The sequence below is a fragment of the Mangifera indica genome, unplaced genomic scaffold (assembly GCF_011075055.1).
Source record: "Mangifera indica cultivar Alphonso unplaced genomic scaffold, CATAS_Mindica_2.1 Un_0099, whole genome shotgun sequence".
Classification (NCBI taxonomy): domain Eukaryota; kingdom Viridiplantae; phylum Streptophyta; class Magnoliopsida; order Sapindales; family Anacardiaceae; genus Mangifera; species Mangifera indica.
In genome coordinates, this window is record NW_025401191.1 from 20,807 (window position 1) to 92,895 (window position 72,089).

The following is a 72,089-nucleotide window of genomic DNA, read 5'->3' on the forward strand; positions in this document are numbered from 1 at the left end:
TGAAAAAACGAAACTGAAATTCGAATTCTAAAAGTTGAAAAACCCTAGAATGGCAACAATCGAAAAATTCTTCGAAAATCTGAAAAATACGAGTCGATATTTCGTAAAACTGTGAAATTCGAAAAAACGGAACTGAAATTTGAATTTTAAAAGTTGAAAAACCCTAGAATGGCAACAATTGAAAAATTCTTCAGAAATCTAAAAAATACAAGTCGATATCTCGTAAAACGGTGAAATTCAAAAAAACGGAACTGAAATTCGAATTCTAAAAGTTGAAAAACCCTAGAATGGCAACAATCAAAAAATTCTTCGGAAATCTGAAAAATACGAGTCGATATCTTGTAAAACGGTGAAATTCGAAAAAAAGAACTGAAATTCGAATTCTAAAAGTTGAAAAACCCTAGAATGACAACAATCGAAAAATTCTTCGAAAATCTAAAAAATACGAATCGATATCTCGTAAAACGGTGAAATTCAAAAAAACGGAACTGAAATTCGAATTCTAAAAGTTGAAAAACCCTAGAATGGCAACAATCAAAAAATTCTTCGGAAATCTGAAAAATATAAGTCAATATCTCGTAAAACGGTAAAATTCGAAAAAATAGAACTGAAGTTCGAATTCTAAAAGTTGAAAAACCCTAGAATGACAACAATCGAAAAATTCTTTGGAAATCTGAAAAATATGAGTCGATATATCAAAATGCCCCCCAAATTTTAATAATATTTTTTTGACCCCTCAATTATATATTCCTAAAATTTCATTGAGAAATTTATAATGCTTTTATAATGTTTAATATTAAATACCCCCTAATTTTAATAAAATTTCATTTAAACCCTTCTAGTGAGTGAGGAGATTTATATAAATGAAGGGAATGGTAATTTTGGTATTTTAGAAAAAGTCATGGGCACTTTTGTTATAAATAGTGAATTTGGACATTTTTGCTTGAAAATAATGACTTTGGGCATTTTTGCTTAGTGGGAGGGTATTTTGGCCATTTTTAATAATTTCCCTCAATGAAATCTTGGCGAGCGAAGTTGAGTAACCAAGTCAAAGGCCAAATCAGTCAAAATTTGGAACTGAGCCTGAGGGGAAACTGGAGAAAAATGGAATTAAATAGTTCACGTGAGCTTTTGGTTCACTTATGACTGCTTTTACTCTCGGCCCGAGTCACCCGTGATGTTTCCATTTCCATGTAATCACGTGATGTGTACGTCTGATGTAATGCTCATTCTCCGTAACTTACATTTTGAAAATAATAATACACTCTATTTACATAATATTTTATTATAAAAAAATAATATAACACCTTAAAAATAAATTATTTAAAAGTGATTAAAAATAAATTATTATTATTATATTTAATAAAAATAAATAACTATAAACAATTATTATATTTAATTTGAGATAATAAATTATATTTTTTAATCACAACAGAATAAATCTATTGGAAAAAGGTTGCCAAGATTCTCCTATGTTATGACTTTTTGCAAGTTTAAAGTTTCAAGCCATATAAATTAACATCTTTCGTCAAATTTTCGTTAAAAGAATGAGATGCGAATATGTAATTTAACTGTTCAATGGGCATAAACTTGGATATTTTATATTTTTTAAAAATAAGAAACAAATAGAATATTCAATAATACAAAAATGTATATGATTTTACCCATACCCAATGGCTCAAAATAAAACTTTGAGTTCAGATTGATACAGTAAAATCCAAAAGAGTCCACATCTAAACGGTCAGCACATCACATGGTTGAAAACAAAGTTGACGGGAAGTAAGAGGAGCGTCTGGGCTCCTCTTTTAAATGTGAATTACTCAATAAAGAAAGAAGCTTTTATAATAATGTAAACATATTCCATCCAATTCCTAAATGCATGTTTCAATAAATTAAGCTCCGAAAAAGATGCCACCACCACCAACATTAGCATTTACTTTACCAGGGTTTACCATCGCCAACGGCATCTTCAGCCCCCAAAGTCTTCTTTTTCACTCACCAAAACAGAGGAGATACCCCCACAAGTAGTCTAAAGGATTTTGAAGAAAAAAATGTCACACAAGTCACCCATTTTTCCCTTACCAGAGTCTCAACACTTCAGTGACTATGGCTTTGACCCTCAAATCGATTACTTTCAGGTCTCGTTTACTTATTTTCTTTCTCTTTTTATGTTGCACACGCTTTGCAGTGTAGTGTTGTTACTGACTGGTTTGTTGAAAAGAAGGTGTTAGAAGAAGCAAGGAAGCAGAAGAAAGAGTTATCAAGATCCATTGACTCGTTTCACTTCAAGCTTCAGAAACCCATCTCAAGAGAAGAGTCCAAGGTCAAGAAGACCCTCTATAACAAGGCTAAGAAGAAACGCTGGTGGAGAAACGCTCTGTTGTTCTTCAAATGGAAGTGGCTCTCCAACAACCACCATGAATGTGATGATATTCAGACTAATAATTTTGAACATGATGTGCATCACGCAAGAGCTAGAGCTTTCAGGGCTTCAATGTCGGGTCCACTTTACATAACGGAGAGCAGAAGTGGGTCAAGTACTCCATATAGAAGCACAAGCCGGCCATCTTCAGGCCCACTTGCCCGAATTCTCTCTCCGGTGAACAGGAGTGAGTTTCAAGTTCCGTATTTGAGTCTCAGGGAGCTCAACATGGAGCAGCAACAACGCCAGAGAATGTCTACTTCTTCAATGCCACTATATTTGGTGACTTAGAATATTTTAAGTTCTCTCGTATATAATATAAATTTTAAGTTTTCTTAAAGATTTGGTTTTTGAGCTTGTGGTTGTGGGGGCTCTCTTAGGTATTTCGGATTTCCCCGCCATCTGGTTTCTGTAAATTAGCTGCAAAGGTGTTTGTTTGCTTGATCCTCTGGTTATGGTGGAGGGAGGAAAGGCTGAATTCTCCTCCCCCTTTTGTGTTCAATTTGTATTTATCATTTTATTGATTTCTGCAACTAATGAAGTCGGTCACTTCATATTTCCTTTATTCTGTGCATTATTGCCAAGACAGTGAGTGTCTAAATGGTTAAATCGAGTAAAGACAAACCTCAAATTTTCATTCCATCTTCATCATTTATCACAAAATTTGATATAATCTACTTTAATGTAATCTTTACGATGATTCTTATAAGTTTGAATTGGTGGTTGGCTCCGCTGTTAACATGGACCATTCAGGGGTTAATCTTTCCAGTTTCCCTCCACGTGTTATGTTAACATTGGACCTTTCAGAAGTTTTACTTTGCAATTTTATGCGAAGTGATGTTTAAGTTTTTGAAATTTTATAAATGTGCTTGTTTTTACACCAATTCTTGGATGAGAAATAGTCCTTTGGGTATTTGATTATGATTTCCCCTTAGACTGCACAACCCTAAAAGTTTTCAAGGGGTGGCATAAAAATATTTTAAAAAATTTATAAACTCATCACATTTTTTTCTCAGGTTTAAAAATTAGCAATTTCCAATCTTTCTCCTCATCCGAAGTTTGAAAAATCACTATTTCCCCCCAAGGATTTGTATTTTCTCTGCCAACATCCTCCCTCTCATCTCCCAAACGAGGATGAATCATAAGCTAACAGGAGGTTGCCTACAATTCATCGGCAAGGATCTGTGCTACACATAGATCTATGCGTCACACAGGTCGCATCGACTGAAACAAAATTGGTCGGATAAAGGCTTAAACTCTTTATCTGACCAATATGTGTGTCAGTCGACACATAGATCAATCGACGGATTTGTGCGTCGCATAAATTCGTGTCTCGCCGATGAATTGTCAACTGACTATTTGTTCTCGTTCGGGAGATGGGAGGGTGGAGGTTGGAGGTTGGAGGTTGGCTGGCTCTAGTTATCGAAGAAGCGGCAAAGGAAAAATGCAAACCCTATAGGGAAAAATAGTGATTTTTCAAACTTTGGGTGAGGAGAAGGTTAGGGGAAAATTATTAATTTTTAAATCTAAGAGAAATATGAGATGAATTTATAATTTTTAAAAATATTTTTATTAAATAATAATTTTACTCTTGATAGTAACAATGAAATTTAATAAATGAGTGAACATTTAGTTTTCGATAGTTAACAGTTATAAAGTTAAATTTGCACCAAACCTAGGGTGGGAAATAGTCTTTTGGCCTTCAAGATAATTTGATAATTTTGTGATTGGTCTATTAAGCAATCAGCAGGGTTGGTTGAAACTAAAATGCTAGCTATCGTGTTTAGCAAGTTCAAGGGCTAGTAAATAAATAAACAGATGGAGCAAGTTAGATTTTGTTAAGAGGAAGAAGCAAAGCAACATGGGAAATGGAGTGAAGGGTCGGTTTCAGACCGAATCGCAAATCCCCACAAAGTTCCAATACAGCAAATGGCGCATAATCAGCGCATTGGCTGCAGCAACACAACAGAAGCGATGTTTACTTGACCTGTTGACCACGTTTGTTGCTCGCCACTGTAACGTGGGCATGTCAGTTGGATACAGGGAGAGAAAGTGGAGCCGTCCTTTGTGTTGGGTCGCTTTAGTTGCTTCGCTTTCTTGATTTTTGAGCCCATCCATCTATATTATATTATGGCGCCCGGAACAAACACAGGCGCCCCATTGAATAAAGTCTTTGTATAAAGGGTGTCTTTAGAGTGGAACTCCTTGACGTTATTACCTACCTTTTTTCTTTAATTTGTAATTTTTCTTTTTCATAAATGTTATAAAAAAATTCCATCTACGAGAACTATATAAATCAGTGATGCGATCCGTTATTCAAAAACCTAAGTGTAGTATTATGTGAAATATTTGATAGATTACCGTATAAAAGGTAAAAAGTGTAGTTCTTTGACCATATCTAATCTTATATTTATATAATACTGAGAAAAAAATAATTGCGTAATTACATGAGATGAGGTATATTTAATATAAATAGTTAATAAATTTTTTTTCTGAAAAAATCATTGATTTTGTGATCTACAGTGTCAGAATTATGTTGGGTTTATAAGTATAGAGATCAACATTCATATTACATAAAATTAATTAGTTTCTGTTAAAATATAATATCTCACAATTATATACTGTTTACTTATATTGTATTTATTAGATGTAAGATTTTAATCTTTAATACGAAAATGTGAATAATTGGAATATCATGTAATGGTAGGAAATAGAACATATTCATAAAAAATGACATGTGAAAAAGATTATGGAAACAAATGAAACCTTCAAAAGTCACTCTTGTTGTTTTAAGATAGAAAAAGCTTTGACCCGATTTAAGTTAATATGCATGTAAATGATGTGTCTAGCTTTGCATACTAGTTGCTTGTCATGCAAACGACTAGACATCCACACAACAATTGCCCCCAATTTCTTAAGTACAAACATAGTTTTATCAACTATTCACTTTTCTATACGGATAAAACACATGGACGATTAAGATTTTTGCTTACAATACATTACTGAGAAAAAAAAAAAAAAACATTCCACTATGCGTTTAATGTATTGGAAAATCATATTATTCTTTTGATTACTTCTCTAGTTGACTTTTGGGTTATTGATTCTGCAATGGTGGTGTATATCAAAGTTTTGATGTTTGATTTCTTTTTAGCCTTAATCTGAAATGTTTAATCAGTTCGTAACTATATCAACATGGTTTCAGTCGACGTGAAAAGCAGAAAGCTAATGAACATTGTATTATTTTATTGCTCTTGGTTTACAATTCACTATTATTTTAGTCGGATTCTTTCTGCACAGCAGGCTTAGTGGTTGTGGGGCTCAGGAGCGGAATCTCCTTTGCTTTTAAAAAAAAATATATATATATTTGATAAAATTATAAGGGAAATGATATTAAATGTCCATTTTACCTTTTATTAAGTAAAAATACCTATTTCTCCTATTCCTAAGTAAAAATGCCCTTATTTTTTTTAAAATACTAAAATTACCCTTGATCACATCTATATAAACCCTCTCACTCTCACTCTCATTACATACACTTTTTATATCACTTAAACACTCATTCTCACTCTCATTTTTACTTAATATCAATTACTTCGTTCGGAAGGAAGAAATTCATATTTTTAAATTCGAATTGAAAAAAATTAATTCGTGAAAACTATATTGAAAATAACATGTTAAGAATAAATAGATATATTAAAATACCCTATAATGTCAATAACTAAAAAATCACTCGAAAATCTAAAAAAACATATTTGAATTTCGAAAACTACACGTTTAAATGACTTATAAACGAGAAAACCGAAAAATCAATCTAAAATTTCATAATTACATCGTAAAATATGTCTAAAAAAGCACATTGTAATTACAAATGTCAAATTTAAAAACTATATATCAAAAAAGTCTAGCCCAGTTACAAACAAGCTCAAAATCATAAAAACTGAAAATCTTAAATTTGATAAAACAAAAAAACTGTATAATACATATTGAAACAGTTGTATTTTGGCCTCTAAATTTGGTGCAACCAGCAAAGCTGGTTGTTGTTATAGAGCTCGAAATAAGTTTCACGTTGATATATTACGGGTCTCGTAACTCCTCTCGGATCAAAAGTTATGACCGTTTAAAGTCTGTATTATATAGACTCTATAGTTTTAAAAAGGTTAATTTCCACCCAACCCAACGTTTTCACGGACTGCCCAATGGTTTAATGTAAAATTTCCCACGGACCCCCGTGGATCTCCCCCTCCCCCTAAAATTTTGAAAAAGCTAAATTTCCCCTCCCCCCACCCCCACAGGCGTCTGTGAGAGGTTACTGCAGCGCTGGTAGATCTAACCCATTTTTCGATCAAAAATCATCATTTCAGCCTTTAATTTCAACACAAATCAAATCTACACATCTAATAACACAAAACCCCTCAAGAAATTCAAGCAAAACAACCAAGAATAAACACATTTTACGCATTGTTCAAAATCAAAACCCTAAACATTCAAACCTCAAAATCTCCCTCAAATCTCAATAATCCTAATAATAAATTGATTCAAACAAGAAGTTGGATGATGTATTATCCTTATTTGTCATTTTCGGTTGTCGAAAAACATGAAAAGTTGACAGAAAAGACGAAACTCGTTACACCTGTGGGAGATTTGAATTTTCTGTGATTTTAAACAATAAATCTGCGAGAAATGTGGGGTTTATATAATGACAGTTTGGTCATTTCTCAAATTGAGGGCATTTTTGCTTAAACCTTAGAGTTTTAGGCAATCTCGCTTAACACCTTTTAGTTTTGGGCATTTATTATAATTTCCCAAATTATAATCATACCCCTATCATTTATATTACCAAAAAATTATAAGATTGAATTTTTTATTTTTTAATTTTCAATTTTTAGTTATTCAATTATATAATAATACGTTATTATTGTTTATATATAAAGTTATACACATAAATTACTTTTATATTACGCTTTACCATTTTGCTCGGAAAACTGCAATTCTAGTTTCCATTTTCTTTAATCTGACATAGGATAGTCGTGCTTCTCACAAATTCACCTTTATTTTTTGGGGCAGTTTCGCCAATCTTCCTCCATCCCTATTTCATATTGATGTTTAACTATTCATTCAGATCTCAATTTCATCTTCTGTTTGGGTTGCACTGGATTGTCAAGTCTTGTTTGAATCTGATTTTCAGACTCATTATGAAGTTTGTTATATATATACATATATATTCTTGTTGTTTGTTCTTGATATTATGAAAAGTGAACGTTTTTTTTATTTACTAGTGTTTTGCATATGCAAAATGGATGGGTGTAGATTTTGCTTGAGAGTTCAATTAGACATGAAAGTAAGATATTAGAAGTCTATGAGTTTGGTCAGCACAATGGTTTAGTTAATTAAGTGAATATTAACTAGATGAAAAATCAAGTTTTTTAATTAATTAATTTAATATTTTATTCATATTTAATGATAGATTTGAAATATTTAATGCCTAAACCTTCTGAATGTTATAAGTTTTAGTTAGGCCAAACGACTATTTCCCACCGAAGGTTTGATGTTTTCTCAAGTTTCCACCCTTTAACTATGAAAACACCAAACACTCACCCATGACCGATTAGATTTAACAAAACTCTAACGGTGGTAAGGGTAAAATCCTCATTTTCTCTATAATATTAAAAATAATAGAATCTAATTTTGCCCCCTTAAACTTTAAAAACTAAAACTTTCCCTCAGTCTAAGTTTTAAAAAATAGCAGTTTCACCCTAGGGTTTCGTTTTGAAATCTTCGGTGACATCTCCGGCTCTATTGCCGACGGCCTCTCCCTCCTGAAGCATCCTCTCCTTCCGACGATCTCTTTCCTCCCATTTGGACGTCCGATCGGAGTCGAAGAAGCCGTGGAAGACGAAGAACTTCGTCAGGGAAGACGAAGTTCTTCGCAGTGGTCCTCGTTTGGGAAGACAATCGTCTTCCTAGACAAAGACGAGACGACTCGACGTCGTCTGGGAAGACGACTCGACGTCGTCTGGGAAGACTACTCGTCTTCATCTGGGAAGACGATCGTTTTCCCAGACGACTTCTCTCTGCATCGGATGCGTTGGGGTGGAGTTGAGGGGGGCCGTCAGTGGAAGAGAAACTGTCGAGAGGGGAAGACGATCGGCGATGGCACCGGAGAAAGTGAAAGGGTTTGGAAATAAACCCTAGGGGGAAAATGCGATCTTTTCAAACTTAGTTTAGGGAAAAAATGTTAGTTTTTAAACTTTTAAGGGGGAAAATGAGATTAAATTTTCAAGGGTTAGAGTTTTGTTAAATCTAACCGGCCATGGGTGGGTGTTTGGTGTTTCCATAGTTAAAGAGTGGAAACTTGAGAAAACATCAAACCTTGGGTGGGAAATAGTCATTTGGCCTTTTAGTTAAGAAAAAACTTGAACCTTCTGTCTTTGGCTCTTTGCCCAACTTTGTTCATATTTAAATGACATAATAAATAGAGACACGAGCAACTCGATAAATCAGCCTAAATTGTTCAACATGTTATCAAATTTAAAAAACGAGTCAAAACTGAAAACGAGTTTCAAGCATAGAATATTGTGTATATAATGAATGAATGAATTATCTTGGGACATATACTTTGTGAAATAGAAGAAATGATTGATAGTTTAATTATGTATATAAAAAAGATGTATTTAATAGTATCGATAATAAAGTTATTATATAATACTTTTAAAAGATAAAATAATATTAAGGATAATTATAAATGTATTAGTTAAGGAATATTTTATTAGTACAAATATTTGTATTTATTTTAATTTAAAATTTATTTGTGTCATTGTAACCTTGACCTTCTTGAATTGGCCAAAGGACTTGTTCCCACCCAAGGTTTGGTGCAATTCCAAACAGGTATCCATCAACTTTGAAAAATCCAAATCTCACCCATAGGCAATTTTATGTTAAAACTCTCAGTTAAATATAAGGGTAAAATTGTTATTTCAGTGATAATATTAAAAAATATATAATTTATTATACTCCCCTCTAGATTTTGAAAAGTCACAAATTCACCCTTGGTGAAGTATTTTCAGTTTTTAAAAGCGACTATTTCCCCCCTCCCCAGCCAGCTCTCCTTTGGCATGGTCCTCTTCCCACTATTTTACCTTCGTTCAGCTAGCTGACCCTCCCTCACTATCGAAATCATTCCATTAGTCAGCTCTTCATAGAAATCGCTTGAAGAGACTTCGTATTTTCGTGCGACGAAGAGACATCGTCTCTTGGTGTAAGAAAAGGAAGAGACTGTCTCTTCCTCTTCGGACAAAGAGACAATCTCTTTTCGTTTTGATTTCGATAGTAAGCCAATCAGTCGAATAATTCTGATGGTGAGAAAGGGCTAGCTGACCGAAAGGAGGTAAAGTGGTGGGAAGAGGACATCGCCAGAGGAGTTGTGGCCGAAGAGGGGAGAAAAAACCCTAGGTTTGGAGAAATAATTACTTTTCAAAACTAAAAATATTTTAGCAGGGGTGAGTTGTGACTTTTCAAAATCTAGGGGAAAAGTATGATAAGTTATATATATATATTTAATATTATTATTAAAATGATAATTTTACTCTTATATCTAACTGAGAGTTTTAACATAAAATTTTCATAGATGAAACTTTAAGGTTTTAAAAGTTAGTAGGTATTAGTTTGGAATTATATCAAACCTTTGGTGAAAACAAGTTTTTTGACCCCTTAAAATTTATTTCGGTTCGTCATTGGTGAGATTGGACATTAAATTTAAGATTTTAACTGTTTGGTGTAACCAGTTCAATTAAAAAAAAATCATTAAAAATAAGAAATTTGCAAAGATCCGTAATTATGATGACGTTTTGCTAATATCGATGTAGCTCACCCGATGAACAAACTGCTTTACGATATTGCATGAGCCTGGAGAAATAGAAGCTGAATTTGCCCAGATTGGTACCGAGAGAGTTGTCAAGGAATTCTTAACATACCGGATTCCTGCTGCTCTTTCATTACCTATAGGTAAAGGCTTTGGACATAACCCAGATGCTGAAATCACTTTACCCCCTTGGCTATCAGAGGACGATGTTAATTACTACACCAGAAAAATTGAGAAGAAAGGTTTCACTGGTGGAGCGAACCATTACCGTAATATAAACAGGCAAATCTCTTTCCAATTTGACGGAGAACTGCATAGATTTGCCGATGTCATTGTTAAGAAGCTATTTGATTGAACTTGATATTCAGATGAGTCGCTAAATCTGGCACGAAATACATCTTATGAAAAGAGGCCCTTTACATTTGTCTTTTGTTTATTATCTTCTAGTTTTCTTCCCCTGAATTTGTGGTATTGTCAATCTTGTTTACTTTATTGCTGCAGGAACTGGGAACTTATGGCAGCTTGGACTGGGAGTCAAATAAAATACCTGTGAAGTTCATCGTTGGCGACCTGGACCCGACATATAATGCGCCAGGAACCAAGGATTACATAAACAAAGGAGGGTTCAAGCGGGATGTGCCATTGTTGGAGAAAGTTGTTGTAATGGAAGGATTAGCTCACTTCATCAATCAAGAAAGGGCTCACGAGATCGATGAACACATATACAACTTCTTTCACAAGTTCTGATTAGTTATGTGGTTTCTAGTGGTATGAGGCTGTGCACAGACTTATCAACAGGAGCTTTAGAGGAATGAGTTGTGCCCCTAACTAATTCTCTGCTGTCATCGCCACAGGAGGACCTGAGATATATCAAGGCAAAGATTTATTCAATTTTTATTGATTGAATTGAATTTCATTTTTCTGGCTGTTTTCGGGCTTGAAAGTTAGAAGGCAGATTGCTGAACATGAAGGAGGTTGAGCAATAGCCAGTGAAGCGAGTTGTGTCATCCTCTAGTAGATTTGTTCTTGACTGCACATCATATGAATAAACTTAATAAATTCAATGATTCATGGAAATGGATTCAGAAATTACTGGTTACACTTAAACTGAAAATTGTTTTTCAGAACTCTGCATCAGAGAAAGCTCTGATGGTGTCGCAGCTTCTTCTCTCATTCAGCAGAATCAAGAAGAATTGCACATTTGCATACAAAGAAAAGAAGTTGAACGCCAAGAGAAAGCAACATGTTAAATTCAATGACTATAGCTGATCCTAGGGCTGTAATAAAAAAAAAAGTGTAATTGAGATGAGTTTACTAATCACAAAAATCCAAGTCATTGGTGGCTTGTATGTTGATTTGTCACTTACTATGAGGATTAATTCATTGCCCTTCTTCTGAACAAATTTACAGTAGCCTCAGCATATAGAGGCACAAAGACTTTTCAGCAGACCCTGGATAACAACCACAATGCCCCATATCTATGTTCCTCACCCTATACAAAGAACCAAATCAATTCCAACCGGATTTCGCTTAGAAGAGGTAAGGTGACTTTGTCTGCCAAGCATTTTATCAAATTATTCATTAACATAGCAGCCATAATTCTTCCGAAATTTCAAGGAAAAAGAAGCTTACTCACATGGTAAAAGAGTTGCGTTACAGTGTTGCAGTTCTCTACTGTTGCCCAAAATCTAATTCCACTGGCTTGAACCTTAAAATGTTTTGAGATAGTAACATAGGTCTGAAGAGGTTGCCATGGATAATTGTGCCTTAGCTTCAGTTCAGTTACACTGATGAGCTCAGCTGGTAGACTGTTTTTCAATAATCCAGGACTGACTTCCGCGGAAAATGTGACTAGGAAGCGAGATGCGCCACCTGACATACAACCCCCCAAGCAGAATACGAAGTTCAATACATTATTGCACTCTTATGACTTTTAGAAAGACATTTATACAATTTTTAATCTTTCAGAATTTTTGTATTGGAAAGTCAACATCATGATTTTTATGCATTTTTTCCACTCTGATTGGCAGTTCAAAATTTCTTTGCTGTAGATGTTAAATTTAGTGCTTCATAACCTACCAGCCATATGATTATCAAAAGATAATAAAGCATACCTGGATACTTGCTAATATCTGAACTGCATCCCCAATGCAGAAATTGAACTTGTCTCTTTCTCTGTTGAAAATCTGTTACTCATATCCCGTAGCATTCAAAACAATATACTGAGGGACTTGAATAAAAGGAGGATCATTAAAAGGCTCTGCAAAGAACAGAATATCCAAATTATTTTTCCCATTCCGGTTTCTGGCAGAGATTTGAATGATGTCCTCCTCTTGGAAGTTTTCATTTCTGATATGAAGGAAATGAAAATTCAAAGTCACTGATAATGTAGATGACAAGGAAGATATGAAATTCAGATGAGAGAATCAAAAAGTTTTAAAGAGAATAACAGTCTCATAGATGCAAAACAAGCAGAATGTATAAATTAATTCCCAAGATATTGGATTGACTGAATCTACACTGCCTTCTATGATCAAATCCTGAATGTTTTCATTGTCATTGCATTGAGACTGAGAGATATGTTCTCCGTTGTTTCTGAATATCTGATCCCAAACCCAGTGAAACCACTGCAAATTAAGAGAGTAAGAATTTTGGCTGAAACTAAACACAACTGAACAAAACAGTAAAATTCCAGAGATAACTAGCACCTTACCTGAACCTGGGAATTATCAAGTCTTCAGTCGCATGCATTTGACTAGGAAAGGAAACAAGCTGTGGTGGGATACCGAAAACAGAAATTTTGACAGCAGTGGTGGCAACGTTACCGTTGACATCAGCTATTGTTTATGAAAAAGAATCATTCCCAAACTGTAGAAGTGAACCGAAACCAGAGCTGACTAAATCTAACATATAGTAGTAGGTCATTTTTACAAGCAAAATCTTCTACAGAAACTCTTTTTGATGTGTGTAATCTAAATGGTGACATCTGTTATAGAATTCTGATTCAGGAATTCATCATTTTGACACATTTTCTTACTTCGGAAAATTCAGTAATGCTTGCCCTGTCACTGGCAAAGTAGTCGTTAGCCAAAGCACCTAAACAATTGACTGGTCCTCCAAATTGACAGTAAATCATCATAGGCTTTAGGAATAGATGAGCTGAAGACAATGAAAAACATCATCTTAATAGAAATTGGTACGTGCTATCATCGACCCCAAAATTAAAATCCTAAATTCCTGCAATAAAAATGTAGTAAAGAAAAGTAAGGATCGTTCCCTTGAAGAGTTTTAATTATTATGTCCTCACAAATCAATCAAAATAAGGAAATAAAGGAGGGTTTTGAATTGAATGTAAATTATAATTAAAAATAATAAATGAAAATTTAGCAAAATAATCTAAAACAAATAATCAATTAAACAAACATTGGTCTACGCTCACATTCACCATTAGAACTACGATTGACCATCGATACCAAAAATATCAAATTAATTACTCAAATATTCGTTGTGGTATTAATTATCTATACTTTTTTATGATTAGTTAACCGAAAATATGTATTCTAATTAACCCTTATTGATTAATAATTCGGATACGATCTCGAATTTAATTAAACAATAGCATTACGAATTAGAAAGACCAACGAAACAAGATAACACAAACGTACGACGTTGCATTTAATCCAGTTGATTATTTTCCTAGGATTTATAGTTTCTGACGTAGCAAACGATAAACCTAGTTGCCAATTCGATTAGATGGATTGAACAATTACGGATTCAGCATCTAAACTAGCAGTAGATTATATTAATTGATACACTAATCGCGCGCCTTAGCAATCAACCAACACAATCATGAAAAATAATTCAGAAAGATAATCAATACTCAAATAATTAAAAAGATGCATTAAAGAACAAAAATAAATCTCATAATCATTGTAGTTTCATGGTTTCAGATCCCTTCAACCAAGAGAAAATATTTAGCCACTGTAAACCATATTTAGCTCTCTAATCCTCCAATTACAATGATGAAAATCCCCCAGCAAAATAAAAATAAAAGTATATATATTTTCTCCTTACTAAAATCTAGAAATAAAGGTCAGTCATCATCTCCTAATCCAACCAAGCAAAGGTGATACATATCTTCCCAAAAAGAGAGGAAAATATATATATTTTAATATATATCCTTCCTCAAAAAAATATTCTTCCTTATCTATCTCAATTAATCCTCTTTTTCAGCTAATAATTACCTATTTTCTAGGAAGCAAATCTTGACATTTTGTAGACTTTTTCAGCTGATCTGGACGTCCAGATTTAATTTTTGAATTCTGCTTTGGTCATTTCAAGTGCCCACGCCTAGTCAGCATCACGACTTTTTGTTGATTCGTAAATCTGCTTCAGTTTTAAACTTCTTGGCCCAACTTACTCCAAAAAATATTCAAAGCTTCCTAAGTGCAAAAGATAAATAATTCCATTAGATTGAATTAAATTTCCACATAACATAAGGGAATTAGAACTCAAAATAATAACAATTAACGACGTTATCAAATTCCCCCACACTTATCTTGTGCTCATCCTCGAGTAAAACAAAAACAAAAATGAAACAAAAAACAAAAATGTTTCATTAATCTCTTTTCTTATTATATCAAAAAGTGTGTATACCTTAGGATTCAAACCAACCAAGACTCAAGCATCAACACACATCATCATCAAACTTCACTAGGAAATATGCACAAAGACAAATCAAAACAATCGCATTTTAAAGCATGTACAAAGTTTTGGTGAATCTCCTCACGGTTATCACTCATACCACTCATGTGTTTAATGGTCTGGTGTTTCGCTCAAATTCTTCCAATGCAAACATTCAACCATAAGCTTGCTTATGCACCAAATCTCCACCACTTAGATTATATACATGCATAATCAAAAGGACTTTATTTTAGGTTGTAATAGGGCTTTGTATAAAGGTGAGGATTAATGGATACGAAAGGTTAAAACTATGAGCATTAACAAAACATTTAAACACATAGAGGGAACAAAAATGTAAAGCTAAAACCACCACATTTCTTTGCTATTTGCTATTGCCTTTCTCATCTCTTTTTTTTTTTTTCATTTCATTTTTTTCATCATTTTTTATTTATTTTTGAATAACTAAAAGAATTGGATAGTAAAAATAATAACATACGACAGTAACAATAACAATTCTTCATAACAACTCTTTTTCAAAATCTTATCCTATGCATTTAAGTCCCTTTTTTCCCCACACTTAAATTTCTCAAGATAACAAATTCACCAATCAACAAAATTTAGTTTAAATGCCCTGCTAATTTTCATGGTTGGGTGAGGATATTTGCTTGAAGGCTTGGGTTTGTAATATGGTTTTAGCACAAAGAATCAAGGGCTTTGTAAGGCTTAAGGGGCTAACTAGGGAAATTAAAATAGGTTGGCTTTTTAAGCTAAAGGGTTTAAACAAAAATGCCTTTATCAGTTTCATGTAAGTATATATCGATGTAGTCTCAAAACAGTTCAAAGCAAGTTCTAGAGATATATTCACATAGGAGAACATGACTCATCAAAGAAGACATAGATTGATATGTATGTTTCAATCTTTTTCGGCTTAAAACTTACGGGTTAAATCAATTCACCTCAACTTCAAGCAAAACTCTAGCACTAAATTATCAAAATTTGTTTAAGTACATACCCCTAGTTAATCTAACAAATCAATGTACATTGCTCTCCTACTTAATCAGCTAAATCCCAAGGCATGCATACAAATTAATTCATTCAAAATGAAATTAATGGAACTGTTTGGTTGACTAAAAACAAATAGGGGAGAATACACTAGCTGCCACATCAATGAAAAATAAAAATGAAAACCAACTTTAACCAGCAACAAAGATAAAACAAAGCGAAAAATAAGGCCTAGCCAGAAGAAGAAAAAAAAACACAAAACAGAATAGATACTGAAAACAAAATAAAGAAGAACAGAGCATAGAAGAGCAGAACATAAAAACAAAACATAAAAAAACAGAACATAGAGCAGAATAAAAGAGCAGATAAACCCTCCCTCACACTTAAACCAAACATTGTCCTCAATGTTTAAACAAAACATAATATAATGAGAACTAAAATTTAAAAGAAAAGGAAAAGGAAACTTCTCTAGGTTTGTGGAAAGGGAGTAACAGTTTGAATTATGGAGATGGAGGATAAGGTGGTATGAGTCCTTGAGAATTGAAGAATGCCATCAGATTGCACTCCATATGGTCTAATTTTTGTTCACATCTATGCAGTTGTGCACCTATGTTGTCGAATGAATGAGCATAGGAAGATAATGAATTGTCTGCTCGTGGTCGGGTGCTGTTGGGATATGCTTATGCTGTTGTTCTCTGCTGCCTATTTGGCCTATAATGAGGCATTATTGCTGGTCTAGGTTGCACGAAACTGAAACTGCCATCTGCTTGTTTTATCAAAATTCCTATCCTGTCTAAACAAGTAATATCCAATGGTTCCACCTCACAAGCAATGTGCATGTTATGATTAGAAATATCTAATAAACCCAAATTAATGGCTAATTGAGTGATATAAGAACAAGGATTAAGGGTTTATTTTTCTTTTGGACCACTGATTGGAATTGAGTGAGTAACCAAAAACCTAAATTAACTTGAATATTATGCTCTATACACCATAAAAAATAAAACTCAACCTTAGAAATAGTACCTGCACTATCCCTCCTTCTAGAAAAATTAAAAGCCAAGAATCGCTGTAAATATTTAAACACAGTACTTTTAAAATAATTACTAATTAAACATCCAAAAATCCTAAAACTGAAATTTAAAACTAAAATTGAAACACATAAACCGAAATTAAAAACAAATGTCTAGAAAAATTAAAATTGAAGTATTAATTAAAATAAGATTGAAAGCTTGGGTTGCCTCCCAAGTAACGCCTTTGTTTATAGTCGTCGGCTCGACGTAATGCCTTTATCTATTTATCCATGTAGACGGGATCTCTCAGCTCTAAATCTTCGACATTTTCAGCTTGCACTCTGTCGTAAAAAGGTTTGAGTTTGTGGCCATTAACTTTAAACACTTTCAAGGTCGCTAAGCTTTGAATCTCTACTGCACCATGAGGAAAAACGTTAGTAACAACAAAAGGTCCAATCCAACGAAAACATAATTTACCTGGAAACAATCAAAGTCTTGAATGATAAAAGAGAAATTTTTGGCCAAGTGAAAATTGTTTTTTGGAAATCATTTTGTCATGAAATGCTTTTGTTTTCTCTTTATAAATTCTAGAACTCTCGTAAGCGTCATTGCGAATTTCTTCTAATTCTTGCAACTGTAATTTCCTATGTTCACCACTCTCATCTAACTTCATGTTGCATTGCTTGATAACCCAATATGCTTTATGCTCTAATTCAACTGGAAGATGGCTGGCCTTATCGAATACCAACCTGTACGATGACATACCAATTGACGTTTTGTACGTTGTTCTATATGCCCATAGCACATCCTCCAAGTGCAAACTCTAATCCTTTCTTATTGGACCAACGGTTTTCTCAATGATAGATTTAATTTCTTGGTTCAAAACCTCAGCTTATCCGCTAGTTTGTGGATAGTACACCGTAGCAATCTTATGTGTTACGCCATATTTTTTTAACAGCGCCTTTACTGTTCGGTTACAAAAATGTTTCCCTTGATCGCTAATTATAGCCTTCAAAATGTCGAACCTGCTAAATATGTTAGATTTAAGGAAACCTGAAACAACTTTAGAGTCATCAGTTCTGGTAGCTTTCGTTTCTACCCACTTCGAGACATAATCAATCGCATGAAATCAATACCCCACACATCAAAAATTTCACAAACTAAAATAGGAGTTTGAGGCATTTCATTTTTCTGTGAAATATTACCTGTTTTTTGACAGCGTTCACAAGATTTGCAAAAATAGTATGTGTCTCGAAATAAAGTTGGCCAGAAAAATCCATAATCTAGAATTTTTCTTGCTGTCCTTTAGGCTCCAAAATGGCCTCCATAAGCATATGAATGGCAAAAGGTAATAATAGAAGAAATTTCAGTTTCAGCTATGTACCTTCTTATAACCTGATCAGCGTAATGTTTCCACAAATACGGATCATCCCATACATAATACTTTGCATTATTTTTTAGTTTATCTCTTTAGGCTTGAGATAAATCAGCTAGCAGTATGTTAGTAACGAAATAATTCACAATGTTTGCATAATAGGGTAGCCTGTAACTTGCTGAAAATAACTGCTCATTAGGAAATTGCTCCTACAAATTCTGCTATGTTTTCACATGAACCAGACGACTTAAATGGTTAGCAACACAATTCTCTTGTCCAGTTTTATCTTTGATCTCTAGGTCAAATTCACTCAGCAGAAGAATCCACCTTATAAGCCTTGGTTTTGCCTCATTCTTTGTTATCAAACACCTAAGGGTTGCATGAACAAAATAAATAACAACTTTAGTACCCAATAAATAAGAATGAAATTTTTCTAATGTAAAAATAACAGCCAAGAGTTCTTTTTCAGTGGTTGAATAATTTTTTTGTGCATCATTTAAGGTCATCGAGGCATAATATATAGCATGCAACACTCTTCCAACTCGTTGGCCCAAAAGAGCTCTTACGGTGTAATGACTTGTGTCACACATTATTTCAAATGGGAGACTCCAATCAAGTGGCTGGATTATTGGTACAGAAGTTAACAACTGCTTCAACTTGTCAAATGCATTTTTACACCCTTCATCAAACTCAAAAGCCACATCATTTTGCAGTAACTTGCACAATGACAATGTAATACGTGAAAAATCTTTAATAAAGCGTTGGTAAAAACTTGCATAGCCAAGGAAAGAACGAATTTCCTACACCTAGCGGGGTAAGGTAAAGATTGAATAATATCAATTTTAGCCTTATCTACCTCTATACCCTTAGCTGAAACTACATGCTCCAAAACTATACCTTGCTCAACTATAAAATGACATTTTTCAAAATTTAAAACAAGGTTAGTTTCAATGCATCTTTGTAAAACAAGTGCGAGATTGTGCAAACGATTATCAAATGAATCACCATGAACAGTAAAATCATCCATAAAAATTTCTATAATGTGCTCAACATAATCTAGAAATATACTGACAATACACCTTTGAAAAGTGGCTGGTGCATTACAAGCTTCGAATAGCATTCGTCGATATGCAAAGGTTCCAAATGGGTATGTGAAAGTCGTCTTCTCCTGATCTTCTAGAGCAATTACAATATGAAAATAACTTGAAAAGTTATCTAAAAAACAGTAGTAAGCTCGGCCAGCTAGCCTTTCCAATATTTGATCAATAAACGATAATGGAAAATGATCTTTACGGGTTACTACATTTAATTATCTATAATCTATACAAACCCACCACCCATTTTGAACTCGAGTGGATACCAATTCATTATTTTGATTTTTTACCACTGTGATGTTGGTCTTCTTTGGTACAACTTGAATAGGGCTGACCCATTCGTTGTTTGAAATTGGATAAATTACTCCGGCTTGAAGCAACTTCAAAATTTCTTTATTTACTACTTTCATCATTGACGGGTTCAGCCTTCTTTGGGGCTACCGAATTGGTTTAGCTCCCTCTTCAAGAAGAATTTGATGTATGCAGGTAGAGGGACTGATTCCTTTAATTTCAGCAATGGTCTATCCTATGGCTGTTTTGTGCTTCTTCAAAATATACACCGGTTTTTCTTCTTGTTGCTTATTTAATTTGCTGGAAATGATCACTGGTAAGGTCTCCCCACCTCCAAGGTACACATATTTAAGGTGATCTAGAAGACATTTTAGCTCTAGCTCTAGTGCCTACAAAATAGAAGGTACCAGTTTTTCATTAGGCACTGGTAGCTCAATATAAGATACATTACCTGTATTTTTCATCTCCCTAAACTTATTCATTTCTGCCACGGTATTCTGCATATCTGAATTTAATTTAACTTCATCACTTTCTTTCAAAATATTTTCATGGTTAGTCACTTCCAACTCTTCATCACCATCAAGTTCAAAAATATCTTACGCTAGAAAATCAATTAAATCAACTGAATACACAGGAAAATCCACATCAAGATATTTCATAACATCATAAATATTAAATTGGACAACTTCACCATCAAACTCCATGGTTAGTATGCCTTTATGAACATTAATTTTTGTTTTAGCTATTTTCAGAAAGGGTCTTCCTAGCAAAATAGGTGCAGATTGGTCATTATTTTCATGTCAAGAACATAAAAATCTGCTAGAAAAATTAACTTATCATTAACCTAAATAAGAACATCTTCAATTAACCCCTTAAGATATGCATTTGATCTATCGGCCAACTGAATAACTACACCAGTTTTTTCTAAAGGTCCAAGATTAAGAGCAGAATAAATGGAATATGACATTACATTAATAGATGCTCCTAAATCTAACATGGCCTTTTCAATTTTAGTGCCACCTATTGTGCAAGAGATGTAAAACATATCTGGGTCTTTATATTTTTTCGAAAGACTTTTTTGAATTATGGTTGAAACATTTTCTCCTACCCTTATTTTTCATATCTTTTGAGTCTTTGCTTTCTTTTTAATGTACATAGCTCTTTCAGAAATTTATCATAGCGAGGCACTTGTTTGATTGCATCAAAAAGTGAGATATTGACTTCACACTTTTAAAAGGTCTTATATAAATCCGCATTGCATTCATACTTCAGATTTAAAGCTTCAGGAAAAAGAGGTACAGGTTTATATTCGCTGAAAGAAGGATTTTTCCCTGTTACTACATTTTTGGAAGAATTATTTTCTGCTACCACTTCCTCTCTGTTTTCTGCTTGTTGCGTTAGTGCAGGTGTTGTTTTGATCGGCATCTCTAGCTCTTTTCCATTCCTCAACACTATTGCACTAGCATTCTCCTTTGGGTTCACCACAATTTGTGATGGCAGTTTGCTTAAATTTTGTGCTTCCAGCTTACTAATTGTAGTAGCCATCTGACTCATTTGATTTTCCAGATTTTAAATGCTAGTTTTAGTTTCCTGCTGAAATTTCATAGTGTTAGTAGCCATAGTTTTAACAATATCTTCAAGAGATGTACCTGAATCAGAATTTTGAGTTAGTTGCTGTTGTCTAGGAATGTAAGGCTATTGGTATGGCTAAAAGTTATTTGAAGGCTGATTTGTATGTGCATTCCCATAACGAAGATTTGGATGATCTCTCTAACCTAAGTTGTAAGTATTCGAATAAGGATTATAATTCTGGTTTCGCTGCTATTGTCCTAGAAATCCACCTACTACATTAGCTTGTTCAGAGTAGTCCTCTTGATGTATTAGGCACATATCAGTTGGATGCCCCCCTACTGAACAGATTTCGTAAACTTTTGCTGCCTCTATTTTTCCTATAGCCATTTGACGTACAAGAGTAGTTAGATCATCAAGTCGTTTTTCAATAGAAGAGACATTTACCTCATTGACACGCTGAGATAAATGGTCTGATCTATTTCCAAATTGTTATGAATTTGACACCATGTTTGCAATTAAATTTCAGGCTGCTTTAGGTGTTTTATCAGCCAATGTTCCACCACTCGCTGTATCAATCATATTCCTATCATTTGATAGGAGTCCTTCGTAGAAATATTGAATAAGAAGCTGGTCACTAATTTGGTGATGGGGACAACTTGCACAAAGTTTTTTAAAATTCTCCCAATATTCATATAAAGACTCTCCACTATACTGCCTAATGCCACAAATTTCTTTCCTTATGCTGGCAGCTCTTGATGCTGGAAAAACTTTCTCTAGAAATAGTTTTTTCATCTCATGCCAAGTGGTGATACTTCCAGCAGGGAGATAATAAAGCCAATCTTACGATCATCTTTCAAAGAAAATGGAAAAGCTCTCATCGTGGTTTGTTCTTCGGTTACTCCATCGGTTTCATACCTGTGCACACCATATGAAATTCCTTTAAATGTTTATGAGAATCCTCACCTGCGGAGCCACAAAAAATAGGTAAAAATGGATCAGTCTAGATTTTAATTCAAATGTAGTATTAACATCTAAATTAGGAAAAGTAATGCAATATGGTTGTTGATTCAAATCTGGAGCAACAAACTCTCTTAAAGTCTGATTTTCAGCCATGTTTTCCTCTGTTTTGCAAGCAGATCTGTGTGCTTGCAGTCTCTTTTTTGCTTCTTTTCTTAGCCCTTTTCCAGCCTTTTCAATCTTTGGATCAAATTGTAAATTAGCTTGTTTTGAAGATCGTGTAACAAACATACAAAGTAAAAACTCTCCGGCAACAGTGCCAAAATTTGGTACGTGTTGTCGTCAACACCAAACTTAAAATCCTAAATTCTTGGAACAAAAATGTAGTAAAGGAAAGTAGGATCGTTCCTTTGAAGAGTTTTAATTATTACGTCGTCACAAATCAATCAAAACAAGGAAATAAATTGGGGTTTTGAATTGAATGCAAATTATAATTGAAAACAATAAATAAAAATTCAGCGAAGTAATCAATTAAACAAACCTTGGTCTACGGTCACATCCACCATTGGAACTACGATTAATCATTGATACCAAAAATATCAAATTAATTACTCAAATATTCGTTGCGGTATTAATTATCTGTCATTCCTTATGATTAGTTAACAAAAAACATGTATTCCAATTAACCCTTATTAATTAATAATTCGGATACGATCTTGAATTAAATTAAACAATAGTATTACGAATTAGAAAGACCAACGAAACAAGACAACACAAACGTACGACGTTGCATTTAATCCAGTTGATTATTTTCCTAGGATTTACAGTTCCTGACGTAGCAAACGATAAACTTAGTTACCACTTCGATTAGATGGATTGAACAATTACGGATTCAACACCTAAACTAGCAGTAGATTATATTAATTGATACACTAATCGCGCGCCTTAGCAATCAACCAACACAATCATGAAAAATAATTCAGAAAGATAATCAATACTCGAATAATTAAAAATATGCATTAAAGAACAAAAATAAATCTCACAATCATTGTAGTTCCATGGTTTCAGATCCCTTCAACCAAGAGAAAATATTTAGCCACTGTAAACCATATTTAGCTCTTTAATCCTCCAATTGCAATGATGAATAATCCCCCAACAAAATAAAAATAAAAGTATATATATTTTCTCCCTACTAAAATATGGAAATAAAGGTCAATCATCATCTCCTAATCCAACCAAGCAAAGGTGATACATATCTTCCCAAAAAGAAAGGAAAAGATATATATTTTAATATATATTCTTCCTCAAAAAAATATTCTTCCTTACCTATCTCAATTAATCATCTTTTCCAACTAATAATTATCCCTTTTCTAGGAAGAAAATCTTGACGTTTTCTGGACTTTTTCAGCTAATCTAGACATCCAGATTTAATTTTAGAATTCTGCTTTCGTCATTTCACGTGCCCACGCCTAGTCAGCATCACGACTTTTTGTTGATTCATAAATTTGCTTCAGTTTTAAATTTCATGGCCCAACTTACTCCAAAAAATATTCAAAGCTTCATAAGTGCAAAAGATAAATAATTCCATTAGATTGAATTAAATTTCCACACAACATAAGGGAATTAGAACTCAAAATAATAATAATTAACGACGTTATCAGAAATCTAGACAAGAAAAAAAAATGTATACATTACCTAACATAAAACACATTAGCTCATTATACTCAGGGAGACAATCACACGGTAAATCATGCTTTCTAAGGTTGTTAAAATTGAAGAGCTAATGTTATATGAGTTGTAGCAACTCAAACTAACTATTGAACATGTAAACCCCAACAAGGCAAGGTAAAAAACATGTGCCATCAATGAAACACACATCTCATGCTTTGTTAGGCAGCAAGTGTGTGTTTTCTATAAAAAAGCAAAGCAAATTCAAGGGAAAGGAATCAGAAATACAAATGGTAGCAATTTGAGCAAGATAGTTAGTTATTACACAACCTTCCAAGAATTGAACCATAAACTAAAAGAGTGAAAACATGGCAGCACATGAGAGAAAAGGCAGTTATAAGAGGAAGACATTACGCTGGATGGAAAACAAGATAAAGAGAGAGAAAAATATTAACCGTAAAGAAAAGAAAAGGGAAAGATGTTGGTCTCTCCAATGCCAAGCAATTATGGGAATATTGTATATATTGTTTTGTTGTAATTAAATTCCAAAATAGATTGATTGTATTGTATGAACTCTATGGTGTTGTTTCTCAGCCCATATTAATATCATTCATTATCCAATTCCTATGCACATTTGTTGTTGTTATTGTTGTGTGCGTTGGATTGTCAGAATAATTACCAAGCAAGGAATATAATAGAATAAAACTATACAAACAAACAAATTGTACAAATTTTTGTGTATAAACTAAGGTGGCAACTAGTGAGTAGATGATGTAATTGTTTACTTTTTCACTCTTTTTAAAATTATCAAATTAGATACTATTACATAAAATTGTATAAAAAAGTTTATATAATTTGTTTGTACATGTGGTATAACAGTATAATAGGGATTGTGATTGTAGCAGAACATTGAAGCTTTGGAGAGGAAAGGCACCTTGTACTCATCATCTTGGTATCAGAGCACTAGAATATGACAAGAATGAAGTCTTGGGTAGATGGATTAGAGAGGGACTTGGAGGGTGTAAAAGGAAGATTGAAGGAAATGGATGTCAAGGTGGGAAAGTTAAACTCTCAAGTTGAAAATGTTGAGAGATATATGGAAACTACGAAAGATTATTTTCGAGAATTGAGGGAAATACTTGTAAACAAGGAAAATGCCTTTAGAGACAAAGGAAAAACTCTGATGAAGACTAAACCATTCATGTCTCACACTTCTCCAATGAGAGAAATCACACCCTTACCACTAGTAGGAATAAAAAAGCCAATAAGAGCAAAAGAAATTGTTGGCAAGGTATTAGGTAGCTAAAGAATTTCTTGTAGCAACTCTCTTGTACAAGCTAACTTTAGCACTCCAAACTTTGTAACATTGCACTCTTGTAATTTATTTCCAATAATACAAATGTGATTTAACTATTCTACTATTTCTTCTTCTCTCTCAACACTCGAGCAACATAACCCAACAAATAAAACACTAACAGATGATTCAACGAAACAGTAAAAACTACTTACAAATAAAAGCACAAATCCATACTATTCATTTCTGAAAAATGGGTGCAAAATTACATGGGTTCATTAACCATATAATTCGTCAAAAACAGAAGAACCATAGTCCCAAAATTACAAGAAAAAATAGAAGAGATTCCTAACTGATATCCTAGGCAATTCAAAAGGACTAATTCTCTCCCATAATTCCCTTATTTTCTCTGAATTTTCTAATGCCTTTTCTCCACATATGCTCATTTTTTTTATTATCTCTAATCACCTTGTTCCTTACTGCTTTGCCATGTTTTTTCTCTATCTCTGGTGGTCCAGGTAATTGTGTGCATGCCATTTGTTCCAATCCTAGGTTGTCATATGTGTATGCTTGCACCAAATTGTTGCTAATCTTGTTGTTGCCATGTGTCCTCCTCCTTTGTGCTTTCTTTTTACAGGTAACACATATCTGGAGCCTAACATTACCCTGCCCAATGAGAATCACCTTATCCTTAAAGTGGAATTGAAGAAATTTAGTGGTTTAGTCAAGCTAAATCCTATAAAGTTAAGTCCCATTGAACTGTTTGTCAGTTGATCATATTTCCCCATAACTTAAATACCTTGTATTTTGAAGATTAATGTTAGGTTCAATTCCTATATTCATATATAAACCATAAGTTGATTTCTTTGTCTCCACAATCATTAAATCTTCAACTCTAACACCCATAACCTCATCTCTTATAACTATATGATAATTGATTATCATGAACATAACCAAAGCCACCTCATACTTCTCATTTTTCTCATACCAACAAATCAATGCACTTCATAAGGCCAAATTTTTCTTAGTAATATGATTAGACAACTTACTAACTTCACTAACAAAACTCTTCTACCAGAAAATGCAACCATTAAATTTGAAGTGATTATGTCCCTTCTAGACATTTTATCATAAATTTTCTTCACCTTTTGTACAATTCCAATAACATAACTAACCCAAATAAAGCTCTGCAAAATTAAGTCTATAACATTTCTTACATCCAGTTGAGTTAAAAAGGAAATGTCAGTGATGCTGAGAACTATATGGATCGAGCTTAAGGGGGGATGTTAGTATATAAGGGTAAAAATGATAAATTGAAGAGTATTAGGCCTTAGCTGCTAAACTGAAAGAAAAAGATAACCAAATCTATAATTTGCCACTGGGCTAACATATAATTGTTATGCCTTAGTATAAAATGTGCCAAATATCTATAAAACCTACTATCCATTATCATTTTAATAAAATGCTAACATATAATTCTCTTTCCCTTACCTTCCAGATTATTCTCTCGTGTCTCTCCTTGTTTAACTTTCATCTAATTAGGATTTTTGTTTGGTTTAATTTGTCTTCAAATCTTGCTTGTTTTTGCATTTTGTCATGGTACCAAAGTGTTAGACTTGCATCGTCTTGGAACTGAAAGGTAACACTTGCTTGAAGTGATAATGCGTTGATGCGCTTGGTAACCTTTTCATACTTCCTTTTTTCTTTTTACGACCTTGATGGTTTGTGAGAATAACAGTTTTTTTTTTTATATATGCAGACTAATTTCACTATGATTTGTTACTATTTGCCTTTGATCTAACTGAATATGCTTAGATCTATTATGTAATAGTGTAAAGTTGTTTGATCTGCCATATTTGGTGAATCTTTGTTACTTTCTAATATTAACTTAACTTAATATGCTTAGATCTTGTTCAAACTATCATGTTTGGTGAATCCTTATTGTTTTGTGATGTTAACTTGATATAATATGCATAGATCTTGTTCGATTTGTAATCTTTGGTGAATCTTTGCTACTTTTTTATGTTAACCTAACCTAATATGCACAGATATTGTTCAATATATTATGTTTAGTGGCCATAAGAGTATGTGTTAGTCTTGATCTTGATGATTGTTGTTGTGATATGTTTTATAGTTCTTTTTCATTGTCATTGGTACATAGGATGGAAGCTTAAGAAGTGAAGTGCTATTGGTGCAATAGGAAAAGTCTTTACCTTTGTTCTCTTGGGTGTAACAATGTCATGTACTCGTGACTTACTTTGTTGATGTTGTTATGTGAGTGATTTCTTAGCGAATTTGTTCTATTCAATTTTTTGTCTTTGTGAACTTTGTCCTTTTAATTATTTGTTTTGTTAAATTCTTTTCTTATGTGCAAGTTTGTTGATGTTTGATTAAACTAACAAATGCTTTTAATACCTTGTGAATTTGTGGTGTTTGTTTTGTGTGATCGATCTTGAGAAATTGAATCATAAATAATTGGTTTATGCTCTATTATGGGTGTTTTGTAAATCTATCTTTTGTTTCATTGTTGGTGTGTTCTATTGTGTTTCTTTTATACATCCTTTGTCTTGTACTACCATTTAGTCTTATTGAAAACTCACCCAATCAAACTGTCCACTTTGCCGCTAACATACCAATACCTTAGGATCCTCAACTTTCTTCTCTAGTCTTTAGTCCATAACCCCCAAACTTCATAAGGCTAATTTTAATTTCTAGAGGTTTCAAATATTGTTTTTTGTAAGAGCTCATGACCTAGAAAACCACTTATTAGGTTACTCTATTTGTCCTCCCCCTTACATTCAGGTTCAAACTACCACCATTGTTAAAGAGTAACTGGTGATTAGAAATCCCAATCTTGAATATGATGTGTGATAGAAAGTTGACAAATAGCTTGTAAGTTAGTTGTTGTCTTCAATCTCTCCTAACATGCTCATGAACATATTGGATAACTGTCTCTTTTTAAACACTTGATCTCTAATGTAGTGGGCATCTATTTCAGTATATTTGGTTCTTGCATGAAAAATAGGGCTAAATACAAGATATTGGAACTTTGGTTATCACTTCATGTAATAGGTGGCAATAAAAATCCATGAACATAGCACTACTCCTTTGTGGAGTTTTCAAAGTTAAATTTCACTCGACAAAATAACAAAGAAGTTGGTTTGATAATGACTCTAATTGCAAACCTTCTACTGATACAACTTTTACCATCTTATCAAGATCAATAGCTCGTTGTTTGCCAATGCAAAATGTTTGCATGTTACTTTCATGAAGATTCAAATAAGGTACAAATTTGTGCTTCTCCAACATTGTTTGTAAATGAGTGACATGTGTGGCATTATATGCTCGACAATTTAATGTCTTGGATAAGTCAAAATTACATCAGTTAAGGCAAATAATATAAGCAAAAGTTAATTTCATGTATTTACTTCTCCAATTTACCAAGAGTATCTTTGGAAGCCTCTGAAAAGACCAAATTATTCTTGTTAAGATTAATAATGTTTGCAAATACTATTGGATAATTAGTTTCAGGAAACAAAGATACATCACTACACCTGTACAACATAGCCCATTTACATTTCCTAAAGAAAATCATTTAGAAGCATAGTTACATGAGTGCAAAATTACATGGGTTCATTACACCATAGATTTGTCAAAACCAAAAGAATGATAGCCAAAATTACAAGCAAAAACAAAAGAGATTCTCAACTGATATCTAGGCAATTTGAAAGGCCTAGTTTTCTTCCATAATTCCTTTTTTCTTCTATGATTTTTTGATGCCTTTTCTCCACACATGCTCCTCTTTTTTATTGTCTTTAATCACCTTGTTTCGTGCAATTTTGCCACAATTTTACTCTATCTTTGGTGGTCCAGTCAATTATGTGCATACATCTGTTAAATCCTAGGCTACCATGTGTATATGTTTGCACTAAATTGTTGCTAATTTTGCTATTACCATGTGTGTATGCTTGCATCAAATTGTTGCTAATCATGTGCCCCACTCCTTTATGCTTTCTTTCTGCGGGTAATATATATTTAAGGCCTAAAAAAAGGAAATAAGAACTTATGAGAGTTTAGGAGGATGTTGATAGGACCTCCAACATTGACAATTGGAATTGTCGATATTTATGAAAAATGACACTATTAGATGGGTTTTCTATGCAGAAAGATATTTTGTCATTAATTGTTTAATTGAACAGGTGAAGACAACGGTGGCAACTATTTGTATGGATGAGCCAATATTATATTGGTTGCAATGGCATGAAGGTTTAAAGTGAATTGAAGCAAAAAATGATTTTCTGTTTCTGGCCATCCTAAGATGACACCCCCTATGAAGAATTTTTGTCTCTTTTGTAAACCGATATACTGAATAATTTTTGCTATTGTTTTGAACAAATGCCAAACTTATTGCAAGATTTATTAGAAGAAATAATGTTAGAAGCTGTTATGAATGGACTATGAGATGAAATTTGAGCAGAAGTAAAATTGTTTCATTGCTGAATTCAGAGGAAAAACCATAGAACACTTACAAGCTATGGAACAGAAAAACTAGGTTATAAGACAAAGCCCGAATCCAAAATGATTCAAGTCAACTTCAAAGTGTAATTATTTGGTCAAACCAAAAATTTCAACCAAATTTATAATCTAAACACATAAAATACCTATAAGTTATTAGCCTAATCCCACACTAACACTTACTATCCGTAAATGGGCAAGGCTAATACACTAGCTTACTCCAACTTAAACATAAACAAGTACAAGTCGACCTACAATTCTTATAACCCCACCAGCCCAACTCGTAACCCAATTAATTTACATAACCCATCTCAAAATATTGTTCCAAACACAAGCACAAACAAACCAGACCACCTTTAATATTTAGCCTCCACGAGCTCCAATAGATTTTTAGCAAGTTTGAGAGTTTTGTTACAAAAGGGACAAAGGTTTGTGTTTTTGCTATGATGAAAATATGGGCCAAACCACCGATGCAAATTTAGACAACTACACATACTCATTGCTAGTGATGATAAGAATCCAAAAGATAAGGAATAGGGGGTGGAATTTGTGGAAGTTGAAGAGAAGGAAATGAAACTTAATCTAAATTCCAGTTCTATCGTTGGACTCAATTCTCCAAAAATCATGAAATTCATAAGAAAGTTGAAAGGTAGAGATGTAATGATCTTATTGGACAATGAGACGACTCACAATTCTATTTGAAAGAAATTGGATATGGATTTAAAAATTCAAGCCACTCCTATTTAGTTTATAGTCAATTAGGCAATAAAAAAGGAATCCAAGAATGGGTCATTATGAAGAAGTTGAATTGCTGTTCCAAGGTATTTATGTTATTTTAATTTTTTTTTCCATTAATTTGGAGAGTGTGGATGTGATATGGAGGACTAAGTGGTTATGTAAATTAGGGGTAGTAAAAGCAAATTGGAAAATGCAATCGATGAAGTTTTGATTGGGAAAGGAAACGGGTATAAATCAAAGGGGATGTATCCTCAACAAGTTTGGAGACTACTATAAGAACTCCAATTTATGAGTTAGGAATGAAAGTGAAGGATTTTGGGTAGAATTAGACTAAAAGATAGAGTTTGACTTAGGAAATAATAGGAGGGAAATCCAGAGATTGAAAAATTGTTGGGAGAATTTAAAAGGTTACTTTGGGAACCTCAAGGCATACCACTAAAAAGATTACAAGATCATGTCACATAGTTGGTTGAAAGGGTGCAATCACAAAATGTTAGACCTTATTAATAGCCTTATTTAAAAAAAAAAAAGAAATATAAAGAATTATACAAGAGATGTGATCAACAAGGATAATAAGACCAAGTGTAAGCCTATTTTCAAGCCTATTTTATTAGCACAAAAGAAAGATAAGGGTTGGAAAGTTTGTGTGGATTATAGGGCACTGAATCAAGTTATCATTCCAGATAAGTTTCTAATCCCAACAATTGATAAATTATAAAATGAATTAGTAGGAGTGACAATGTTTAGTAAGTTAGATGTAAAATTTGAATATCATCAAATCCGAGTGAAAGAAGATGTGGAAAAGACAACTTTTAGAATTCATGCCAAGTTTTACAAAGTTTTAATAATGTTGTTTGAAGTTTCTAATGCCCCGACTACATTTAAAAGTCTTATGAATGATGTATTTTAGCCTTATTTACAAAAAACATTGTATTAATATTTTTATATAATATATTAGTATATAATAAAGGGATTGATAGGTGCTAAATATTTAATATTTTTTTTATTCCTTTATATTTAGTTTTGTGGAATATTTTGTGATTAAATGAACTAATTAATTTATTTTGTGAATTAGGAGTGGTTGGAGGCATTAGATTGAAAGTGGAACATAATGTGCAGTTTTCAGACTTTGGCAGATTCGACCTCTAGAGGTTCAATTGAGATTTTGATATCCTTAGAGTTTTGGAATAAGAAAAAGACCTTCTTGGCATGTAAAGTAGATCTGTTGAGCTTTCTAAATTGGCTTACAGGTTCAATCTAAGTTCATTTGGGTTGTCAAACTGTGGATCAGAGTTAGAAGATCCAATCCTATCACTGTTTAGGCATGGTACAGTAATTGGGCCATAACTGGAGTTGTAAAGGTTTGATTGGGATGATTCAAGATGCATTAAAAAGTTCACATCTAAGACTACTAGTTTCATGAAGCACTTAAACTCAAATTCAGTTTTTTTTATATCCAAAATTTGCTCATAATTTCCATAAAAAAATCTATCACCTTGAAAAAGAAGAGATTTGAATGCCTACAAATTAGGAAGTTGAGTTGTGCATGAGAGGGAGGTTTTTTTATAAGGCTTTCATGTTTTGAAAAATTTAGAGGAGAGATAGAAAAAAGAATTATTTTTTCCTGAGGGTTAGCATATTTAGCTAAGTTTTTCTTTTCAACTTGAGGGAATTTCAAACCCTAAACACAAGTTAATGGTACAACCAATTTAGTAACATTATTTCTTCAATCTTCTTAAGAAATTAATTCATGTTATTATGTTTTAATGATATTTCATGTTTAGTTTGTTTGATTTGTATAAGGCCTATTGAATCAATTATATCAACATCAATTGCTAGAATTAGGAAAGAGGTTACGTAATTGGTTTTTTTCCTAATTATTATGTGGCAAATAGTGATACAAGATTGTGGACAAACTTTCTTTTTATTGCTATGAATAATATGATTTAGGTTAAAAATCCGAACTTGCCAGACTGTTGCTTAAATCAATCCAATTTCTTAGTTATTACTACTGTCATTTTATTAATCTAAAGATCTTGTTTTAGGTTGTCCAATGGTTAGATTCTAATGAGAATTTTCCATTAGAAAAGGAATTAAAGGGAATTTCGGGTAATAGAGCTTGTTATTGCCTAGGATTGACAATTTGTAAGAAAGGTGAAATAATGTTGCTATTGATTTAATTCGTGAGTTGTGAGGGCGAGATTGAACCAAGAGCTGAATTTTAATATATTGATTTTGTTTTAATTTAATTTTCGTGTTCAGAGTTTTTATTAGATCAATTTGTAATTCAAGCCCCCTCTGTTTTAAGACTATGTTTTTAGTCAATTTAGAAGTTAACAATAGGATTAAAATTGACTGCACTTCTCTGTGGGATAAATCTCTATTTGCCCTAACTACTATCTTGTAGGAAGTTAAAATAGTCATTAATTTTTGGTGTATTCGGCAACCATCAAGGATTAATGAACATTTGTTATAGTTATAGATAATGTTAGATTTGGTGAAAAAGCATCAATTGTTGATAAACCAAAATAAGTGTGCACTTAGGTAGGAGAGAATTGAATATTTAGATTATATTGTATTTGGAAAAAAGGTTGAAGCGGATCTGAAAAAATCTAAGACATGAAAAATTGGCTAGTGTTAAGAGATTTGAGGGATTTACAAGAATTTTTGGGGCTAACTAGATATTATAGGAGATTTGTGAAGGGATATCAAAAAATTAAAGAGCTGTTGGCTAATTTGATTTTAAAAAAATGCTTTTGAATGAAATGAAATGCTATGAAAGCCATGGAAGCATTTAAGTTAGCTATGATTACCATCCCGATTCTAACAATGTTGGATTTAGTAAGATATTTGTGATTGGGGGTTGTTTTAATGCAAAAGGATAGACTTATATCATTTATTGGAGAAGTCTTGTCATTATGTAACAGAGGGAAGTTCATATATAAGAAGGAACTAATGACAATAGTGATGACACTCCAAAAGTGGCAGCATTATGTCTTTGATAGACATTTTAAGATAAAGACAAACTGAATAAGTTTGAGATTTTTGACCAAAAAAAGAGAGTTAGGACATGACCACCAAAAATAGGTAATGAAGATGTTAGGGTTTAATTTCAAAATACAATATAAGTCCGGCTGTGAAAATAAGGCATCGGATACATTGTCACAAAACCCAAGATTTGAAGAAGAGATAAAAATGATTTCAGCTACACAAGTTATAAGAATTGAAGGGGTCAATAGTGAGGTGGTGGGTCATGAAAAATTAAGGGGAATTGTTCAAGATTTGTTATAAAAAAAAAAAAAGCACAAGCTCATAAGAGGTATTCCAAAAAATTCAGTTTATATTCCAAAATATTTTGTCAAATTTCACTCATCTCTTTTTGGAGGTCACTTGTGGTTTTAAAGAACTTATAAAAGGCTAATAAGGGTTTTATTTTAGGAAGGGATGAAATGAGACGTACAAATTTTTGTGGTTGAAAGTGAGGTATGCCAACAAGTCAATTATGAAGCCACTACACCATCGAGGTTACTCCAACCACTTTTTATTCCATCAAATGTTTGGGAGGATTTGTTAATGGATTTGCCAAAAATGACAAAAGCGAATACTATATTAAAGGTGGTTGATCAATTAATTCAGTATGCTCATTTCTTTTCACTTTGACATTTGATGCAAACCTCACAAATAAACTATGAGACCCTACACGCAAGCAAAGAAGTTAGGAACCTAGAAAAGCTAAATCAAATTTCAAATTAAAGAAAACCTTGGCCCAATGCCTATAATTGACACGAACCAAAAGTATAAAAACCCTTGACCCAATGATTATGGATAACACGAACCAAAAGTATAAAAACGATGACCCGATGTCTATAATTGACATGAACCAAAGGTATGAGTTGACGTCACACTTTAGAATAGAGAAGAAGGAGAGTGATAAGTCATATTTGAACGCCATAAGAAAATATTTTTGATAAATTCATGAGTTCTCAAAAAAATCAAGAAAAAAGATCTCACAATTTTATTAAGCCATTGTGTATCATCTATTCCAAGGTTACATGATTATTTATTGCCCTAGTCTGAATAGGATAATAACAGATATAATCTCTAAGACAATAACAATCCTAATCTTTAGGATAATAACAATTTCAATCTAAATAAGATTATAATAATCTTAAATAATAATCTTAATGTAATTATAATTCTTAAAGAAAATAAAACAAAGACTCTTAAAACAAATAAAGGATGCAGTTGAAATAGTAATTAAAGAGGTTTTACAACTGCATGGGTTTTCACGCACTATAATCTTGAATGGGGATAGGTTGTTTCTGAGCCAATTTTGGAATGAATTATTCAAGTTGGTGGCTAATTAGTACGTGCTGTCGTTGACACCCAAATTAAATCCTAAATTCCTATAACAAAAATGTAGTAAAGGAAAGTAGAGATTGTTCCCTCGAAGAGCTTTGATTAGTATGTCGTCACAAATAAATCGAAACAAGGAAATAAGGGGGTTTTGAATTGAACGCAAATTAAAAATAGTAAATAAAAATTCAGCAAAATAATTTAAAATAAATAATCAATTAAACAAACATTGGTCTACGGTCACATCCACCATTGGAACTACGATTGATCATCGAAACAAAATATCAAATTAATTATTCAAATATTCGTTGTGGTATTAAATTTACCTGTCCTTCCTTATGATTAGTTAACCAAAAATATATATTCCAATCAACCCTTATTGATTAATAATTCAGATACGATCTCGAATTTAATTAAACATTAGCATTATGAATTAGAAAGACCAATGAAGCAAGACAACACAAACGTGCGACGTTGCATTTAATCCAGTTGATTATTTTCCTAGGATGTACAGTTTCTGACGTAGCAAACGATAAACCTAGTTGCCACTTCGATTAGGTGGATTGAACAATTACGGATTCAGCACCTGAACTAGCAGTAGATTATATTAATTGATAAACTAATTGCACGCCTTAGAAATCAACCAACACAATCATGAAAAATAATTCAAAAAGATAATCAATATTCGAATAATTAAAAAGATGCATTAAAGAACAAAAATAAATCTCACAATCATTGTAGTTTCATAGTTTCAGATCCCTTCAACCAAGAGAAAATATTCAGCCACTGTAAACCATATTTTGCTCTCTAATCCTCCAATTACAATGGTTCATTCTTCCCTCAGCAAAATAAAAATATATATATTATCTCACTACTAAAAATCTAGAAAAGAAAAGTAAATTCTAATCTCTTAATCCAACCAAGCAAAATTAATACATATCTTCCCAAAAAGAAAGGAAAAGATATATATTTTGATGTATATCCTTCCTTATCTATCTCAATTAATCCTCTTTTCCAGCTAGTAATTATCCCTTTTTTAGGAAGTAAATCTTGATATTTTGTGGACCCTTGCAGTTGATCTGGACGTCCAGATTTAATTTCCAAATTCTGTTTTTGTCATTTCACGTGCCCACGCCTAGGCAGCATCACGAAATTTTTAGATTAACAGGTCTGCTCCAATTTTTTCATCTTTTTGGCCCAACTTACTCCAAAAATGCTCAAAGCTTCCTAAATACAAAAAGATAAGTAATTCCATTAGATTGAATTAAATTTTCACACAACATAAGGGAATTATAAATCAAAATAATAACAATTAATAGCGTTATCAAATTCCCCCACACTTATCTTTCGCTCGTCCTCGAGTAAAACAAAAAAAACAAAAATAAAACAAACACAAAAATGTTCCATCAATCTCTTTTCTCATGATACCAAAAAGTATGCATACCTTAGTATTCAAACCAACCAAGGCTCAAACAACAACACACATCATCATCAAACTTCACAAGGAAATATGCACAAAGACAAATCAAGACAATCGCATTCTAAAGCATGTATAAAGTTTTGGTGAATCTCCTCACGGTTATCACTCATATCACTCATGTGTTTAATGGTTCGGTGTTTCGCTTAACTTCTTCCAATGCAAACATTCTACCATAGGCTTGCTTATGCATCAGATCTCCACCACTTAGATTATATACATGCATAAATCAAAAGGACTTTATTTTAGGTTGTAATGGGGCTTTGGGTAAAGGTAAGGATTAATGGAAACAAAAGGTTAAAACCATGAACATTAACAAAGCATTTTAACACATAAGGGGAACAAAAATGTAAAGCTAAAATCACCACATTTCTCTTTTGTAACTTTTTTCTACTGCCTCTGTTTTTTTTTCTCTTTTTTTTTTGTTTTTTTTTGTTTTTTTTGTCTTTTCTTGAATAACTAAGATAATTTGATAGTAAGGCTAGCAACATAAGGCAATCTCACTAGCACTCTTTATGCCAACTTCTTTTCATCAACTCATCCTAATGTATTTAAATCCCCTTTTTCCCCCACACTTAAATTTTTCAAGATAGTGACTGCACCAAGCAACCAAATTTAGTTTAAATGCCCTACTAATTTTCATGGTTGGGTGAGGATTTTTTTACTTAAAGGCTTGGGTTTGTAATATGGTTTTAACACAAAGAATCAAGGGCTTTGTAAGGCTCAAGGGGCTAACTAGGGAAATTAAAATAGGTTGGCTTTTTAAGCTAAAGGGTTTAAACAAGAATGCCTTTATCATTTTCATGCATGCACATATCAATGTGGTCTCGAAACGATTCAAAGCAAGTTTTAGAGATATATTCACACGGGAGAATATCACTCATCAAAGATTGTCCTCAATGTTTAAACAAAACATATAATAATGAAAACAAAAATTTAAAAGAAAAGGGAAAGAAAACTTCTCTGGATTTGGGGAAAAGGAACAGTAGTTCAAATTATGGAAAGTTGCAATTGATGGAGGATTCTTCGGATTCCGATGACGACTCTGGCGTAAGAGGCCTCCGATAGGTGGATTATGCTGGTCTTTGATGCTGTGAACGGGTTCTGACCATGGCGTTGCAAAATGAGGAAAGAGGTTGCTAGGTTTTTATTTTAGTTGGAGAAAAATTGTGAGGTGTAGGTTTGGAAAATATGGTTTTTGGAAGGATATAAACCTAGCCTTATAATCATACTAAATCATATAGCCCCCTTGTATTTAAGAAAATAACAAAGCAGAAGCTGGACTTTTGACAGAAGCACATGACCCAGTTCCAGAACACCAAAATACAGATTCCTCCCCTCGTGAACATTTACAGAAGGCTAACTGGGACCTGCAAGAGAAAGAAGATGATTGAACAGTAACATGAAAATAAATTAAAATAACCCTAATCAAAAATCGTAAAATAATTGCTAATTAAACATCCAAAAATCCTAAAACTGAAATTTAAAATTAAAATTGGAACACATAAACCGAAATTAAAGCAAATGTCTAGAAAATTAAAATTAAAGCATTGATCAAAATAAGATTGAAAGCTTGGGTTGCCTCCCAAGTAACGCCTTTGTTTACAGTCGTCGACTCAACGTATTGCCTTTGTTTATTTATCCATGTAGACAGAATCTCTCAACTCCACTTCTTCGACGTTTTCAGCTTGCACTCCTTCGTAAAACGGTTTGAGTCTATGGCCATTAACTTTAAACACTTTTGATGTCGCTAAACTCTGAATCTCTATTGCACCATGAGGAAAAACTTTAATAACAACAAAAGGCCCAATCCAACGAGAACGTAATTTACCCAGAAATAATCGAAGTCTTGAATGATAAAGGAGAACTTTTTGGCCAAGTGAAAATTCTTTTCTGGAAATCATTTTGTCGTGAAATGCTTTTGTTTTCTCCTTATAAATTCTAGAACTCTCGTACGCATCATTGCGAATTCTTCTAATTCTTGTAGCTGTAATTTCCTATGTTCACCACTCTCATCCAACTTCATATTGCATTGCTTGATAACCCAATATGCTTTATGCTCTAATTCAATTGGAAGATGGTAGGCCTTATCAAATACAAACCTATACGGTGACATACCAATTGGCGTTTTGTATGCTGTTCTATATGCCCACAGCGCATCCTCTAATCGTAAACTCCAATCCTTTCTTATCGGACTAACTGTTTTCTCAATGTTTAATTTAATTTCTCGGTTCGAAACCTCAGCTTGTTCGTTGGTTTGTGGATGGTATGTTGTAGCAATCTTGTGTGTTATACCATATTTTTTTAGCAGTGCCTCTACTATTCGGTTACAAAAATGTTTCCCTTGATCACTAATTAGAGCCTTCAGAATGTCGAACCTATTGAATATGTTAGATTTAAGGAAACCTAAAACAACTTTAGAGTCATCAGTTCGGGTAGCTTTCGCTTCTACCCACTTCGAGACATAATCAACTGTTAATAAAATATAAATGTAACCAAACGAAGATGGAAAAGACCCCATGAAATCAATACCCCAAACATAAAAAATTTCACAAACTAAAATAGGAGTTTGAGGCATTTCATTTTTCTGTGAAATATTACCTATTTTCTGATAGCGTTCACAAGATTTGTAAAAAGAGTATGTGTCTCGAAATAAAGTTAGCCAGAAAAATCACAATCCAAAATTTTTCTTGCTGTCTTTTTTACTCCAAAATGGCCTTCATAAGCATACGAATGGTATAAGGTAATAATAAAAGAAATTTCAGTTTTAGGTACGCACCTTCTTATAATTTGATCAGCGCAATGTTTCCACAGATACAAATCACCCCATACATAATATTTTGCATCATTTTTTAGTTTGTCTCTTTGAGCTTTAGATAAATCAGCTGGCAGTATATTAGTAACCAAATAATTCACCATGTTTGCGAACCAGGGCAGTCTACAGCTTACTAAAAATAACTACTCATCAGGAAATTACTCTTACAGATTCTGGTCTGTTTTTGTATGAATCAAGCAGCTTAAATGGTCAGCAACATGATTTTCTTATCTAGTTTTATCCTTGATCTCCAGGTCAAATTCACTCAGTAGCAGAATCCATCTTATAAGCCTTGGTTTTGCCTCATTCTTTGTTATCAAATACCTAAGGGCTGCATGATCAGAATAAATAACCACTTTAGTACCCAATAAATAAGAACAGAATTTTTCTAATGCAAAAACAACAACCAAAAGTTCTTTTTCAGTGGTCGAATAATTTTTTTGTGCATCATTTAAGGTCATCGAGGCATAATATATGGCATGTGGCACCCTTCCAACTCGTTGCCCCAAAACAGCTCCTACGGTGTAATCACTTGCATCACACATTATTTCAAATGGGAGACTCCAATCAAGTGGTTGGATTATTGGTGCAGAAGTTAGTAGCTGCTTTAACTTGTCGAATGCATTTTTGCAGCTTTCATCAAACTCGAAAGCCACCTTCTTTTGTAGTAACTTGCACAATGGTAATGCAATACGTGAAAAATCTTTAATGAAGCGTGGGTAAAAACCTACATGGCCAAGGAAAGAATGAACTTCCCACACATTAGCGAGGTAAGGCAAAGATTGAATGATATCAATTTTAGCCTTATCTACCTCTATACCCCTAGCTGAAACTACATGCCCCAAAACAATACCTTGCTCAACCATAAAATGACATTTTTAAAAATTTGAAACAAGGTTAGTTTCAATGCATCTTTGTAAAACAAGTGTGAGATTGTGCAAACAATTATCAAATGTGTCCCCATGAACAGTAAAATCGTCCATAAAAATTTCTATAATGTGCTCAACATAATCTGAAAATATATTGACCATACACCTTTGAAAAGTAGTCAAAACATTACAAGCTCCAAATGGCATTCATCGATATGCAAAAGTTCCAAATGGCCATGTGAAAGTCGTCTTCTCTTGATCTTTTAGAGCAATTGCAATTTGAAAATATCTTGAAAAACCACCTAGAAAACAATAGTAAGCTCGGCCAGCTAGCCTTTCCAATATTTGATCAATAAATGGCAACGGAAAATGATCTTTATGGGTTACCAAATTTAATTTCCTATAATCTATACAAACCTGCCACCCATTTTGAACTCGAGTAGGCACTAATGCATTATTCTGATTTTTTACCACTATGATGCCAGTCTTCTTTGGTACAATTTGAACAGGGCTGACCCATTTGCTCTCTGAAATTGGATAAATCATTCCGGCTTGAAGCAACTTCAAAATTTCCTTCTTTACCACTTCCATCATCGGTAGATTCAACCTCTTTTGTGGCTATCGAATTGGTTTAGCTCCATCTTCAAGAAGAATTAGATGCATGCAGGTAGAGGGACTGATTCCTTTAATATCAGCAATGGTCCATCCTATGGCTGTTTTGTGTTTGTTCAGAATCTGCACCAGTTTTTCTTCTTGCTACTCATTTAACTTGCTGGAAATGATCACTGTTAAGGTCTCCCTATCTCTAAGGTACACATATTTGAGGTGATTTGGAAGAGGTTTCAGCTCCAGCTCTGGTGCCTGCAAAACAAAAGGTAATAATTTTTCATTAAGCACTGGCAGCTCAATATAAGATACATTACCTGTATTTTTCAACTTCCTGAACTCATTCGTCTCTGCCATTGTATTCTGCACATCTGAAATTAATTTAAAGTCATCTCTTTCTTTCAAAATATTTTCACGGTTAGCCACTTCCAATTCATCTTCGTTATCAAAAATATCCTACGCTAGAGAATCAATTAAATCAACTGAATACACAGGAAAATCCACATCAGGATATTTCATAACATCATAAATATTAAATTGGACAGCTTCACCATCAAACTCCATGGTCAGTGTGCCTTTATGAACATCAATTTTCGTTTTAGTTGTTTTTAGAAAGGGTCTTCTTAGCAAAATAAGTATAGTTTGGTCATTATTTTCCATATCAAGAACATAAAAATCAGCTGGAAAAATTAATTTATCATTAACCTGAACAAGAACATCTTTAATTAACCCCTTAGGATATGCATTTAATTTATCGGCCAACTGAATAACTACACCAATTTTTTCTAAAGGTCCAAGATTAAGAGTATAATAAATGGAATATGGCATTACATTAATAAATGCTCCTAAATCTAACATGGCCTTTTCAATTTTAGTGCCTCCTATGGTGCAAGGGATGTAAAACATACTTGGATCTTTGCATTTTTCAAGAAAACTTTTTCGAATTATGGCTAAAACATTTTCTCCTACCCTTATTTTTTCATATCTTTTGAGTCTTTGCTTCCTTTTCAATGTACACAACTCTTTCAAAAATTTAGCATAGCGAGGCATTTGTTTGATTGCATCAAACAGTGGGATATTAACTTCACACTTTCAAAAGGTCTCATATAAATCTGCATTATGTTTGTACTTCAGTTTTAAAGCTTCAGGAAAAGGAGGAACAAGTTTATATTCGTTGAAAGAAGGATATTTACCTGTCGCTACCTTTTTGGAAGAATTATTTTCTGCTGCCAATTCTTCTCTATTTTATGCTTGCTGTGTTGGTTCAGGTTGTGCTTTAATCAACATCTCCAACTCTTCCACTCTTCAACATTATGGCACTCGCATTCTCCTTTGGGTTCACCACAGTTTGTAACGATAGTTTGCTTGAATTTTGTGCTTTCAGCCTACTGATTACAGTAGCCATCTGACTCATTTGATTTTCCATATTTTGAATGCTGGTTCTGGTTTCCTACTGAAATTTCATAGTGTTAATAGCCAAAGTTTTAACAATATCTTCAAGAGATGTACTTGAATCAAAGTTTTGAGTTGGTTACTGCTGTTTAGGAATATAAGGCTGCTGGTATGGCTGAAAATTATTTAAAGGCTGATTCGCATATGTATTCCCATAACGAAGATTATGATGATCTCTCCAACCAGAGTTGTAAGTATTCGAATAAGGATTATAATTATGATTTCGTTGCTACTGTCCTAGAAATCCACCTATCGTATTAGCTTGTTCAGAGCAGTCCTCCTGAAATGTTAGGCACATATCAGTTGGATGACTTCCCACTGAACAGATTTCGTAAACTTTTACTGCTTCAATTTTTCCTACAGTCAGTTGATGTACAAGAGTAGTTAGATCATCAAGTCGTTTTTCAATAGAAAAGACATTTACCTTATTGACACATCGAGAGGAATGGTCTGATTTATTCCCAAATTGTTGTGAATTCGACGCCATGTTTGCAATTAAATTCTAGGTTGCTTCAGGTGTTTTGTCAGCCAATGCTCCACCACTCGCTGCATTAATCATATTTCTCTCATTTGATAGAAGACCTTCATAGAAATATTGAATAAGCAATTGGTCACTAATTTAGTGATGTGGACAGCTCGTACAGAGTTTTTTAAAGTGCTCCCAATATTCGTATAAAGACTCTCTACTCTACTGCCAAATGCCACAGATTTTTTTCCTTATGTTGGTAGCTCTTGATGCTGGAAAAAATTTCTACAGAAATAGTCTTTTCATCTCATGCCAAGTGGTGATACTTCCAGCGGGGAGATAATACAACCAATCTTGCGCATCATCTTTCAAAGAAAATGGAAAAGCCCTTATCTTGATTTGTTCTTCGGTTACTCCATTCGGTTTCATTCCTGTGCACACTACATGAAATTCCTTTAAATGTTTATGAGGATCTTCATCTGCAGAGCCACGAAAAATAGGTAAAAGATGAAATAGTCCAGATTTTAATTCAAAGATAGTATTAACGTTTAAATTAGGAAAAGTAATGCAGTATGGTTGCTGATTCAAATCTGGAGCAGCAAGCTCTCTTAAAGTCTGATTTTCAGCCATGTTTTCCTCAGTTTCATAAACAGTTCTGTGTGCGTGTAGCCTCTTTTTTGCTTTTTTTCTCAACACTTTTACAACATTTTCAATCTCTGGATCAAATTGTAAACTAGCTTGTTTCGAAGTTCGTGTAACAAACATACAAATAAAAAAACTCCCCGAAAAAGACGCCAAAACTTGGTACATGCTGTCGTTGACACCCAAATTAAATCCTAAATTCCTGCAACAAAAATGTTGTAAAAGAAAGTAGGGATCGTTCCCTCAAAGAGCTTTGATTAGTATGTCGTCACAAATAAATCAAAACAAGGAAATAAGGGGGTTTTGAATTGAATGCAAATTAAAAATAGTAAATAAAAATTCAGTGAAATAATTTAAAACAAATAATCAATTAAACGAACCTTGGTCTATGGTCAATCCACCATTGGAACTACGATTGATCATCGAAACAAAATATCAAATTAATTATTCAAATATTCGTTGTGGTATTAAATTTACCTGTCCTTCCTTACGATTAGTTAACCAAAAACATGTATTCCAATCGACCCTTATTGATCAATAATTCGGGTACGATCTCGAATTTAATTAAACAATAGCATTACAAATTAGAAAGACCAACGAAGCAAGACAACACAAATGTACGACATTGCATTTTATCCAGTTGATTATTTTCCTAGGATGTACAATTTCTGACGCAGCAAACGATAAACCTAGTTGCCACTTCGATTAGGTGGATTGAACAATTACAGATTCAACACCTAAACTAGCAGTAGATTATATTAATTGATAAACTAATCGCGCGCCTTAGAATCAACCAACACAATCATGAAAAATAATTCAGAAAGATAATCAATATTCGAATAATTAAAAAGACGCATTAAAGAACAAAAATAAATCTCACAATCATTGTAGTTCCATGGTTTCAGATCCCTTCAACCAAGAGAAAATATTCAGCCACTGTAAACCATATTTTGCTCTCTAATCCTCTAATTACAATGGTTCATTCTTCCCTCAGCAAAATAAAAATATATATATTATCTCACTACTAAAAATCTGAAAAATAAAAGTCAATCCTAATCTCCTAATCCAACCAAGCAAAATTAATACATATCTTCCCAAAAAGAAAGGAAAAGATATATATTTTGATGTATATCCTTCCTCCAAAAATATCCTTTCTTATCTGTCTCAATTAATCTTCTTTTCCAGCTAGTAATTATCCCTTTTTTAAGAAGCAAATCTTGATATTTTGTGGACCCTGGCAGCTGATCTGGACGTCCAGATTTAATTTTCGAATTCTGCTTTCGTCATTTCACGTGTCCACGCCTAGTCAGCATCACGAAATTTTTAGATTAACAGGTTTGCTCCAATTTTTTTATCTTTTTGGCCCAACTTACTCCAAAAATGCTCAAAGCTTCCTAAATGCGAAAAGATAAGTAATTCCATTAGATTTAATTAAATTTTCACACAACATAAGGGAATTATAAATCAAAATAATAACAATTAATGGCTTTATCACTAATTCTTTGAAATTTAGTTCACCTTCAACCTAATAGACAATCCGAGGTGTTAAACCAAAACTTAGGAACTTAACTTCGATGTTTTTGTTTTAGGTAGTCTTGTCAATGGCCAAAATGGTTACCTTGGGTGGAATATTGGTGTAACACTACATTTCACAATTCCACAAGGGTGTCGTCGTTTAAGGCAGTTTATGAGAGAGACCTTCCACTATTGTTGAATTGGTGGAAGAAGATTCAAAGGTAAAGGAAGTAACATAATAATTAAAGAAAGTGGTTTAATTTTAGATGAGTCAAGGGAGAATCTCATTAAGGCTTAAGAAAGAATGAAAAGGATAGTAGATAACAAAAGAGAGAAGTGGATTATCAAGTTGTTGAGCATGTGTTTCTCAAAATTCAACTATATTGTGTTTGCTCCTTAGTCTCGTTTAGATGAGATGCTCAGCCTACACTTTTATGGTTCCTATGAGATCCTAGGAAGAGTAGGACAAGTTACATACAAGCTAAAACTTCTATCAACTGTTAAGATCCATCATGTCTTTCATATTTCACAATTAAAGAGAAGTGTTGACCCTAATATCAAGTCAACCATTGTTGACTTCTTTGAATGATGAAACCAAGCTAGTGGTGTATCCAGAGGAGATTAGACAATATAGATATTCATCACAAGGAGACTTAAGACTCATGAAGTGGTAACAACTACCAAAGTGTGATAACACATGGGAGATGTATAAGGTACTCAAAAAGCTCTTTCCTTAATTTCATCTTAAGGACAAGGTACCAGTGGATTGGAAGCGTAATGTTAGGCAGCAAGTGTATGTTTCTTGTAAGTAAGCAAAGCAAATTCAAGGGAAAGGAATACGAAATTTAGATGGCAGCAAATTGAGCAAGACAGTTGGCTATTATACAGCCTTTTAGGAATTGAGCCACAAACTAAGAGAGTGAAAATATGGCAACACATGAGAGAAAAGGTAGTTATAAGAGGAAGATATCAAGCTGGATGGAATACAGGAAAAGTGAAGAGAAAAATATTAATCTTAAAGAAAAGAAGAGAAGAGAATGAGAGATGATGGTCTCTCCAATGCCAGGCAATTATGGAAATACTGTATTTACTGTTTTGTTTCCAAAGTAGATTAATTGTATTGTATGAACTTTATGGTGTTGTTTCTCAGTTTATATTCATTTCCAAAGATTTCATTATCCAAATCCTGTGCACATTTGTTGTTACTGTTGTGTGTGTTGGATTGTTGGAATTATTACCAAAGTAAGGAATACAATATAACAGTATAGCAACGATTGTGATTGCAGCAGAACATTGAAGCTTAGAGAGGAAAGACACAAGGTATGCATCATACTTACATCCATTGCCAGATATTGACCACTGTATCTACCATCATTGTTATCCTCGAACATCCAACTTGAAAAGCCAAAATTGTTTACTGAAGTAATCTCTAGATTAAGCCTCAATTATTGTGACAGAACAAGATTAGAAAACGAATTCAATAGCTAGACCACTATATCATGTACAATCAGTCTCTGCCCCTTTAGGACTAAATAACTTCTGAAAGTGATATATTCACCTCTCCAATGACAAAATGATTATTCATGTCTATAAATTTGGTTATTCTACAATAAAAACTAATCCAAAATGAATGTCAAGTAAATTAAATACCTGTTTTGATTGCCACTGTGAATGAAAGACCACCATTCAGATATTGTCCACTACTTTCAAGAATACAAGTAATGACAAAAGCACTAACTAGAACTTAATGAGTTCTATGAAGACTAGATTCAGAAAAAAATGTGCCATTAAGATTCTTGATTAGGACTGGTTAAATGAAACCACTGGAGCAATTTCTAATTGGTCAAATGAAGCATTACTTAGCTTTTCAATAGATGAACTCTTTATTTTAGAGATAGATGCTTCTTTTTAAATACAATGACCACAAACGTCAACATTAAGGAAACAATTAACTGGTGTGAATTGTGAGTACCATTTACAATCTGTGTGAGATACAATAGAAGAGTCATTCTCCTTTATAATTTGTACTTAAGGACTTATACTTCAACTAGAGATGGAAATTGAAGCTTGTCATTCAAATGCACAGAGAATAGTGCACTTTCCCCAGCCACAGAACCATTTAAACCAAAGTCATTGACAAGTGACAGCTGCTTACTCCATCACAATATCCTATTCAAATGAGAAACAAAACAAGAACTTCATTACAAAAAGTAAAAAAGGACTTGTATTTGACAAAGGGATCTGAAGTTGTGACAACTTCAAACATTTAATCCTTGTGTTGATTACCCAAGTGCTACCTGCAAAATTATACATATCAGGAGCATAGAGATGAGTTTGACGATAAACTATTATTTGTTAGGAGAATTTATATTAGGCACATAAATAAAGTAAGAAGAAAATAACCATGATCATGAAGTAAATGCAGATTCATTACAACTTCGGACACACCTACAAAGATAGAATAACTGGGAGGCATGTTGGAGAAGATTATATTATGTTTCATATCAGATATGTGTGCAAGTAGTTCCCTGATTCCTGCGTGGTGAAAAAAAAAAGCAACTCAATTCTTAGAATCTCTTCTTCAAAGTGCAAATCTATAACCAGTATAGAAAGATTCATCTCTTTCTCGACAATATCAACGTCAAATGCATATGTTCCTCGAATAAGTTTCCCATATTAGTCATGCTAGTATATATATACTTACAGTCCTGGAAAAATTTTGCCAGGCAGCTACTTCATATTTCCAATTTGCCTTACAACTGGAAATGTCGAGTTGTCCTGCCAAAGGTCAATTCAACATTTAGTTAAACAAATAATTTTGAACTGTATGCAGAAGATATTACCTATCAACACATTAATTGAGCTTAAAAATAGAAGCCACAAAATGTCACCAAGATTGACCTTCAATGATAGTGGAGAGCCATTCAAGGTCCGGTTTCCCTCTTCAAACCTCAATAAAAGGTCCCCAACTATAGTGACAATAAACTCTATGATGGCATGACCAACTCTGAAAAAAATTGAAGAGAAATAATTTTCGTTCATATTTCATTGTTACAGAGATACATATATATATGCAAAATAGGAATTCTAGATTAAGAAAACATAATATTTGATGCCTTCAATTACGATCTTAGAATCAAGCTCTACCTTAGTTAAATCCCTATATCAAGTTCTATTATTTGTATAATTTGCACCTATATGGTTATATACATATTTTACATATTCTGTAACACTTCCCTTCAAGTTGAATCAGATGTTAATCGTGCCTAATTTGTTATAAATATAATCAACCTGAACCCCATTTATAGCCTTAGTGAAAATATTTTCTAATTGTTCTCTAGTCTTCACATATCTTGTAGAAATCAAATTTTGTTAAATTTTCTCACGAACTAAATAACAGTTAATTTCAATTTGCTTAGTTCATTCATGAAACACATGATTAGAAGCAATATGAAAAACAGGTTGATTATCACACCATAATTATGCTGGTAGTGAAATGTGAAAGCCAACTTCAGTCAAAAGTTGATATCTAAGTAGCACAGAAGCGGAAACGCAGAAATGCTAAAATAGAAACGTTGAAATGCATTTTCTCAAAAAAGTAGGAAACGAAAAGATGGGGAAATGTGTGAATATGAAAAATATAGGTTTTTTTTTTTTTTATAAATATCAAATTTTTATAAAAAATACGTTAACCTGTATTTTAATTTTAAAAAATACAATAATTGATTTTATCTAATTAATTTATAATAACATATAACAAAATAATTTTATACCAAAAATAAATTATAAACTCAAGTTCTTGAAAAATGTATGTATAAATTAAATCAATATTTATATATTCATCTTTTGAAATGGAAAATAAGCATGTATATAAATCAATATATTATATCAAAATATAAAAAAATCATTCTACAAACTCAACATTATTTCATCAAAATAATAATTTCCAAGGTTAAATATCAAAGTCATTAAATGAAATATAATGAAAAAAATAAAAGAAATTATAAAATATTTATTATACTTTCTCTATTTGATCATTCAACTTATTCATTATATCATTAGCATCTTTATTAAAAAAGACATACTGTAATTCCAATTCATCTAATAAAAGGTTAGCTCATTGAAGAACTCTCACATCTTCCATACTTCCAAAGTCATCTCCACCATTATCTCATATCTTCTTCTTATCATCATAATACTTAGAGTTGACTTTTGACAACAAATGAAGATTTTTAGGAACAATTAGATTGTTATGAACATAAACAAATGAATTTAATTATAGAGAAACTTTTATCTAAAATAATATTTAAATCAAACTAGAGCAATTAAATTATAGTTTATAGAATTATTTGGTTAAATTGTGTAAAATCAAATATTCAATAATTATTAATAAAAAAATTACAGATTATAATCATTCATATATAAATATATATATATATATATATATATATATATATATATATATATTATTCACGAACATAATCTATATTGATGTATGTATTGCAAGTGTCCACCGTCTGCCATTAAATTTTAACATGTAAAAATTTATTTTATATCAAAAGAATTCATGAGAATAAAGACATATATATTGCAAGAATGAGCCAAGTTGCATTAAAAAATATATATACAATAATGTATCATGGCAATGGAGCATGCATCTGGTAGTATATATACAATAATTTAATATATGTTTTGCAAAAAATTAGAAATCTTGGGAATGGACCATGCGTTTGGCAGTCTATATAAAATAATTTAATATGTCTGTTGGCAGCCTATATAAAATAATTTAATATATCATGGGAAAGGGGCATGCATCTACAAGACTATCATCAACTTTAAATTCCACGATCTCAAAGCATCACAAAAGTAAAATTGACAAACTCATAGCAATATAAACAATAATTTAATATATATTATAAGAAATTAGAATAAATTTCAGTTTCCATGAACTTGCTTTTCACTTTTAATTTCTACAAACTAACAAGAGGGAGAAAGAAGAGTTTATACACACCCAATCAACCACTGTTCTAAGAAAAAGAGGATGCTTAATAGATTGAGAGTGAGGAAGAGGAGATAAAAACGGTTTAGGATTATTCAATTTCAGAATAAATGGGGAACAAATTTGTTCCCCTCTTATGCATAGGAAACGCGTTTCTATTAAAGAAACATGTTTCCTGTGTATTTAAAATTATCGAAACGACCTTGCAACATTTTGTACCAGTTTTGGGCCATTTCAAAAATTGAAACATTTCAGGTTCATGGAAATGCACCTACTGTGTGTTTTCGTGCTTTCTTGGTTGATATGTCCATATTATTTCATACATAGACTATGTCATAGCTCTTTATTCTAATTCCACACTTGATTAAGACATAACATTTTCCTTCTTACTTCTCAAAGATAGTGAATTTCCTCCAACAAAGGCACAGTAACCTGTAATGGATTTTTATCTATCCTGGAATCTACCTAGTTTGCATTTGAAAAACATTCAATATGAGTATGTCCATGATTTTTATATAGTATGCCACGTCTAGGAGCTCTCTTCAAATAACAGAAAATCTATTCTAAAGCTGCCCAATGATTGACTATTAGAGAAGATATGAATTGACTTATAACACTGACAAAATATGCAATATCAAGACGAGTCACTATAAGATAATTCAACTTTCCCATCAATCTTCTATATTTCTCAAGGTCTTCAAACAATTTACCATCTTTCGTAAGTTGCAAATTAGGACTCATTGGAGCACTATATGGTTTATCTCCTTTTTTTTTTGTCTCAGTTAATAAGTCGAGCACTACGTGAGATAGGAAAATGTCTTTCTTGCTTCTTGTCACTTTAATACCTAATAAATATTTCAACACCCCTAAATCTTTTGTTTGAAACTGAGTGTGAAGAACTTATTTAAGAGATGAAATTCCCATAGTATCATTACAAGTAATGACAATGTCATCAACATACACAACTAGAAGAATATTACCAACTTCACACAATTTATAGAAAACTTAGTGATCACGCTTGCTTTTTACCATGCCAAACTTTTGAATTGTCTAGCTAAATTTTCCAAAGCAAGCACGAGGACTTTGTTTCAAACCATACAATGATTTTTGAAGGCAACAAACCTACCCACACTCCTCTTGAGCAACAAATCCAGGTGGTTACTCTATATAAACTTCCTTTTAAAAGTTACCTTGGAAAAAAGCATTTTTGATATCCAATTGGTGTAAAAGCCAATTATAGGTAGCTGCCATGGAAATGATTAAATGGACATATGTCAATTTGGCAGTAGGAGAGAAAGTGTTAGAGTAATCAACTTCATAAGTTTAGGCATATAATTTAGAAATAAAATGTGTTTTAAGTCAAGCCATTGATCCATCAAAATTAACCTTAATTGCAAACACCCATTAACATTTAATAGTTTTATTTCCTGTAGGTAGGTTTATCAAGTCCCAAGTACCATTATCATCTAAGGCATTCATATCTTTCACTACAGCATCACACTGGCCAAGATGAGATAAGGCTTCATAAATATTTTTTGGAATAGAGATAGAGTCCAGAGATGTAATAAAGAAACAAAAAGAAGAGGACAAGTGATCGTAAGAAACAAAGGAAGAAATAGGGTATGTACAATGGCATTTACCTTTTCGAAGAGCAATTGAAGATCAATATCATTAGAGACTAGATTTGATGACGAAGAGGTTGGTTCACAACGTGCATTCGAAGGTTGTTGACGTTTAGAATAAACCTAGGTAATGGGTGGCCTAACAGGTATAAGATCATCAAGTAGAGAAACCTTTAGAGAACTAGCAGATATAGGATCAGTAGGTGGAGAAAACTCTAAAAAATTAGAATATGTAACAATATATACTAACAAATCATTGTCCTCCCCCTAAATGAAATAGGTAAGAAAGGTAAAGAAGAAATGAGTGTTCTCCAATAAGGTAACATCAGTTAACACAAGATATCAATTAAAAGTAGGACAAAAACACATATACCCTTTTTGAAGATGAGAGTAACCAAGAAAAACACATTTTAAAGATTTTGAATCTAATTTTGTGACATAGGGATGAATATCACAAACAAAACAAGTACTACCAAATATCCTAAGTTCAATAAGAAATAAGGATTTATTTGGAAAGAAAACAATATAAGGAGTCTAACCTTGAAGAACAAATGAAGATATGTGATTAATCAGAAAACAAGATATAGAAATCGCATCAGCCCAAAACTGTTTCAAAACATGTATTTGAAATAAGAGTACTCAAGTTGTCTCAAGAAGGTGTCTATTTTTCCTTTCTACTACTCTATTTTGAAATGGTGTGGCATCGCAAGAAGATTAACGAAGAATCCCCTTTTGAATTATGTAAGACTGCAAAGATTCAAAAAAAATATTTTTTGGCATTATCATTCTGTAAGGTATGCACAAAAAAATTAACTTGTATTTTTATTTCAGCACAAAAGGCATAAAAATGAGAAAACACCTTGAAATGATTTTTCATAAAATAAAATCAAGTCATACGAGAATAATCATCAACAAAAGTAACAAACTATTTAAATCTAGTTTTAGACAAAATAGGACAAGGTCCCATACATCTAAATGAACTAATTCAAAAGGAAAATTAGTCTATTTATTGACTCTAGAACTTGAAGACAAATGATGATATTTGGCAAACTAACACGATTCACAATCTAATGAAGATACATGACAAAATTGAAGACATAGTTTCTTTAAAAAAGGTAGAGAAAGATCTCCCAAACGACAATACGCTTCAAATAGAGTTAAGACACTAGAACAAACAATGGATCTTGGCACTTGCATGTCAAGGATGTATAAGCCCTCAGATTCATGTCTTCTACCAATAATCTGTTTTGTCGTAAGATCTTGAAATAAACAATGATTAGGAAAAAAATGAGACACAACAATTAAGGGCACAAGTGAGTTTACTCATATAAATTAAATTGAAAGAAAAATTTGGTAGATTTAAAACAAATGATAGGAAAATTATTAGAGTTGGATCGACAATGCTAGAACTAAGAACATATGATGTTGATCAATTTGCTAACATAAGATTAGAAAGAGATACATATGATTGAAACGTAGAAAAGAGACTAGGATTACTTATCATTTGATCTGTGGCACCAGAATCAATGACCCATTTGGATGATGAGGAAATAAGATATGTACTTAGTTTACTTGACCTAGCAATGGTAGTGATAAAAGTAGATGAAGACTTCAATGATTCATGGTACTGAGATAATTTGGCAAATTCATCTGCAAAAATCATAATGGTCTCTTCAGATGATGAATTGATTACAGTGTTAGTGGTTGTAATATGTGCTGACTGAGATTTTTGAGCTTGATTATACAATTTTCTACAAGTATGTTTTGTATATCCCGACTTATCCGATTATCAATAACTTTGTCATAATTGATGGTTCCCATTCCTTTATTACAACTCTTGTTATACGAATGTCTAGTTTCATGTGCACTACTTCGACTAACAAGAGCACTATTAGTCTAAAATGATAGGGTGCTTTCTATGTGAAATACCTCAGTAAATATGTCATGCAAAGATGAAATCTTAGGACTAGTGAGTATTTGAGATTTAGTAGTTTCAAACTCAGGAGGAAGACCAACTAGGAAGCTTATGATAGTCATCTGCTCCTGTTGAGCTTGTTGAACTTTCACATCAAGACTAAATGGAAATAACATATTTAGTTTTTCATAAGTTCTTTTAAAATCCATAAAATAAGATGTGATAGTTCGTAAGGTGATCATCATTCTCAAGGCTTAATAGATAAAATCGAACGGTCTTACTCCAATCTAGATAGTTAAAACCATTAAGCTTGTGTTTTGTGATTTTTGACATCATAAGAACAATATCAACCATAGTTATGGGCTTATTATTAGCCTTAATAACACCCAAAACAACCAAAAATGAGAAAAGATGCAAGAAAGTGCTTGACCAAGTGAATTTTACAGCAATAGAGCATAAATATATGTTGTACAGAGAGATACAATTCAAAAAAGGTGACCAGAGTCTGAATAGGGAGAAAAAACTAGCAAAATCGATTGTTCCGATTATTGTGACGATGTGTATGACGGGCTTTTAAGGTTTTGATTATTGGCATTATTTGAGTGCACTGGTGCCAGTGGTAAGATGTCACACTCATTGAAGATAGAGATCGGTGAAGGAAACTATTGAGGAAACAAGCGGCACATACTGGTCTTCTAGTGATCAGATTCCAAGGAATGGCTGATCTTCATCCTTCCTAGGTCAATGGTGAGATGTAAGTCACTCTATAAGGGTGAACCAAGAATTGGCATGAATTTGCTCACTTGGGGCAAAAGAACAGACAATTGATTTGCTCACTAAGGCAAAAACAACTTTGATACCATGAACAAAATTAAAGAGAAACAATTTTCATTCATATTTCATTATTACAGAGATACATGTATATATACATAATAAGAATCCTAGATTAGGAAAACATAATATTTGATTCCTATAATTACAATCATAGAATTAAACTCTACCTTAGTTAAATCTTACAATCAAGTTCTATTATATGTATAATTTGCACCTATACGGTAATATACATATTTTACATATTCTGTAACAAACTTCATTCCAACCCATATGAGTAATGTTTGGCAATTTAATAAAGGAACCATTTGAATAAGATGTAAATTGAAGAGTCATTGTTTCCAAGTGCATCTTTAGGAAGTATTAGAATTGTGGCTTTTGTCCCTCTTTCAACTCAATTCACATCCATGAAGCAACACAGGCAGATGGATATATTTGCTCTTTTACCAAAAATTGACACAAAACAAATCCCATTAACTCTAAAAGGCTCATCAAGGATTAACAAATTAAATAAACCAGTCAGTTTTGGCATGAATAAAATTCTCCAATTGCTAGTGTCTATACTAGTCTCTAGCACAACCCTAGAAATGTACTTCCACCTCGTCATTTATCGTGAATGAAGGCTTGAAAGCATTTTTTTTAAGTGAAGCATTTCTTTTGCTGTCAAATTTTCTTAGTAATTATGATCCTTATAGCTGTTGTATCGCCTGCTAGAAATGTGTTCTACTCATCCAACCAACTAAAATCAAATGACAAAGGATTACCTACGGAAAATAAAACCATATCCTTTTAAATAACATCTGTGAACTATTTAAAAGGTTACATTCAATGATTAGCAGTTAAAAGAAGTTCGAAAGTACCTGCAAGTTCAGAAGCAGAGGCTGAAAGGAGGAGAGTGAAAATTGAAATAAGTATGAAAGAATGGGAGTACCATAACAGGAAGAGAGTTCAAAAGACTGTAATTGTACACCAACTTTATGTAGCAATTGATCAAGTTTTGAGGGTTGTTGTTAACGGTTGCTAAAGGTTGGGTAACTGGCGCGGTTTGTTATCACTTTTCTTTTCATATTTTAAATTTGATTGAAATAAAACATATTTCTACATGAAAGAAATATTCAATTATTCATTTCAATGTTTCCTATGTTCATCGGATACTGGTAATTGGATCGATCGACGAATTCAAGAATCCGGTGAATGTTGCTTGTTCGAAACCTTTCAATCTCTCATTTTCCATAGAGTATTCACTCTTGATTTCAATAACAAGGCTTCAAATGAAGGATACAGATTGACTAATCCTTTAATAAATCTACACACATGCCCAAATAAAACAGAAATCATATTCCGATTATAAAAGAATTGGAAAACAGAAGGAAAATGGTTTGAATTGATAATTACTGATGATATAAAAGAGTAGCACATTAGGTTCGACAGACACTCCTGTATAATCTATTTGATAGGTTCAAATTAGGAACCCCTTCTAGGAAGTAGCCACACCTTAATCAATTGACAGTTATTTCCTTGTTGCCTGACCAATTGGTACTGCAAATCAAAGGATTCCTCGTTAAAGAATTTATTGGCACTACATTATATTTGAGGTTTTCTTGCAATATAAACAACTTTTTTATTCTGGGTGAATAATAGAATTGACGAGAGGACGTTGACCAATATTGAAGACAAATCATCTTGATGTAAGTGAAAGCAGGTCATCTCATATACAACATCAACAACTCTGGGTTTTCAACAAACTGTTTCCACTCGTTACAAATTCTTGCCATAGTTGCTCCGTCCAAAACTCTGTGATTTGCACCAATATTAACTTGAAAAACAAACCACCATCACACATGCGTTGGATAAAATTCACATACAATATAAAAAATAAGAATAAATTAGAAATCAAACAAAGTGTAGTTGCAAAGGAGTTATTTGATCTAAGACATGTTAACTTCAAAAACTACTACATTAACCCTTCATGGTCAACAATTATTAGACAATGATGAATTAAAAGGAACGATTGTCCATAGCTTACAGTCATTATTGATGTAAGGTACACATTTCCATCATCAGCAAAGTAAGGAACTCTTTGAATTTGACCAATTGCAATGATTGCAACTTCAGGCAAGTTGACAAGGGATCAGCCAAACTTTCCACCAATTGCTCCAATGTTGCTTAAAGTTATTATTCCACCAGATATATCACCAGGACTCAGGTTGTTATCCCTAGGTGATTATTGCAAGCGCAACAGCTCCCTTGTTATCTGATCACAGAGAGTATGTTTCAATGAAAAGCACATGATAGTGCACATAAAAGATAGTCAAACACTGATATATTAGCAAATTAATTAAAGGAATGAATGAGGAAATGTTCTCTATTCTAATCTACAATCAAATGGAAAAATAACCATAACAACAGACAAGAGAAAATATATATAATTACAGTATGATGTTCTGCAACTATCATTATACGCTATATGATCTCAACAAACAGAAAAGCCATGCAAGAATGTCAATATTACAGTTCAACTATTATAAAGATGAGGAGTTACACATAACTAACCCCTGAGATGGAAAAGGGACTGTACACTCTTTATGTTTGGTACAACTAGACTATTTGGAGTAGCCATGGCAACTCTAATATAGTGGGAACCTATAACAACCAATGACAATATTACAAAGTGTGTATATATATATATATATATATATATATATATATATATATATATATATATATATATATATATATATTTATTTATTTATTTATTTATAGTGTTGGAAATAATCAAACATACCAAATCAATATTCTGTGAATTACAGTAAACAGAAATACATGTACCTGGCTTCGAGTTTGCAACAAAATCTATTTGAACATAGCACGAGGTGTTGACCTGAGCTATTTCCACTACCCAACTTGCTTCATGTACTACATTCCTTTGAGAGGCATGATCTCTTTGTGTTTTTGCTTAGTGTGTAGTGGAGAAGAAAATTTTTCTTCTATTAAAAAAATTGCGCTTATTTTCTTTGGGGAGGCAGTTTGGACATTTAAATAGATGTCTAACTGCCAAACAATAACTCCTAACAACTTTGCTTTGGCAGTTAAGTAAACCAGTTTGGGTCGACCCATCATGGGTGGACTTAGACCTGATATCTCTCATTCATGTATGACGGAAGACCTAAACCAAATACTTAGCCATAGAAAACTCATATAGCAATACCTTTTATACTTGTAAATGTATTGTATGACCTTACAAGCAACTTGCACTTGAGAGTTAAATACCATGCATATGTTAGGAATAACATAGCTGCTTCAACTCAAACGAAACAAAAAAATAAAGCATTAGGCTCACAACACCTCACACTTACTCAATAACACCAGCTCCCTTTAATCCCTCATTTATCATTGTGTTATTTTCTTATATATCCATGATCAAGTCTATTCTCCTATATGAGTGACATAATCGGTCGGCTAATGGACACACGTAATATATATATAAGTCTTCCTCTTTTACTTGAAATTCTTAATTTAAACTTAGTTGCTTTCCCAGTCATGTTCCATAGACCAAATCGTGTGTCGTTATAGGTGTCAAGCTAAGATAACAACATTAAGAGTAAACATCGAACAAAAGCAAAGAGTCAAAAGACACCAACATAAGGTAATCCTCATAAATTCTTACATAATGAGGAAGCAGGGATTCATCCACTCATTACTTTAACTGGTTGTCTTACTTATGCACACATGGTATGAATCATGTGCTACAGTGTGTATTTTCTCAAATGTCATTCATAACACTGTATAAATCTTAGTTCAAACACTACACCTAACGTTTAACCTGAGTTCTTAATCATCTTCACACTTGTTGGTATTTCTCACATTAAGAACTCACATCTAGCATTTACAAGTTGTTTGGACGTGGGGAATCTAAATCAGTCATTTTCAAAATGTATTTATCTATGACCTCATCTTGACTAATAATCAAAGTGACATTTTAACTTCGATAAATCTTTTCTTAAGAAATTTGTCTTCCATTGGCATGCTCTCTAAGCATCACTTTTATCAAGAATAATGTCTCATATTTGCTCACTCTCTCAACACCAAAGTCGATTGCTCGTGTGAGTGAGTCATTCTCTAACCTGTGTGACATTATAATCTTGTTGAGTTAAAAACGATGTGTATGCACTGAAAACCCAAGAATTTTGGGATACAAGTTCAAACATAAACTAAACTTGAATTCATGATTTTTGATGTTGTGTCACCAATACAATATGTAAGTTTAACAATTTATTAATTATAGTCTATACAATCCAAGAGATTTAACATATGCAAAATATATTTTTCTTGGAAAAATTTCGGTCAAAGGATCAGTGAACATACACTGCGTATAATTATATTGTACAATAATTTCCCTCTTACAATGAAGTCTTTTAAAACATTATGTCTAGTATCAATATGTTTGGTTATCCTATAAAACTCATGATTATTTATTTCAACAAACAACTATTGCTCTGACAGTATCATCCTGTTTACCTAGATTTACGTAGAATCTTCTTAATTATACAGTTTCTTGCATAATCATTAAACAAGTTATTTACTCGGCCTCTATTGTGGATAAGGTTATGCATCTCTGTTTCTTATCGCTCCAAGATATGAGCCCTTTTGGAGTAAGAAAACATAACTAGTATTTGATTTGCGTTAGTTTAAATCACTTCCCCAACTAGCATCTCAATAGCCAATCAAACACAAATTCAATCCTTAATTACATAAACATTAATCCACAGAGCCTTTTAAAATATCAATATGCTACAAACAACCTTTTAGTGCTCTTTTCAATATTGACTTATATCGACTAACCAGCTCAATAACAAAAATAAATGTCAGGACATATATGCACTATAGCATACATAATACATCCGATGACATCTAAATAGATAACTATTGATATTTCTTTACTTCTATCTTAAGTTTTGGGACATATCAGTCTGCTCAATAATTCATCATTTAATACAAGTGTATTAACAAGTTCATAGCTTACCATATTGAATTATTCTATAATCTTTTGAATATTATGCAATTATGACAGAGTCAAAAGTTTCTTTGAATAATTCCTCTGGATTTTAATTAATAATATGTAATCTGTTTTCCCATATCCTGTAGATCAAAAGTATAGACAGCCATCCTTTAATGATCATTACTTACTTCAAATCATTTCTAGCTATCTACACATTATCACACACATTGATAGAATTACAAATTTGTCATCAGACTTTGTCACATAGACACGTTGGTTTGGATTAATCATTTTAAAGTCATAACGTATTAACCCTTATGAAATTTTAAGTACTAGTATTTGGATGACAATTTTAGGTCATTCAATGTTCTTGAAGCTTGCACACTCAACGATTCACACCTATAACAAAAAGATCTATATCTCGTTTCATGCAGATTTCTTTGTCAAGTTATCCATTAAGGAAAATTGTCTTGACATTCATCTAATGTAATTCTAAATTCAAATGTGTTGCTATAACTAAAATTAAACATATTGAAGTAAATTTTATAAATGACGAAGGCGTTATTCTTCACAATCTATACCTATTTATTGGGTATAGTTTTTCACTATAAAGCAAAATTATATCTATTTATTGAGTCATCCGCTTTACAATTGATTCGAGAATCTTCTTGTTCCTAATAAGTTTTTGACCCAACGGTGAGTAAACCAAAACTTAGAATTGATTTGTTTTCTATGTATTTCATCTCTTCTTCCAATGCATCTGAATATTTTTCTTATCAAGGGATGAGACAACTTGTTTTATGATTTTAGGTTTTTTATCATCTTGGGGAGTGATCATGAAAATCTTGATTTCAATTTAAAACGTCACTAGAATACTTTCAGGTATCATTCCTATGCAATTAAGGATTAACGCTCACACTATCTGAAATATATTAAAGTTTAATCTCAATGCTCCCAATAGGTTAAGATGAACGAAACAAATAATTGTGGATCATTACTCCCACTATCTGAAATAGGTTGGAGCTCAATTGCATTTGCTTCCACTGTTTGAAATAAGTGTAGGTATTATCTCTAAAGACTCAATAAATGGTCGCTAAGATGTACTTATCCTTATTCTTTTCTCATCTCTTCAGATGAAACCTTTTATCAATATCATCCTTATTAAGAAAAATATCCCTTATGAATGTAGTATCTCTTAATACTATTTCAGTTAATCTTTCAATGAAATCCTCCCTAATGAACACATACCCTTTGGAGTGTTTTACGTATTTGATAAAGATACATTCTTTTCTTCTCGATCCCAGATTTTCAAACTCATAGGAAAAGCTATAGATAAACATTGTTAACCGCTAAGGTTGCAATTAATTAACTAAGGTTTTCTACCTAATCATAATTTATAAGAAGTGGAAGCAACTGATTTAATAGGCACTCAATTAAGTACACAAACAACAGTTAATGTCATATCATCATAAAGTGACTTGATGTTTTGTTTGCGTTATCATTGACCTAACCAATTCCAATAAAGTTCAATTACTCTACTCTGTTACACCATTTGGTTGTGAAGTTTTGGAATCATTAGCTGTCATATTATTCCTTTTTCATTACTCAGTCCCTCAAACTTTTCAGACAAATACTCAAGACTTCAATCAGTTCTTAAAACTCTTATTCATTTTGTCTAATTGATTCTCAATCCCAATTACATATACATTATTTAAAGCAGTCTACTATTTCTGACTCATGGGAGATCAAATAAACAAGACCGAATTGAGTATTGTCATCAACATAAGTAATGAACTATGAGATACCTTTTCAAACTTTACATTCATGGAAAAACATATATCTAAGTATATAAATTGCAAAGGAAGTCAAACTCTTACAACTTTGTCAAATGTTTTTCCATCTACAGAATGCTCACACGTGGGCAGTTCTATTTATATGTAAGTTCCTAATAAACTTTCATGAGCCAATTTATTCAACCCATCTTGGCCAACATGCCCTAATCTAGCATGTTATATATTTACATTTAAATTCATACATATAGGAGAAACAAATAATGAAAAACTTAACGTTATCAGAATGTAAACCAAATCTATAGAAATTAATTTTATAACATTTTGATAAAACACCCAAACAAATTCAAATTATATCCTAGTTTAAGAAGAACAAGTACTTTGACCAAGATTCATCGAATATTCAAAGTATATTGAATTTCATGTAGGTATAGGATTCGATCATCTCGCAAAACTCATTTGCTCATATCCATTCCTCTTACTACAACTCTTGTGTTGTTGCCTACATATATCCAATTCACTTTCTTTAGAATTCGACAAAAATCTACTTAAGAGCTTCTATCATGAGATACTTTGTCAATGGCTTTTGAGTCCATAATTCACGCAGGATAATACTCAATTAATATCACAGTATTAGAAAATAAAATTTCATCACTTTATATAGAATGAGATAATATCATTTTCAGCTCCGTTCATTCACAGGTGAAATAATTTTCATTGCTTCTTTTGTAACTATTCAATTTGTTTTTGTCTCTTCTTCTAATACTCCCATTTCAATTCTTTGGTCTCGTTCTTTGAGCATTATACGACCTTTTTCCTCTTTAATTTAGACTAAAGCCACTTACTTTTAAAACTCAGCTCTGCAATGTATGCATGAGTACCAAGTTTAGCTACCTCAAGGGCGCTTGTCCTCTATTCTGTGTGGTAAGAACAACTAACAAAAATCTTTTATAGGTCATATGCACTTACATATGCTCCCACTTTTGAGGAAGAGATCGCCCTACTAAATGAACCCACTATTTATTTGTCAGGTTACACCTAGCTAACTTTAGTTCTATAATCATACTTGATATTCTATCAAATTTAACGATTAACTGCCTTTATTTAGGAACTGCAGTTCCTCCAAACTTTTCCATCAAAACCATACTTACAACATATGCAATTGAACATTACTAGAGCATTATTCATGGAACAAGTTAAGATATCACACGAAGTGAGTCTTACTTCTTACATGCATGATGTACATCCACATCACATTTGTGTAAGACACCATTTAGGTTTTTATCCCTCAATCAGTCACAGCTCTATCTTAACCTAATCTATGGCCTCCAAAGCCTTTTGCTCACTAAGACATTGTGCATTTTACATGCCACACATTGAAATTATCTCTATTCAGTATCATTCTCATTCAAATTATCCATCATGTCCTAGGATGTTATGGTTAATTAGATCACAAAGACATATATCAGACATAACTCAATCAACGCAATCAAATATACATCAATTGTCATATTACGCATTAAAATTTAAAATATCTCACATAAGACACAAAATCGAAAGTTCACTATGTTCCTAATCATATTCAATGACATAAATGCTTGACAATTTAAAATTTAATCTAATTGCGTCAATATTAATTTTAGATGAGAATTTCACTAAATTCTACCAATCTCAGAATTCCTACATTAACAAGATATATGATACAACAAATGCAACATTTATTATGACTATGACCATTTTATCAACCCGTATTGATTTCAGAGTCACTTTATCCATGATAAAGTCTCTATAAAATTTGTGGTAAGTCAAATACCTTGTATTTCGTTAATTTGGGAATAATGTCAAAACGATAGATTTTCTCTCGTACATTACTAAACATCACTCTTTAGCTTGTCTCGAACAAGATCATTGATTATGAGACTCATATTCATACACAAATATTATTAGACTATATACTATTACTTTTCCAATTAAGAGAGTGCAACAGATTATATATAGTCTCAACATACACCATTAGATTATGAGATAATCACATCTTATAACACAATGTAATGGTCCTTAGTCAACAAATTTGCATGAATTAGAAACATGCATTTTTGAAACACGAATATGTGTTTTCGGAAGTCAGAATGAAGTATTACATGTCTTTACGCAATGTAGGACCCATAAAACACATTCCATATGCAAATCTCGGCTCTCCACAACTTCCACGCTTTGGAAACAGTTTTGCTGTGTGCCAAAACGCAACAAAAAAAGTTACTCACACATTGTCACAAGCCAAAACATGGTCCTACATGCCTTCAGACGTCGAGTTGACATTGCACACATATACACGTGCTATAACAGTACCTACACATGCCTTCATGAGCCAAGATTGAGCAATACGCATCACCACACACCGAGAGAAGATGGTCACATTCGTCCACGTATCGGTCAACAATGACAGTCAACCTTTGACAGTTGACTGTCAATTGACCTAGGTGGATGTTGGCCAGTTCGGGTAAAACCCAATTGACTCTATGGGTTGCCCTGTTGATCGATTGGTTTTAACCAACCTTTTGACCAACGGGTTAGATAATCAGGTTTTTCCAACCTGATTCTATGCAATAAACCCTAGAATTTTAAGCAGTTTAATTAGCCATCTTCCGTCCATTTTTTGACAATAGGACCATGGGGCTTTTATAGCCCACTGGTCAGAGGTTCTTTTCATACCAATAGCAACCTCCAATGTCGCAGGATTTTGACAATACGGGGGCTTAAATAACATGTCTTGGGTCACTGTTTTTGGCTCGATTTTCATCGATTTTGGCATTAATTCGACTCAATTTTCATTTTAAGGCCTGCAATACAATTCCAATCAACCATCTAACATGCTTCTCGTCACCAATTTCATGCAATTTTGGCCAAATTGAATTCGTGCCCAAAACAAATGTTAATCTAAAATCAAAATCCAGATTCTAAATTTCTATAGAATACATAATTCAATTCATAGAACACATGACATATTTGTAACCTACGCTCTGATATCAATGTTGAAAATAATCAAACATGTCAAATCAGCATTCTGTGAATTACAATAAATATAAATACATATACCTGGCTTCGAGTTTGTGACAAAATCTATTCGAATTTGGCACGAGGTGTTGACGTGAATCATCTCCACAACCCAATTTGCTTCACGTACAATATTCTTTTGGGAGACGTGATCTCTCTATGCTTTTGCTTGGTGTGTAGTGGTGAAGAAGAATTTTCTTCTGTTAAAAAAAAAATTGCATTCATTTTCTTTGGGGAGGCAATTTGGACATTTAAATAGATGTCCAACTGCCAAACAATAACTCTCAATAACTATCATTTGGCAGTTAAGTAAACCAGGTCAGGTTGACCTATTATAAGTGGACCCAGACCCAATATATAACATTAATAGGTCATAGCAGGAAACTAAAATCAATAATCTCTGGACAAGTTTGTATGTACATCCCATGGAATTATTTGACCTTGAATAGTTTTTTCTGCAAAGTCAAGGTGAGTTTCTAAACGGAACTATTTTTTGTTAACTTCGCTATATATTTTGTTTATGGGAATACGTAGGAGCATATGAAGGTGAATAAAACTTTAACAGAAGTAATTACAACCTTTAAGGATGACCCCAAGTGACTCCTCATTGAAACAGCTATTCATGAAGGGATATTTGCTCTAAGCCATTGAGAGTGACTTTATCAATAAAGGAAGGAAAGTGAACTTAACATTTGGATCGGAATTATTATTTTGAAAAGATGTTTTTAAGATTCAGCAGTGCATCACAATTTGTGTCTTCTACATAATGAAAACGTGGTACTTTAGCTGCCATGGACATTGTTTTGACCATTGTTCTCTGGTATCCCCTGAAAGAATAAAAAATAATTAACTATGATTAGGATACTATGAAAACAATAGACAAATTTAATCAGCAAAGTACTCAAATGAAAAGAATTAACCTGCAAGAACAGCAAATTACTCAAACAAAAAGAATGAACCTACAAGGAAATGCAATTTACAATTACCAAAATTTAAGGATATATAAACCTGAAGTAAAATAATTTTTGGATTGATCAAACAAAAGAAAATGTGTAGTTTAGATGTCTCAGGCCTATGGATGCCACCCATTACACCCATTTCATTAGTAAATAGGTTCTTCCTTCATCGTGCACATATCTAGCCTTACCTGACGGGAACTATCTTATCATCTAAGATAAATTCTGCAAAAGAAATTGTGTCATTCTCCTCTTCTGAATCAGAACTATCACTGGCAGATGAAGCTTCAATAATTCATTTCTGAGCAGAATATTTAAGGACATCTTCTTTCAATATTCTCCCATCTTTACCACTGCCAAGCACATCATTTAAATTTATACCATATTGCTCTGCAAGGTGCCGCACAGCAGGAGTGCATAGAATTCCACCTATTGCGCTTTCATTGTGCTTAGAATCAGGTAAGTTCATGTCCTTGGAACCTGGTGGCTTTACACTTTCCAAAACATCTGAACTAGGGGTTGAGACGATACAGTCATCGACAACCATCTTCAGTAGAGTTTCACCAACCTGAATTTTTGAAGTTTGTTAAATCTTAGAATTATAGTATGCATTTTGAAACCGTCAAAAGGGATCCGAGAATAATGTTCTGCTTCAGAGTTCATTACTGAAAACAGAAATTTTTTACGATAACAATATGTGCATACACATGTCGCTGTGCTAGCTTTTCCCAAAACATCAAAAACCAAACTAAGAGATACTTTTTTCTTCAATGGACAATCTAATCCACTGTTCTAGATTAGTAAAGAAAAATTATAAGGTTCAAGATAATCTCCTTAGTAACCTATGTAATTGAAACAGTTTTTCATTTGACTCCACGGCCTATACTTGTCTCTGGAAACATATATCTCAATATAAGGTCATCAGTTTCCTCTTAATTAACCCTGCTAGCACACATCGGCTGTATCAATCATTAAGTACATACATAAGAGCTATATCAGTAAAGCACGATATAATTTCCAATAACAGAATATTCACTACCCAAAGGTAATAATTAATACTCCAGACACAGAAAAAAGGGTAAAATAAAAATAAACCTTCACAATGTTGCCAGGAACATGAAGAATTCGAGCAACTTTTCCTTCGTAACGACTTGTTATTTCAATAGTTGCTTTGTCACTCTGAACTTCACAAAGTGGTTGAAACTCATCAACTTGATCCCCCTGCCATCATGATTCTATCAGGATTTATTAATATGGGCCCACCAAAAACATCCCTGAATAAATTTGCGGACATAAGTTTATCCAACAAGACAAATGATTATACGGTGGTTTTTCCAACTAGAAATACTAACGGTACAAGATCTCATTTGTTTAAGCAGAGAGAACCCATGTATTCCTAGTAACAATATTAAGCCAAATATTCCAAAATTAATGCAACATTCTAACACTAAAACGATAAGAGAAATTTCTAAAGATAGTTAGACTTTATACATATAAAATTATTAATAAAGCTTCATTGACAACACTATACATGTAAAATGTACATGTCACATTAATTTAGTATATAAAATAAGACATTTGGAACCTGGGAAGTGGAAGATAAATCATCACAATTTGGACTAAATAACACCAATAAGAAAACAACGTTTCACATGTTCAACGAAACATTTGAGCTATGTATAGATCAAGGAATACATGAATGCGAAAACTAGCGTCTCTCACTCATCTCTTTTACAAACCATTTGAGGAGTTCACACTCTGCAATACCCTCACCTGTTTGTGCCAGCGGTACATCAACTATTCCACCTTCTGGAATATCAGCCAATGCGTGACTTGAATAGCAACATCTACTCACTGTATAGGGGACGCTTAACTGTAATGTTGAGAAAAAAAAAAAAATTATACAATGAATCATAACACATTTCAATTAAAAGATTGCTCTTAAATGAAACATGTTGCTTTAAAACATCAACCACATCAACATAGTTACATAAATCGAGCTTCATAACTGTCTCCTATATCCACACAATAAAATTGAAAAAAGAAAACCATTCCAATAATAATCGAGCAAGCCCATGTCACTGATAACTGACCAAGCATAGAACAGTAGCCTACCAACTGAACCATAATTTAAAAGCACAAGCAGTGTAACATCTCTAGTTTAATATTCTGATCCTAGTCTAATTATCCAACCCACTGTTAAGATATTATCCACTTTAGACTGTTTTAGGTTTTACAAGCTAAAACGCGTCTTTACAATTTAAATAGCTCACAAACTATTTAACTAGTTAAATCCTCCTATCTCTAACTGATGTGAGATACATAGACAGAGTACAAACAAACCCAACATCTATTCCATATTTTGTCGATGTAGGATTTGTCCAAGTGTATTACATACACCCCTTTTATGAGACTCAATGACTATTTAATTAGTTAAATCCTCCCACCTTTAACCGATGTGGGATACACAGACAAAGTACAAATAGACCTAACATCTCTCCCTTATTTTACCGATGTAGAATTTGCCTTAGGGTATTACAAACACTATGACTGGATTCGAGCCTAGCCGAGCTCGAACACAGGCAAACTCGGTATCAGCTCGATACTGTTCATTCGAGCCGAGTCATGGCTCGAGCTCGTTGAACGTAATGAAAATTCAGCTTGTGTTCGAGTTCGTTGGCTCACGAGCTATTCACGAGCCTTCAACGAGCCTGGCTCGTAATGTATACCGAACCGAGCTATTCGCAAGCCTATAAACGAGCTTAAGTCGAATATGTTTCACGAGCCGAGCCATCGAGCTAGGATCGCTTATTCTTAACGAACCGAGCCATCGAGCCGAACTATCAAGTGAGCTGTCGAGCCGAACTATCGAGCGAGCTGTCGAGTCGAGTCGTCGAGCCGAACTATCAAGCTGAGCTTTCGAGCCGAGCCTAACGAGCTTGTTCACAGGATCACAGTTTCAATTTCAAAATGTTATTTTCGTTTAAACATTATTTAATATATTTTCATTGTTTGTAAGTCAATCTATTTATATATTTTGAGAGAGAAGAGAAAATAGTGAAGTGTGTTTCTTGAAAGATAACCCAAACGGAGAAGTAATGCAGAAAAGCAAATGGCTTCCAGGCTTCCTCTATTTTTGATTGTCTTTTTTCTTTACTCGTGACTTTTACATGTAATGCCATTCGCTTCAGCGGTTAAGTTTTGACCCCTTTATACCTTTTCAAGTGTTTTCTTCTCAAAAACAGCTACCCCCCCCGCCCCACCAACCACCAAGTAAAGAATCATAAACTGATGATGCATTCATTGGGTTCTAAAAACTGTCATTTAATCGCAATCTCTGAATAATTGTTATACAATAATTATTAGCCTTATTATATTTATCACAAAATCAAAATTCATTCACTTAGATATCTATATTTATTTATATTTTTTATGTCATAATTTATGTCATTATAAAAACACTGACAACATATGTATCTTTGTACTTGTATAAATCTTTTTTCTAGCAATGGTTAATAAATTTTTTATGTTCTAATCTTTTATTATTGGCCTATAAAGATATATCATCCAGCAAAGAGTAATACTATTATTATGTAATTTTAAAATATATAAATATATATATAAATAAATTAATAAGATTTGATGTCTAAACTAGTTTTATTCAAGTTCAAAACAGAACAGAAAAACATAAATATCCTCCCAAAGTTAAGCAGCATTAAAACTAAAATACCAACATACAAGAACCAAACCAGTCTAACATAATCAAACGCAACTATGAACTAGACCCAGCTTTTATCTGGGATTTATAAACCAATCTAAAGCTCTCTTACAATCCTTTTAGATATTTAGGGCTAGAATATCCGGACACCTGGAAAAACATTCCAGGAAGCAACCACAAATCTTTAACCAACAATTCCAAATCGGTAATTCCTTCCTCAGTCACAGAGCTAAGGACTTCCAAATGGATAGCGTCTGCAATCCTAATCAACAACAAATTAACAAGCATCATTAATTAGCACATACACTACAGACAAACAATTAAAAATTCAAAATACACTCCAATTTCCAAAATAAATTTTCCATAGAAAAAAAGAGCTTGGTGGCACAACTCTTATCCACCTGGAGCTATGTAACGTTATGAAAATTGTGCTAAGGATAATTCAATATCATCTTTTTGACAAGTAAAAGATAACGGGGCACTGTGATTATAACCTGCTTTTCACCCTATAAATAAACAAATAAAGAAAATGAAAAAGACCATTGTCATTACTTGAAAAAAAGGGTTGGAATCAAGAGCCCCGATTTATAATGCAATGCCAAAAGTTATAGCACTCTATAAATGAAGTTGGAATAACCAAAGATTGCACCTGAAACCACAATTCATAATGTGTTTATGGCATGCTAAGAATAATCTCAACTTTAGTGCTTGATTTCAATGGTCTAAATATTTTGTCATTACAGATGGTAAAAGCTGTTCCTAGCCCAAAGAAGATACAGTCTGATTCCACAAAGCATAATATTAACTGATCTTAGTGATACTGCCAGAATATCATTTCAGCAATTTTAGCACATCAAAAACCAATAAACTTTAAACATGCATATGTGACACAATATTTACCACATAACATTTAACAAAGCATCTTAACCACAAAGCTATAAATAATTCGAAAGTCAATGGCTATTACTCACCACTTTTACCAACATGGCTACATGGCAAGATAATGCCATAAGTTACCAGCAGTATATTGCCTGATCAATATGTGGAGGAATTTGCTTAAAACAAAATCAAGTTCCATTTAGGTTTTTCAAGAAATCAGAGTAATTATCAACCAAAAAATAGAATAAATCAAACAAAAGCTGTAGAAACTTGATTACCAGGAGGCACATTGCCAGACAGAGTATTGTTTCAAATGTCTAAAACTTCCAGAAGAGGAGCATCAGCTAATTTTTGCGGGATTGAACCGAATAAGCGGTTGAAGATCAAATTTAGTCTCCTTAACATACTCAGATCACCTAAACTTGCAGGGATTGCACCAGTGAGCTGATTAGATTGGAGAGCAACAACACTAAGCTTCTTCAAAGAACTAAGCTTGGTGGGTATGCTGCCTGTTAACTGGTTATAACAAAGCTGCAACACTACAAAGCATATGAAGAACCATAAATAGGTCACAGATTAGACACACAGCACCAAAATATAAAACCCAATAGAATATGCCAAGCAAGCTTCAAACTTTACAGAGAAAACACGGAAACTGAAAAATGAATGACTGTATATGGAAAACTTTTACCCCAAATTATCCACCACTAACCATGAACAAACACAGGTTAAACAATGTAACTCAGATTATATGTCAAGAAGATATCAATTCTCTTTTTCCATATGTCAAGAAGTTGCACAAACAGAGATCCCAGTTATACTTCTAGGTCCTCCATAACAAGCAACACAGATTAGCACAATTTTCACAGCCGAAACACAGCCAGATAAAACAAATTATGAAGGTATACATGTACTAATTAATGCAGTGAACAAAAATAAGGCATATCAGTGTACCAACAAGATCTGATTTCAATAATGCAAACAGTAACAAGTGAAAGAGATGCCACCAATATTATGAATGACAACTGAAGATGATAGATATAAATGTCATCTTATATTATGAATGACAACTGATTTAAAAATAAAAATAGAAAGAAACCTGGCCCTCACTCTTTCATTTAACAGAAAACATGCTGCAATAGCCACATTGTTATACAGACAGAATCCCATTGCTTCATCTTTTTCAGCATGATGGCCAGGAGGCCTCACAACAGCAAAAGCAGAATTCAATTCTCCTTTGGCAACTCTGTCTACCATATAACATTCAGATTGGACTTTCCCAACCGTTCATATTCGAGCATGCTCAGGGCAACTTCACAGCTCTGTGAAACAATATGCTCAGGATCCGTGGCAAATTCCTCAAGAAGTGCCACACTATTTCCTAGTTAATCATCAAGTTCAGAGAATGCATCATGCACTCAACCAAGAAAAAAAAGTACCAGAAAAAAATCAAGTAATAATACCTACCAACAATGGAACCAAGAGCTTCAGCAGCTTCATGTCTGACCATGGGATGCTCCTTCAAATCCCTGAGTACATTACAAAGCGCAGCAGACGCAGCTTTGTTTTGCAATTGCCCTAACACATAAGCAACCTGCATGCCACCGCAAACATAAACATCTAAAGATCAGAAAATTTAGAGGATACAAACCACATCAAGAAAGACATGATTCACGTTAACAATCTCCAGTAAACCTTCATCAAAAGACCAAGAACCAGAACCATTCTTTCTTGACAAAATAATTCTGGCCAAATTCTTAAAAATTGCTGTAACAGTAAATCTTCATCCACATCCAGTAGATACCAAATAATTACAATTTTACATCCACCAAAATGGAACCCTGGCACAGGATTAAAGAGTCACAGATCAACTAGATTAAACTTGACAAACCTCATGCTTCAGCAGAACACTTTTTCGTGCCTAAAGAATCAATTATAGCAGAAATAGCTTCATCTCCACTGTTGTTTCAAAGTGAAAAAAGTGCTGCATATCGTTCATACATCCCTTTTGCTTCGTCCAGAAGAACTTCTCTTAAAATCAAATAATGTCAGTCAGCAAATTAACCATTATACAACATTCTCAATCATGAATCCATTGATTTTTTTAGGACAAAACAGACCTTAGCTCGTCAACAGAACAGCATAATGAAGTTGGTGCAGCTGGGTCAACAGACATGAAAGGTGATTTTTCTACCACAGATGATCCAACCAATTGCACCCAGAGCCTCTGCTGCCGAATATTACTATCCAAACCAATTGCACCCAGAGCTTCTGCTGCCTAATATTAACATTATAAATAATGTAAACAACAATAGTAACCAAAATAAACAAAGAAGAAAAACAAAAAGGAGAAAGGAACGATGGTAACTTGCCTCATGATGAACAATCGGATGCAAAGAAAAATCATTCAAAACTGCTTCCAAAAGCAGGGATAGCTTCATTTTCTTGCATTTGACCCAAAGCAAATGCAGCCTCATGCGCCAACAAATTTTAAGAATCCCTTGCAGCTGCAACCCAGCGAAAAAGAATGCGTTGGCGATGTTGTGAATGAACCCAGCTAGCTGTGCTGTCATTGCCGTATATGGGTCAGTTATGAACCCCAAGGAGCCTGTTTCACAATCAGCTTATGGTTGAGGCAGAACGGGA

The 72,089-nt window shown here is 33.0% G+C and overlaps 1 protein-coding gene, 2 non-coding genes and 2 pseudogenes across 3 annotated transcripts; 4 read left to right on the forward strand and 1 right to left on the reverse strand.

Annotated features, from left to right (window-relative positions):
* Positions 1-1,862: 1,862 nt before the first annotated feature.
* LOC123207746 lies at positions 1,863-2,987 on the forward strand. Its single transcript, XM_044625198.1, has 2 exons — positions 1,863-2,138; positions 2,225-2,987. The coding sequence occupies exons 1-2, from the start codon at positions 2,052-2,054 to the stop codon at positions 2,711-2,713; spliced, it is 576 nt and encodes a 191-aa protein (XP_044481133.1). The 5' UTR covers positions 1,863-2,051; the 3' UTR covers positions 2,714-2,987.
* Positions 2,988-10,299: 7,312 nt separating this feature from the next.
* LOC123207743 lies at positions 10,300-11,357 on the forward strand (annotated as a pseudogene).
* A 10,590-nt stretch (positions 11,358-21,947) lies between these two features.
* Positions 21,948-22,054, forward strand: LOC123207747. The gene has a single exon (XR_006500479.1). It is a non-coding gene; the product is annotated as a small nucleolar RNA R71 (small nucleolar RNA).
* A 20,620-nt stretch (positions 22,055-42,674) lies between these two features.
* On the forward strand, positions 42,675-42,781 carry LOC123207748. Its single transcript, XR_006500480.1, has one exon. It is a non-coding gene; the product is annotated as a small nucleolar RNA R71 (small nucleolar RNA).
* Positions 42,782-70,553: 27,772 nt separating this feature from the next.
* LOC123207744 overlaps positions 70,554-72,089 on the reverse strand; it is a 2,282-nt pseudogene continuing 746 nt past the window's right edge.

Bases quoted from the DNA above. Each gene is read 5' to 3' on its own strand.
- LOC123207746 (XM_044625198.1), top strand. From the start codon at position 2,052: ATGTCACACAAGTCACCCATTTTTCCCTTACCAGAGTCTCAACACTTC. The intron at 2,139-2,224 runs GTCTCGTTTACT...GTTGAAAAGAAG, and splicing joins CTCAAATCGATTACTTTCAG to GTGTTAGAAGAAGCAAGGAA.